Genomic DNA, 68,629 nt, shown 5'->3' on the forward strand with positions numbered 1-68,629 from the left:
TACGCCGCCCCGAGTCTCTCTCCTTGCTTCTTCTCCGCCGACTTCCATTCTTCATCAAGGATTACGTATTGTCCTTCCCCCCAGCAGGACGAGATGAGCTCGGCTGATTTCTGTTGTGTGGGATGGGTGTGAAATCAGCATCTTGTCGCCCAGGTAGCTATACGCTGGTCCCGACGTCTGGACGGTAACCAATAACGTGATTATCCGATGAGCCGATCAGCTCATAGAGCACTCTACGCTCCCAGCGTGCTGGTGACCAGAGTGTGGGACTGGTGGCCCCGGGGACAGCCCCCAGCCGGCCACGGACACAGGGGAGCAGACTGCTGACGGGTTTTATCACAATGCTGGGTCAGCAAATCAATTCGTCGGTCACAGGCATCGACTAGACGTGGGTGGCTTTTATTGCTTCTGTCCACCGACTGGATGACATGACACAAAGTTCACGGATTCCCTCTGTGTCTCTTTACGGAGGGCCAGCCCTTGTCCGTTACAGCGTTGGGACCCTGGAGTGCGGAGAGGGAGCATCGTCGTGGCCCTGATCCCGGGGGCTTCGGTCTCACGCAGGCGGCTGCGGCGGCAGGGAGGGAGGAGCAAGGCCGCCTGGGGCTCAAAGCTTCGCTGCAGAGGTGGGGGAGCTCGGAGGGGAGGCGGGGAGGCAGAGGGAAGCACGTGGGGGAGACCCCGGGGGCAAGCCCGGCACACAGGCCAGGGTGTGGGCTCAGCTGGGCAGCAGGGACAGGCGTCTCTGATCCACCCGTGAGGCCAGGGCAGGGTTAGGCAAGAGGCCCACGATCAGAGCCTGCCTCGGGGATGCCAGGGAAGGGCGTCCCTGAGGGACGGGGTCCCCCGGCAGCCGGCTGTGTGAAGGGCACCAGGGGCGCCCGGGTTGAGTGCGGAAGGTGAGCCGTCTGCCCGCCCTCGGTCCCTCGCTGCGACGGAGAGCCTCTGAGGTGGGCGTGTCATCCTCTGCGCCGCCGCGTCCGGTGGTGCCTTTGGCCAGAGCACACTTCCTCGGGGAGGGCTGCGGATGCGGGTCCCTAGCAGCTGGGCGGTGGGGGGCTCCGGGGGGCACCAGCAGCACCTACTGCGGTCAGAGTCTAGGATTAGGGGTGGGGCGTCTGCAAGGGGAAAGATCGCTCTGGCTGGAGCGGAAAGGGAGCAGCAGGTGTGACAGCAGACGGCAGACTTGGCTTGACGGGCGCTCGCCACGCACGGGGGAGGTCCGGGTGGGAGGGGGGCGAATGCCAGAGGCTTCGATAAGGTCAGACGTGCTGGCATCATGAGGCAGACTGGCCGGCGCACTGGGGCAGCAACGGACCGATGGAGCAGGGGCAAGTCTCCGAGACACTGCATGCGCGTGCCGGGCAGCCTGGGCTTCCAGCGGCTACTCGGTTGCGCTGGGCGTGTGCTCCGCTCTAGGTAGCAGTCAGCTTTGCTGCAGACGTGTCCAGCCCCCAGACCCGCTCCCCCTGCACGGCTGCCGTCTTGGCCCAGAGACTCAGGATGAGTGTGAGTGTGTGCCCGTGTGCATTAGGGCAGGTGAGAGTGTGTGTGACCGTGAGTGTGTGAGTTTTGAACACACTGGTTGCCAGGTTCACCCCAGCAGGTCAGTCCTTCCCTGACAGCAGGAGCAGATCGACCGCCCAAATCTCAGGGCTTCACCAGCTGTAAGTAAAGTCGACTTTGCACTCATGTCGAATCAAACAGGAGTGTTCTGACGGGCAGGCAGCGGACCCTCCCCAGGCGTGACTTTCAGGGACCCGGCCCCTCCCATCTTACGGGTTCTCCGCCTTCACTACGCGCCTGGGAGGGGGAACAGACACGGTGCGGACCCCCGGGGCAGCAGGTCCCCGACGGCGGGCCCACGCGGCGTGCGCACCGTGAGGAGCCACCAGCCGTCCCCTGGCCCCCTGGTCTTCACTCAGCGGGAGCGCGCCTCGGCCAACACGCAAACCAGATCTGGTCGTCACGGCGCCCGTCCAGGCGATGGACGTCAGGGTCACCCTCGCGGGTCTATTCGGTGGGTCCCCTCACCCCCCGTTCTGTTTTCCGTCGTTTCGGGCACCTGGCGTCATCTGTGGTCCGGAAGCACCTAGATGACCCTCCTCCTGACATATGGCCCGGAGGTGAGCAGGGACCTCCGTGCAGGTGGCTGTGCCCACGCCGCCCACCTCCTTCCTCTGGTCTCCCGGGCGCTTTACCCCGTCCCGTCATCACAAGAAGACGAGGGGAGCGCGATGAGGTATTTCGAAGAGAGAGCGCAGTCGGCAGCTTCTGCCGGAGGGTCCTGCTTCCATTGCTCTAGTTGCTGTTATAGTTACTGTTACTAATGTCTCACTCTACGAGTTAATCCTAGCATACAGGGGCTCGGCACTATCCACAGTGTTAGGCATCTGCGGGGGGTGTCGGGGAGTGCCCCGTACCTCCAGTCCCGACGGCGCTCCCGGAGCACGTTTCTTACCTGTCCCTCCTTACAGAGCGTCACGCTCCGCTCTGGACTCACGTCTGGTCCAGTGCCTGTAAACACTGGTGCCCAGCGCATGTCTATGACTCACACACCGTGGGGTCCATCCTGCGTCCCGGAGCCTCTGCTTCTGCCTCCCTTCCTCCAGGTGAGAGCAGTGAGTGCGGACGGCGGCGGGTCCTGCCGGCGGACGGTGATGAGAACGGGCCACCGCTGGAGGCCGTCGGGAAGCTGAAGCCGTGCGGAGTCCTTGTCCCGCACGGGGTGGCCGAGCTTTCTGGAGCTGACCGGAGCCCCGTGCCTGCAAAAGGAGGGGGTGGATCGGATGTTAGGAAGCTTTCTGACTATGTCACACTTCTACGCTGGTGTCTGTCACGCGGGTGGCTGGGGACAGAGCATCGTCAGCCCAGGGCTGTCAAGGTGAGGTGGAGAGGCGGCGGCAGCAGCCCGTGGCCCCATTGGACCTACTGAGTCATGAATCTGCCTTCTAACAAGCTCTCCGGGGCATCTGAGGCCCGCTAGTTTGAGAACCGCTGACCTAGAATTTGGTCCATTGTTGCCATTCTGTTATCTGCATTTAAGCCTCGTTGTGTGATTGTTCAGCATCTACTGTGCAAACAGCACTGCAACGGGCTCCAGAAGGAGCGAGATGAGGCAGCGTCCTTGGCTTTGAAGGCCATGCATCCTAGGGGAGGGTGGCCAGCATGGGACGCTGATCGCGCAGGGTCAGGGTCATTAAGGGGCAGCGTGGTCCCTGTGGAGCAGAGGGAAAGAAGCCATATCTCCTGGGGCACCACGGGATGGAGGCATCGCTAGGGGGTGTGCGTCCTGCTCCCCACACGACAGCCAGCAGGCTCCTGTTGCCGGGACCCTACGCTAATGGCAGGGCCACACGGCCGTGTCTGGAAGAAGGGGAGTCTGCGCAGAGCTTTGGAGGAGGAAGAGCTGTCATTCGGGAGATCTGGGGCAGGCTGGGAGGGAGGGGTGAGGGGTTCAGGGTGTGGGGTGGGACCTGGCCGCTCGTGCTTGGCGGAGCCACCGCCCCCAGACAAGAAACAGCTGTCGTGTGAACAGGAAACCAGCCTCCAATGCCTCCCTCGGGGAGCCGGGCCTCGTTTGGTCGAAAGCACCTTATCCTAATGCATCTTGCTGTGGGTGTGGAACACTGACTTACATCCATGTGGCCAGACCAGCTCTCAGAGCCTTAAGACCCCGAGCAGGTGTGGTTGGGCACCTGGGTGGGTAAGCGGGCAGGGGGCTGGGAAGGAGGCAGCTCTCAGTGTGGGGGCGGGGAGGAAGGGGGTTCCCCAGGAGGTGCTGGAAGCAACATGGCAGCCAACCAGCCAGCCAGGGGCCGGCAGGGTGATGTCCCTGCTCACCCCCAGAGTCTGGACACCTGGTCCAGCCTGTTTACACTCGCGACACAAGGTTTACAAGAAGCCCCCTGAGCTGGATTTGCTCTCTGCGGACCAGAGCAGCCCTGTGGCATAAACAACCTGCAGCGATCTGTTTCCTGGATATCGCCTCCCCGCGTGCACCGGGTTCAGCAAAACCGAAGATGCCTGCCTCCAAGAGAAAGCCTTCCTTGGACTTTATGACCCACTTTTATGGGCCCGGTGATGTGGGTTCTGACCCCGTGGATTGAGTTCTTGTCTATCACGTGACCCGGGCCCAGCCCAGTCTGCAGACTCTGGGCTCTGGGCTTTGATGCTTTTTGAAGGCTGAGTGCAAACGGCTGCTCTTAAAAACACACAGTTAATTATTCTCCAAGCTGGGAGCCAGGATTTGCACCCCCGGGAGGGCTGACTTTGTCTTGCGGCGTCCGCCATGACATCTGGCCCTTGGCAGGGTTTCCGGGACATGCAGGCGGCTGCTTCTTTCTTTCCATTCTGGAAAAATGCTGGGATCCTGACAACCTCCACAGCTGTGGGGGAGTCGGCACATCGTGGTCTGGGGTCTTCCACCCTCAGATCTCGCTGTGGATGAGACACTGGGGTGGGGTTCTAGGGCCTGCCCCCCCCCGCCCCCCTTGGATCTGGTACCTGCTGCCTCACTTCCCTTCTCCGGACATCTGTCAACTGCTGGCTTGGAGGTGTGTGGGTAGCAGCTCCCTCTGGGCCCCAGCATGGCGCAGAGGGCCGGTTAAACCTTCCCCCGAACTAGGTCGCCTTGTCAGGAACAGTCACGGCCCCACAAGCAGCCAGACCTCATGCGGAGCCGACCCAGCTCTGGGAAGCATCTTGGACACATGGCTCTTCTTCTCTGAATAGCATTTCCTCTCCAGGAGGGATGCGTCATCCCAGGAAAGATGGCCAGGGCCTGGCACACCGGCACTCAAGACACGTCTGTTATCACTGTCACGCCCGAGGCCTGGGAGGCCGCTGCTGCTTCCTGCGCTCCTCTGAGCAAGTTGCTGGACTCCAGGATGCCCCTGGGCCCACAGGGAGGTCAGTGTTGGGGGGAACCTGAGGATGCTGTTCCTGCTGGTGATTATGGGAACAAAGTTCGGGGTCAGGAGGAGAGGCGGTGGCTCTGGCTCCTGGGGTGGTTTTCTAGTCCTGGGTGGCCGCAGGGAGATAGTATTAATAGTTCTTGGCAAGAAAAAAGTAACTTGCAGCCTCAGAAAGTGGGCATTGCTGTATTAAACACACAGGCTTTCCACCCTGGCGCGGAATCCAGCATCTCAAACTACCATCCTCCTGCACCGTCGTCTCCCTGTGGAAATGCGCAGCTTCTGGGGACAGGCAGAAGGAAGACAAAGCCATGGGACATGCTGGTCCCAAGTTCCGGATCCTGTCTCCAGACATACAAGCCTCCGTGTGGAAAAGGAGGTGCCTGCGCAGTGCACGGCCTCGGACACTGGGACAATGGTGAGTGGCTGTCCAAGTGTCCGTGCAGGGTGGCTGACATATCGGTCCCGGCCCAGGACAGACCCGCCTGGGCAGAGGTGCTGAGACCAGGGCCTTCTCCAATGGGGGAAGACGGGGGCGGGGCCCTGCAGGGGTTCCTGGGGAGGCTGAGGCAACAGGGTGTCCCGGCCCGGCAGGCAGGCGCGGGAGGGCGGGACCTGTGGGACACCTTGTCAGGTGCTCGGTGAGGGGGTTACAGGGGACAGAACATGGCGAGTTTTGTTCTGTTTCTGCTGGGGTGGAAACGACCCAGCGGTGTCCCTGGGAGGTAAAAAGGGCACGTTTTGATCTCAGTTTTGTGTTATAAAATGCAAAAGAACTGAGACCCTGGGGATAGTGTTCCAACGCACCCTGGGAATACGCAGTCGGTGTGGGACGGTGTTCTCAATGAACACCTAGCTCCTCATCCTGAATGCACGAAGGGTACTTTCTTTCCGGGGCACGGGACCAGGTTCGTACAGAATGCCGTGAAGATTCGTTTGATGACTGCAGGAGATTGAGGGAGGCACTGTTTTTAGTTTGAAATGTCATCGGTCACGTTGGATCCTTTGGGGCTCATCCTGCAAATAAATTTTGGATCTTGAAACTGGTGGTGTGTGTATTCCTAAGGGAAGAGAAACGGGCCTTTGCAAGGAAGCCAGGGCACCGTGTCTCAGGCTTGTGCACGTCTGTCTGGAGCCTGCTGTTTGGAGAGTGCTGGCTGTGTCGTGCTGTGACAGAGCGGTCACAGATCCCGCCTTACGTCACACCCCACACCGGGATCCCGTTCTGTGCACGAATGGTATCCAGGTGCAGGGGACCAGGAGGAAAGGGCACCGGAGATCCAGGGGAGGGATCCGGTCCGGCCATTCAGAGCGCTGTGACAGTGATGGGCCCAGGTGGCGGGGTAGGAGACGTCTGATGGAGTTTCAGGAGGCTTTTCTTCATGGACGCATGGCCAGGACAAAGCTTGAGTGGACACAGCTCGGCTCGGCCTGGCCACCATGTTGTCCTTCAGGCATGTGGCTCGGGGCTGGGTGGGGACCACGGACAAGCCCTGAGCGTGTCCTCCAGCCAGGGGAGCTGGGCTGGTCAGCGCACCTCACCGGCATGGAGGGGCAGCCTCTGTCCTCCGGCCCGGCTCGGCGGCTGCTCCACGTACAGCTCCGGATGGAGAAGAAATCCCGGACGTGGAGACACTCCTCGGTTTTCATGTCACCGCCCTGAGGCAGGTAAGGTGCTCAGGGGCAGGGACATGGGCTCCAGCCCCCCATGTGCGATGGGGGGAAATGGAACCACCCAACGGGCTCGAGGCTGGTTCTGGGGGACGGGTGTGCCCTGCAGGGCTGCTGTCCCCCTGGACTTCCATCCACCTGCCTGTGCTCCGTCGTCCCCCGTCACCCGGATATGCCGCCTCCCCACCGCGGGGTCTCTCTGATCAAGAGTCTCCTTCTGCCCGGCCTGCCCGGCCTGCCCACGGCAGCGCCCCGTCTCCTCTCCCTCGGTGGGTGCGGGAGACAACGGGCCCCCTCCGTGCTCCCTGTGCGCCCCCTCCCCAGGAGAGGACCCGCTCGGCTCTTACTCAGGCTCCTGGCATCCAGTGGGAGCCTTGGGGCTGCCCCACCCCTTTCTCCCAACACACTGTCCCTTGGGGGCCGGTGGGGGACGTGGCGGTCAAATACATGCTGAGAGTTCACAGCTCGGCAGCCAGCGCGTCTGTCTTGTCTCGCGCGGCAGGAAGATGCTTTTCTCAGACAGCGTGCTGCCCTGCGCGTGGGTCCGGGGATGGCTGCAGCCGCTGTAAATTTGAACGTATAGGCAGGGCCCCGTGGGCACCCCTCTTCCTCAGTCTCCCCCTCCGAGGTAGGTCGGCACCTGCCAGAGGGGTGCCTCCGACCCCAGCTCATCCACGCGGGATTGAGCGCGCAGACACACCGGAGCAGGAGCCTGGGGCCTGGTCACGCCAACACCTGAGTGGGGACGCTTGTTTCCAGGTCCTTCCTGGAAGGACCTCATCGGGGCTCCAGGTGCAGGCAGAAGGGAAGAGTCTGGGGCCGCCGGGAAGGGCCCCCCCATCCAGGACCACACACAAAAGGAATGTGGGCACGTGTCTGCTGGTGCCAACGAGGCGGACGTCTCCCAGTGCTGCCTCTGAAGGACGAGACCGTGCGACCTCCGGCCTGCAGGTGTTCAAGCTCTAGGAGGATCAGAGATGGCTTCTTTCTGGCAAAGTCAGGACGTTTGAGGGCAGAGGTTCTCAGCCAGGGGCAGCCCTGTGCCCTGGAGACCATTGGCAAGGTCTGGAGATGTGTTAGGTCATCACAGCTGGTAGGAGGCCCCCCACACGGCCAAGTGTCCTACAGGGCACGGGCGGCCCCTGCGGCATCACTTGGCCTCAACTGTCCACGGTGCTGAGATTAAGACACTCTGCCCTGAGCAGCTGCCTGGATGGCTGGTTCTCCTCAGAGGCTGGTGAATTTCCATGGGGTCAGGCGTCCAGCCCAAGGTCCCTGGGGGACAGAACAAGAGCTCTAGGTGCAGTCCCAAGGGTCTGAGGGTCAGCCTACTATCTCCCTGGCAGCTCCCAGCATCCTCGGAGACAGGACCCCAGACCTCCAGAGGTGAGAGCTCCAGGCACACTAGGATGTGGACCTGCACAAGGCGGCCGGGCAGGAGGGAGATGCCTGGGTGTGTCCCGCTTGGGCTGCTTATCTGCTGGACGACAGAACCTCTGTGCTCAGTGACCAGACAGTGTTGGCTCTTGGGATTACTGCAGGTCAGTGACCCAGGCGGGGCTTGGTGGGGGAGGGGGGCTTCCAGGACGCTGATGGGGGAGGCTGCATGCTCAGCTGGGCTACGGTCTGGCTCAGAGGGCTCCCCAACTCCTCCTGGCCTCAGCTCCCGCCGGAGGGTCCCCTGAGATGGGACAAGAACGCAGCCACTGCCTGTTGCTGGAGCCTGGAGGCCGATCACGCCTGTCTCACTGGCCACACTGCACGGGCTGAAGGAGACCCAGAGCCCCGTGATCTGGGGTTGGGGAATGCAGGGCCCAGCCTTCTCCAGGGCGCCGGTCAAAGGCGGCTCAGGTGCCTTTAACCCTCCTAGTCCGGCTTCCCCCCGCAGGCAGTGAGGAGCACGCCAGAGGGAGGGCACATGGGGACTGAGCCTCAGGAGCTCCTGCCCTCGTCTGGGACAGACACGTTCTGAAGGAAGTAGCGCCAGGACCGTGGGCAGCAGAGTTCGAAGAGTGCTGACCCTGGGTCCCCTCCGAGGAGGAGCGTGTGGCCCTCGGGCTGCTCCCTCATGCGGCCCGGTGACTCCCGTCCCTGCTCTGGGGCTCCTCCGCCTCCTTGTGCCCGCCTTGGGGACCCCCCACCCACGAGCTGCGCTCCTTATGGACCCCCTTGGGCGTGGACCCGTCCTGTCATCTCAATCGCTACCACGTGTGCCAGCACGTCCCCGAGAGCCTGGACGTCCCAGGCAGAGAGCGGCCCAGGCACTCGAGGACGCAGGCCGAGCCGGCTGAGGCTTCCCGAGTTACCCACACTCAGGAGGGGCTGGGCTGCGCGGGGACGGCGGCGGGAACCCGGCCCCCCTCGCCACGGCCTTGAAAACCCCGCTGTGTCCCGTGGCATTTCCTCGCAGCCCACAGCCTGTCTGTTCTTCCTTGGGGGTCCGCGAGGCGCGGCTGGGGCTCGGCTTGGGGCTGAGTCCCCGGGCAGGTGCCCTGTTTCCTTCAGCTGTCCCGCTCCCTCCGTGGAGGTACGGCAGAGACAGCGAGTTATTTACTTTCGGGCGACCAAGGAACTATGGACATGTTTGACTGTTTCTGTGGAATAGGTGTTCTACCGAAGAGGAAATCCGAGAACAGAGCCCTCGGGGGGTACGGGGAAGCAGAGCCGCGCCTGCCTTCCCGAACTTGCACAATGAGGGGTGGGGGTGGGGGTGGCTTCTGCGGGACCCGCTCAGCGAGGCTCCAGGCGCCCTGGGCCCCAGCCTCCCCCGCTGGGGCCGCCCCAGAGAGCCACGAGCAACAAACAAAGCAAAGCGGAGGCGGGTGGCACTGTCCCAGCGCAGGAGGCACCTCTGAACCCCCGTTTCCCTGCATACGGCGCCTGCCCCGTGTGCTGTGGGCGAGGCCAGAGATGGGTCCCCATGCGGCTCAGGGAGGGGGGGTGTGCTGGAGGGGCCGTGGCCGCCGAAGGCTTCAGTGGTCACGCAGTTGGCCACCGCTCTTTTGTCACCATACTTAGGGGGAAGGGGCCAGCTGGGGCTGAAGGGGTTAACACGGGGAGCTCTCGGGATCCCCTGGTAGCCAGAGTCAGGCCTGAGTGGGGCCTGACCGCTCTTGAATTCACACCCACCCTCCGGGCTGGAGCCTGGGTGCCGCCACTCTGTTCAGATTTTCGGGGCAATCCCCAAGTGTCTTCTAGCTCGAGAGCCTGCACCTGCTGACCCCCGACACATGGGGCTGACACGTGCGAGACCTCAGGCAGCCCCACAGAAACGCCTCCTCAGGGGGGTTGGCGAGCCTGGTTCCGACTGGCCGTGAGGACACCTGAGGATGACAGCGTGCCCGGTGGTCTGGGTGCGTGTGAATCTGGGTTTTGTCTTCACGCCCGTCCCCACGAGAACGTACAACGAAGCGCAACACAGTTCGGCGAACCTGGGGAGACGGCCAGGCCTTTGCGCTCCTTCGTCTCTGGGGGGTATTTCTGAGCCCCACAACAAGCCTGCCCTGAGTTTAATCTGGAAAAGTTGGGGCTCCCTATGGGGTTCTGTTAATTCATCCCGAGGGAGTGGGGGGAACACAGGTTTACCCTGTGTGGGGACAGACTGGGGGAGTCGGAGTCAGGGGAGAGCCCACGGCGGGGCGGGGACTGGAAAGGGCAGAGTTCCATGGGGATCAGGAGCTCGGACGGCAGGCTCCCTGCCTGGGCCCGCGACTGTCCCCACACGGGCTTGGGCAATGGAGTGGGGTGCCCACGGTGACCCCTGGTGCCAACCCCTGGTGCCAACAGATCTGCCCCAATGGTCCCAACTGCCTGGACTCCGGGGACTGCGCACTTCCTGGGGCAAAGCTGTTAGGCTGTGTCCAGAAAGTCTGACCACACACGTGCTATGCACACCCCATGACCCAGCCCTCCTGCTCCTCGACACATGGTCACGAGGAGTCAGTGCCCGTACCCACCAAAACCCACGAACAACACGACCCGCAGATCAAACACCCTGTGGTCGATGCAGCCATGCAGACGGAGGGTGCACCAGCACCTGTGATGGCGTGGACAGGAGCCTCACCACGTCTGTCATGCGTCCGGAAAGAAGCCAGAGTCTGGGCTGTGTGATCTATGCTCGTGTTCACGTGCATGACCCAGAGCAGGTGACTTCAGGGACAGGACACAGACTGGTGGTCATCGGGGAGGCGGCGGGTGGGGCTCTGGTTGATGGACGCACAGGGAGGTGGTGGTTGGACCACAGAATTCCTCACTTTGAAATGACTGGTTTGATGTTGTGTGAATTTCACATACATGAAATTTGTTAAAAAAAAAAAATTGCTTGCACACGACTGCTTTACGCACAGCTGTGTCCCAAACCAGGACGGCCCGGAGGCCCACCCATCCCGGAACGAAGCGCGCTTCATCCCACGCCGGGCGTCCCCCCAGCGAGGACGGCCGAGGGGTGCTCGGGCAGGGAGGACTCGTAAACCTGTGCCGCGGCGTGAAGCGCGTCCGCTGCGGGAGTCTGTGCCTCGACCTATGGCGGAAGAATCAGAATAGTGGGGGTCTGTGGAGGGGAATGTCCGCAGTGGGGACGTGTTCCCTGTGTCGGCGTGCGGCCGTGACCTGAGTGTACGCGGTCGTCAGAGCTCCGTGCTGTATGTACAACCCCGATAAAGATCACCCCCCGAAGAAAGCGGAGAAGATAGATCTTGAGAGACGGGAGCAGTGGCCACTGAAGGCGGGCTCTCTCACGACGGGCTGGCCAGATGCTCTCACGGCCGCTGCCCCGGCTGCTCCGTCTCTACGGGCAGCCCCACCTGCGTCCCTCGGCCTTCTCTGATTCCGCACAGCTCTGTCATTCCCACACTCCCAGCAGGGCTGAGAGCCCTCGGGGGCAGGACGGGGTTTCAGTCCCAGGGTGGGCGTGTTTATGGCCTGGCAATGTAGGGACATGGGTGCTGTGGGGGTCTCCACGCTCACAGTGACCTCAGGTGTCCCAGCCAGAGGTGGCTGGCAAACACAGACCACTCAGCATCCGTCCACATGCCCACAGGAGCCTGGAAGAGGGGTCTGCACCTGACCTTGAGTGTCCTTTGTTCATGGGCACCGGCTTCCTGGCCTCACTTAGCCAACGGCCACCACCTCCCGCTGGCAGGACGCATCCTTCCTACAGCAGCCCAAGTGCTGAGACCTTGACCCCGGGAGGACTCCCAAGGGACCCTTGGCCCCGCTCCAGGCTGTGGGGTCCTCTGGAAGCTCAGACAAGGCTTTCTCAGGCTTTCCATGCTCCAGCCCTGGGAACAGGCAGGCTGTGACTCAGGGCCTGGGCCGGGCGTGGGGGGCGGTCTGTGTTGATGCTCTTACACTCTGAGTTTGGGCGTCTGGAAGGCCTGGCGGGAAGTGACACATCTGGGTAACGAATGAGGAGCTCACAGGTTACACAGATGCCAAGGAGTATCCCGGGAACCCAGGTCCAGAAGCCCGTGGACAGGGGCTCCGGGTCACACACGTGGGTGGGCTCACACCCTCCAGGCTCTGAGCACGCTTCCCATCAAAGCCCCGGCCCCCACTCTACCCAGAGCTTCTGCATCTCGTTCTGTGTCTGCAGGCCTGGGGGGTGTGGGGGTCCGTGTAGCCCCATCCCCGTGCCCCCGGCTGGAGACAGCATGGGAAGGAGCCAGCGCGGCACGGCCAGGAAGGTTCCCACCGCACCACCCCACAGTTTCTGGTGGGCTGTTCTTAGAACCCTGTCTTGGCCCCTGTGAAGCTCGTACTGACCTAACGGCCGAGTTGCAAAGGGCACCTCCCTGGGACTGGCTGCCTGGGCCCTACTTCACCTTGTGGGGAGTCTCCACCCAGAACGGAGGAGAGTCAGTGGCCCCAGCTGGGGCCCCGGGCTGGCCTTGGTCCCTTCCAGGCCCTGGCGGGTGTCTGAGGAGCCCAGCTCCCAGGCCAGGTCCCGTGGGGGTCAGGGCTGTGTTCTCTTTCACCCGCCAGGTGTGCAAGCCCGCCAGTGTCCTTGGTGAACCCGGCCCCCTGGGTCTCCTCTGCAGCCCACACGTGGCTGAGGACTGGGTCTGCAGGCTTGCACTGGCCGTGACCTTTCTGTTTTAAGAGTGCTCTGCCCCAGCCCACAGGCTGACTCTCCCTTCAGGAGCCCGCCCTTCTGGTCCCCAATGGGAGGGCTTGGGACCGTTCGGACAGCTGGGCCCTGCCCCCGGGTCTCAGTAAGTTTGGGGCTGAGCCTGGGATGTCACCTTCTCTCCTGATGCTGCAGGTTTACAGCCTACACTCTGAGAACTGCTGGCTCGTGCCAAAGGGTCTCAGAATCTGTGGGGGGACATGCCAGGTCTCCCGGCGCCCACAGGCTGTATCTGACGCTTGCGAGAGTGTGACCTACAGGCCCAGAGATGCCCGGGCTCCAGCTTCCTCGCCACCCTTTCCTGAGATAGGACAGCGGGTGTTTCCTTCCACCAGGCCTCAGTCTTCCAGTCTGCAAAATGCGTTCACATTTCCATCTCAAGGGTTGTGACCACATAGGGGCCCTGGGGCTTCCCCGTGCCTTCTCCGGGACTGGGTCCTGACCCCTGTGGCTCCTCGGGGAAGAGCCATCTCGGACGCCGGTGTGAGCACTTTGGCCGTGTGCCCCCAGCCTTGCCTGGACGACCTGAGCCTCGGCTGCTCCCTGGGAGGGGGAGCATACCCCTCCTCCAGTGCTGATCCTGCCGCTCGGGGGCCGCTTGAGCTGGTAAATTGGGAGCTCGCCAGGGCGGGCTGTTCTCTGGGACCCCATGACGCCTCCCCTGGAAGGCTCACGAGGTCTGAAGCCTCCTTCCGGTGCCCCAGCGGGTGAGCTCAGGGCACCCCGGCCCTTCCTGAGAGCTTGCCAGACCCCGGGGAGGGAATTCTACAGAAGTCCTTGTTGGGAGCACTGACCAGGAGGTGCTCGGTTTGGGAGAACAGCTCGAGTTTGTTTTGGCACACGGGGCGGGCTGCATTTGTTCTGCCTGTGCCCTGGACTCGCCGTGGCCGGCTGACACCCCGTTTCTCTGGAACAAGGCGTTGCTGGCTGGCCCGGGCCCCTTCTCCTCCTCCACCAGGTCCGGCAGCCTTGGACACCCGCCGGCCACACTGAAAGCAGCTGTAATTCGGTTAGTGCAGAAGAGACAGCGGCAGCTCCCAGGGCAGGGTCCGGCGCGAACCAGCCCCGCCTGCCGTGGGCTTCCCCGGAGCCCTCCCCTCCCTGGGAGCCGCTGGCAGAGGGGTCGGGCCGTGGGGCCACCTGGGCAAGCCTCCCTTGAGTCATCTGTCTCCGGCCTCCGGGACGGACCTCACAGGACCAGAGGACGGAGGGCAGGAGGCGGCGGCGCACGGCATGGGGGCCGGGGAAGTGAGATGGAGGAAGCGAAGCCAGGACGGCGTCTCCTCCCGGAGCAGCTGCTGGGGCTGCCGTCGGGCCCAGGGCTCAGGCTGCCAGTTCTCCATCCGGACTTAGAGGTGACACCCCACCCGAGGGCTTGCTTGGGTTTCCTCTGGGTGGGACTCAGGCATTTCAGGACTGGGCCTGTGTCCGGAGGGATGTGCCCAGCTCTGCCCCAGCGGCCGCCGAGAAGCCCTCCTCTGGGCCCCGAGATCCTGTTCCTCACAGAGGCTCTTTCCTCTTTCCGTTCCGCAGACAGAGGACGCTCCCAGCGCCGTCTGCAGCGGATCCGCCCTCTCCGCCTCTCTCTCTGCGAAGACGCGTCTGCAGCCCCGACAGCCACGCTGCCCACAGAGCGCTCCTCCCCACGGGGACGCTGAGCTTCTGCCCAGGAAGCCCGGGCACCTGCACTTCCCGTCTGTGGCCACACGCTCGACGGGTTGGGAGATCCAGTGCGTGACGTGAGAGCCGCCCTGCTCTGGGCACGAAGGCCAAGGCCCTTCCACGCTCACGCTCTGTGCTCCCTGGGGCTGCGGATGGGGTTCGCCCAACGTCCCGGCAGCAACCACCCAGGGCCGGGGCGCTCCCTCCGGCCTCCCAGCCGGGCCTCGCAGGCCGTCTGCCCCACCTTCTCCTGCCCGTGTTCGCCAAGTGGGACTGCCCTCCCTGTGTGTCTCTTCCCCAGGTAAAAACCGAGTCACAAGCTCCCCGTGGACACGTAAGGCCGGTCGAAACTCGGAGGAAACTGGAGAGCATCCCACGCACAGACTTTGCAGTGACCCCCGTGCCTCCAGCAGGTCCCAGAGCCGGAAATGGGAGTCCCGGTGAGACATCAGGTCTGGCGAGAGCAGAGCGGCCCGGGAACCTCTGGGGAGGACGGAGAGGGGAGACGCAGCAAGCTGGGGCTTCGCAGCCGTCCGGGGGCGTCTGAGCGGGAGTCTGGCCGCTCAGGGCAGCCTCGCAGGGCACGGCCGCCGCGGAGCCACTCCCGGGGACCCCCAGGGAGGACAGGAGCCGGCACGTGCGGGGTGGTCCTACAAGGAACATGCGGGAAGGGCCAGCAACGACGCCACAGCGTGGAAGAATCGTGAAGACCCCAGGCCGGACGCAAGAGGATTCTGTGAACAAGGAGCGCCCGGAGCCGGCCGATCCGTGGGGAAAGGAGGCAGAGCGGTGGCCGCCCGGGGCGGTAGGGTGGGGGCGTTCCAGGCGGAGGAGACGGGGTTTCTCTTTGGGTTGAAGAAAATGTTCTAAAACCCGATCGTGCGGACGGACTCGCTTGCCTGTGAAGACGCCGTGCGCTTCAGACGAGATGGGGCGCGTTCAGGGTGGTATGGCCGCAGACAGCCGTGCGCTTCAGAAAGGTGAGCTGCGGGAACGCGTTACATCTCGGCAGAGCGTCGTGTGAAAGCAAGGAGCCCGAGACCGGCTGGGCGCTTGTTGGGGCCGCCGGGCACGCTGACCCTGCTGGCGCTCTGGGCGAACGGCTGTGGGCAGCCCGGGCATCAGACGTCGGCCTTCTGAGATCTGGGCCGTGCGGAAACTGGTTTGCTTCAGTTTAACCCCGAGTCCTCAAACGTCAAAGAACTTCTGAGGGCGGCACCTGGACACCCGCACTGAGGTCTGCAGGCCCGTGCTGCCTGCCCTGGGAAGGCACTGGTTCCGGGAGCACCTGACCCCTAGCCAAGCAACTGGAGCCCTGACCGGACCCCGTGACCCCCCACAGCTCCCCGGCAGCTGTCTGCAGCCCAGGGTGAGGACTGTGGACAGCTTGAAACGGACTCCCCAGGCCCCGGGTTCCAGGGAGGGTCTGCAAAAGGACACCGTCAAGGTCAACGTGCACCCTCTGGGCTGCAGTCTGCGGGCCTTCGGGGCTGACACGGAAGCCCTCCAAGTTGCTCATGAGGGGGCTCAAGGGCCTTGGTTTTCTGGAAGGGGGAGAGGGCTGGCTGACGACTGGCGGGTTTTCAAACATGGGAAAGGATCCGGCGGGAAGCGGCAGAAACAGCTTTTGTTTGTAGACAGGATTACATGGGGTCTCAGTGGGGCTGTGCGATCCCGTGCGGAGACCGGTGTCTGCGTGCCCCTCCCCGGGGAGGGTTGGACGTGATCTTGCGTGGCAGCTTGGGGACCCGGGACAGGACTTCTCACGACCTTTGCCTACCCCGGCGTCCGGCGATTAGATGGCGTGGGGGGAATGCCAGCTGGAGATACGGGGAGCCGTGCAAACCCCGTCGGATTCTGTCCCCGAGTGAACACTACACTAGGTGGGGCGCCTGGGTGGCTAGGTCGGTTAAGCATCTGCCTTCAGCTCAGGTCACGGTCTTGGAGTCCCTGGATCGAGCCCCGTGTTGAGCTCCCTGCTCAGCCTGGAGTCTGCTTCCCCCCGCCGCTTCTTCCTCTGCCTCTCCCCTCTGCCCTGCTCATGCTTGCAAGCTCTCTCTCAAACAAAAAACCAAAATCTTTTAAAAGTACACTGTAGGGGCGCCTGGGTGGCTCAGTGGGTGAAGCCTCTGCCTTCGGCTCAGGTCATGATCCCAGCGTCCTCAGATCGAGCCCCACGTCGGGCTCTCTGCTCAACAGGGCGCCAGCTTCCTCCCCTCTCTCTCTGCCTGCCTCTCTGCCTGCTTGTGATCTCTCTCTGTCAAATAAATGAAATCTTAAAAAACAAAACAAAACAAAAAAAAACAGTACACTGTATGTTAACTAACTTGAATTTAAATAAAAGGAAAAAAAGTGAAGTAAGAAGAAATAGAGAACACCAGATTGCCCTGAAGCCTCCCCCCGCCCCGCCCCGGTCCAACATAAAACCCAAGACACTGGGATGCTCGGCCCTGCCTACCGCTCGGACATGAACGGGGGCTCCCCGCCCCTCAGTCCCCAGCCCTACCCCAGGCCTTTCCCTGCTGTCTCCTGGGCAGGCGGCTTTCCCCCACACGGCGAGTGGTCACCTCATTCCCTCACGTTGATGACGGATGTCACCTCTCCTTTTTTTTAAGATTTTACTTATTTATTTATTTGAGAAAGAGCGCGTGTGAGAGAGCACGAGCAGGGGGAGAGGCAGAGGCAGAGGGAGAAGCAGGCTTCCCGCTGAGCGGAGAGCCCGATGCGGGACTCGATCCCAGGACGCTGCGATCATGACCTGAGCCGAAGGCAGACGCTTTACCGACTGAGCCCCCAGGCGCCCCCAGAGGTGACCTCTTCCTAGAAGTCACTCCTGACCCCGCTCCTTTCATCCGGACCCACGAGACACTTCTACCGCCTGGGCGCTCTTACGGCGCTGGCATTTTTGCTATGGTCTGTCTCTGTCCTTGGGTTATCAGCTCTGCCTGAGAAGGGACATCGTCTCCTCTGGCATCTGCCCGGCAGTAGAAGGGTGTTTGGCACAGAGGAGATGCTCAGCAATGGTTGTTATTACGGGAGGGTGACTGCGGGAGCAGTCCCCGAGCCATGGGGGGAGCCAATGAAGTAACCCAGGCCCAGTACCCAGGACACAGCGCTCAGGAAGTGCCGGGCGTTCGACATGTTTTAACTTCTCCGAATTTTCAGGGCGTTCATTATTTTAAAGAATTTTAAATATGTCTTCCTAGGAAAGGAATATGTCCAGTGTTCCCCAGTGAGCTGGAGTTTCGGGGATGCAGTCCTGGTACTTTTAAAAGCCGCAACCGCAAATGTCGGCATCCCGAGAAGACTCAGACGGACTTGGGGCTCCGACGCAGTTTCCAACACTCCCTCCCCGGGAGCCCGGCGGGAAGTCCGCGCGGTCCCGCTTCCGCACTTTCTGTGGTCAGGAGAGCTCCGTATTTCTAAAGCAAAAGGTATTTCCAGTAGGGGCTGAATGTTTTCAAATCCGCAGATTCCTTGGGGTCTCCTTGGCTCGCTTTTAAAGTGCCGCCCATTCCCTATTTGGAAGGAATTAGGAGGAAGGAGTCCTGGACGCCGGGAGCTGCTGCACATCACCCTGGAGATGCCCATGTCTGTCATGGCAGCATAATCCCAGAAGCACACACAGACGTTCACACCAGACCGGAGTCTGCAGTCCTGGTCTTGTCTTGGAGGAGGCGTTTTACCTGGGACGGAGCCTGGGAAAATCTAAGGTGCCTGGAGAACGCACTGGAGGCGTTCCCGCACACTCCTGGTGGGAACGGGTGGTCTCGCTCGCCACCGGGCCTAACCATGTCTTGAGATCAGCTTGCCTGTGGTTCCCTAGCTCAGGCCGGCCTCTGAAGTGTGTGTGACAGATGGAGCTCACGGGCAAGTACGAGGGTAGGATGTGTCCCAGCGAGGGCTTGTCCCAGGTCTGCATATATTTCTGTGCGTGTGTGAGTGTGTGCAAGTGTTAGTTTGGGGGACAAAATGCAGTTTTTGCTGCCACTTTGTCCTGCTGAAACTGTGGGGGGAAATACCTTAGACATTTAAAAAAACATACTTTCTTTTCCTTCCGTAACTATTTACTATTTTATGGCTGTGGTTTGCCTCCTGGTCCTATTCTCTGAGCTTCACGTATGCTCGGTGTGGACCTCCTCCCGTGTGCCGGGGACCTAGGCTAAGTTTTTCCTTTGGTCATGGCTGCTAATTCCTTCAGACGTTCTGTGAGCTGGGTGTTTCACAGATGTGGACGGCGGGGCTCTCCCACGCCTCCGGGGCCAGGAAGCATGAGGTCCGTGGCACTGGCAGGCACCCCGCCGCCCGGCTTCTCCAGGACCTTATAGGGAAGCAGGTGGGAGTTCCTTTGAGGACCTGAACAGCCCGTCTGGGCCAACTCTGCGTCCCATTTCCAGGAAGTGGAGTGCGGACACCCCCTGGGGCACGGCTGCTCCTGTCCCCTCTTGCCTCTCGTGTTTGAGAGCCTGTCCAGAGGCTCCTGGAGCCACAGCGGAGGGGGGGTCATTTTGCAATTACACCTTGGGGAGCTGTGGGATGCTGGAGGCTATTCCTGGAAATTGATTTCCTTTAGCACTTGGGTGCCAGTGCATGGCCCCAAAGGGAGGACTTGGGTCCTGCCGGCGGTTGTCCAGGCTCCAAGAAATCAAGGGACGTCCCTGGGAACTCGGAGCCCAGCGGGGACCACTCAGACCAACCCAGCTGTGGTTCCGGGACAGAGAAACTCTGTGTCTCCCTGACCCTGGGTTTCTTTGGGGGGTGGAGACTAGTTCACCCCCAGAGAATTGGGATTTTAGAGAGAATGGGGGGGAGCGTTCGGTCTGGCCCATGACATGGCCAGCACCTTTGACACAGTGCTTTGGGCTTGAAACGGTATCTACGAACACATTGACTATGGTCCTCAGGACTGTGTTTCAGAGTCGGGGAAGGGTGTCAGTGTGTTCATGATCCCGGGGCACCAGGTCTTCCATCCTCAGTGGGACCAAAAGTTCCAGCAACAGATCCTGTAGGACGAGGCCCCTGAAGGTCACAAGGGGCAGCTGGGGACGGCCTCTCCGACAGACACGGTAGCTCGTGCTGGCTGGGGTCTTGCTGGGACACGGCGATGGCCTGACGCACGTGGGGAACACCTCCAGGACACAGACTTCCACTGGATCACTCGGGGAGTGTCCTGGGCTTGAGTCCCCACACCTTCAGCTCCACCCACGGGACCGTCTGTGCAGCTACCGCGGGAGCCCCTACTCTGCGCCGGGCGGACTTGCAGGCGCTGAGCGGAGAGCTGGGAGCGGATGGCAAGTGTCTTTGCCGCAGGGGGGGCCCCTTCAGTCGAGGGCTGGTGCACGTCTTCTACGACCTTTCAGGCTTTGGGGTCCCTGTGGTCTTGCTGCTCCGCTCCTCTGGAGCAGCCACAGACACGACACGCGGGCCACCCGTGGCCGGGCCTCTGACGGCTTCCTCTGACGTGGAGGCAGCCAGCCTGTCTGCTGGATGGGCTCAGGCTGTCGTTCTCGGGTCCTGCTCTGGCCAACAAGACGGAAAAGCTCTACTACGTCTATGTTTTTAACGCTTCCGTGGAACATCTCGGTCCTTGCCGCTGATCTCAGAGCGCACCCCAGCCCTCGACCGCCTGTCACCTCGCAGGAGCTGTCAGGACAGCAGAAGACACCCGCTGCGGGGGGACTGAGTTGTCATGGCCCCGAGGCCACACGCTGGGGTCCGAAGCTCCTGGACATTGAAGTGAGACTGTGTTTGGGGACAGGAGCCCCTGAGGGAGTGATGTAGGTAGCTGAGGTCATGCGGTGGGTTCTAATCCGTCAGGACTGGAGTCCTTATAAGCACAGGAGATCGGGATAGAGGGACGGCCCTGTGAGGACCCGGAGAGGACGGTCTACACCCCAGGAGAGGGGTTCAGGACGCTATCCGTTACGGTCACCAAGCCCACTCGTAGACCTGCCATGTCCCGAGTGTAGGAGGCTCCCGAGGGTCCCAGCAGAGGGAGGGATGGGCGTTCTCCCAGCACTGGCCCCGGGGGTGCTGGGAAGGCACCCGCCCCTCACCCTTCTTTCTTTGTCCTGCAACAGCCCCAGATGGGCAGTGGCCCCAGCGGCCGCCGGCTCCTTTGGAGAGGGCACCGGTCTCGACGGAGAGAGCGCGCCGAGCTGCGGCTCAGAGCCCCTCCGGGCCTCCACAAGGTGGAAAATACGCATCAAAACCAGCTGGGGAGGGGGGCGCGACGTGCCCCCAGCGGGGCCTGTCTCCAGGACGGCCAGGCCTCTGGCGGCAGACGCCGGCGGCAGCAACACTTGAGCCGGGACGGGCGTCACGGAATCTGAACGCCGGAGCTCGGGAGTCGTTAGAAAAGTAAACAGCCCGCGGTGGAGCCTGGTGCCGAGCCGGCCCCAGCCCCGGCGTCCACGAGCGCGGCGCAGCCGCCCAAGAATGAAGAAGCCCATCGGGGCGTCCGGGGGTTACGGGGCTGGAGAATCAAATTGGCTTGTTTTGTTTGTTTATTTTGTTTGTTTGTTTTTGGTAACTTGCAAACTTCACCTCCAACGACGGCAGTAACAAAACCCGAGCCAGTGCTGCGGGGAACGTTTTACGTGAAGCAGGTGCCCAGTTCCTGGTGCAGCGCTGCTCGGGCCTGGGCAAGTGTGACCGGAGAGGACTCTTACCGTCCGTCCTGAAACACAGGCCGTTTTAGAGGCTGAGAGTCAAGAGCGCCAAAGTCTCCGCTTCAATGCCTGGGAACCCCTGCGGGGTGTCTGCCTCTGGGGCCTGGGAACCCCCACGCCACCCCCAGGCGGGGTCCTGCACAGACGCAGCCTGAGCCGCTAGCCTCGTCTCAGCAGGACGGCCCTGCAGGGATGGCCATGGGACGTGGAGGACGGCACGGCTGTCCCTGAGTGCCACACCAGCTCCGCTCGGGCTCTGTCACACGCCTGAGTCTCCCGGGCCGCGAGGCTGTGAGGCTTCAGGACCCGCGCCTCTGCTGGGGTGTCCGGCCCCTGTGGGTGCGCGGCCCCGGGGCAGGCAGAGCGGGGCCCGCGGCGGGCACGGGGTGTTAGGGAGTGCGGTCCACGGCCCCCCGACGTCCCTTCCGGGTTTGACCCGCATGACGGGTGGGCGGCGGCCTTGGCGGTGGGGGGAAGGGGGTGGCTGGCAGAAGCCTAGGCCCTTTTCAATCCCTTTAGAATATGCCAGCCCCAACTGAAATGTGAGTTTCTCTGATGAAAATAACCACTTCGAGCGAGAACTACCGGTGGAAGTGCGTCCCAGCTTCGTGTGTTTGGCTCGCCGGGACGGCAAGAGGGTCTCGGCCCAGGTTGTCCGTGGCGCTCTGCTCCGCGGGGCCTGCAGGGCAGGGGGATGGGGGCGGCTGCTGGCCGGCTGGCCAGCTGCTGGCACGGCCGCGGGAGGCTTGCTGGAGGCCGGGCACTGTCCCTTCGGTTGGAGCGAGGGCTGGGGACAAGGGCAGTGTGGGGGTTTGAGGGTCATGGGGAACTTTGCCAGAGGCCTGCCCAGGACCCGCTCGCCCAACATTTTGACCTCAGCCTGGCTCTTGGGGAAAAGTCAACTCAGGAGTCAGCAGGCTGCGGAGGCTCTGGTTGGGTCTGTGGCAAAGGAGGGCTCAGGGGCTGCAGGACCTGGATACGCCTGCGCACGCGCCCCCCACCCCCACCCCGCGGCCCCTGGGCCGTGATGCTATCTGTGTCTCACGTACTTGGCTAAGAAGTGTGCATGGGGAAACCGAAGCCAGAGCACATTTTTTCCCCAGCCTTTTCCTTCAAGCTTCTGCAGAAATAACTTTCTGCAGACAGGCTGGCCGGGGACAGAGGCGTGTTTTGTGTGCAAACAATGCTTGCCTATTCCCTGGGAAACAACACCGGGTTACCAGGCAGCTTTGCTTGGCAGGGCCTCCCGTGGCCGGCCGCCGCGCAGGGCTGCCTCTCCAGCAGCCGCTCAGGCAGGAAGAGAGCAACCCCGGCGACAACAGGAAGCGGGCCGGCCGCTCCGGAGGGTCTCTGGCGTGCCTCCGGCGTGCCTGCGCCCCAGCCCTGATCCAGCCACCCGCTCTCTTCCCTGGGGGAGTGACCTCGGAGCCAGGAGCAGCAGGAGCAGGAGGGGGCAGGAGGCAGGGCTGGGGCCCACAATCAGGCCCCTCTCTGCCGGGCAGCAACCCCGAGGACCAACCCGAAGCCTGTCCTGGAAGGAGCGGGTGTGGGGCAGGGTGGGGCGGGGTGGCGTGGGGTGCTGCGCTCCCTGCACCTGCCCTCAGGCCTCCAAGCTCTCTGCTTGCACTCCCCAGAGTCCCCGCTGGGTCTGGTACGGTCACCCCAGGGGTCCCTGCCTCCAGGCCTTCCTGCCCACCCTTCCTAGGCTCTCCTGCATGCAGCCTCTGGGAAGGGTCTGCTCCTGTCCGCCCCGACCCCATCCCTAGAGCGTCCTGTGCTCCCCGACCCCATCCCTAGAGCATCGTGTGCTCTTTCGCCTTTACCTGAAGTTCAAGGCTCTGTCTTGTCTGTGCAGCAATCGTGCAGATCTTTCATTATTTTATTTTATTGTTATTTTTAATTTTTTACCCTGTTTATTCCTAAACTCCTTACTCCCGTGTTGACCCTGACTCCTGGAGGTGTGGCTCTTGTAAGCCGCGTGCTTGCGTGAGGTCTGTGGCTATGTTTGGTGTCGTGTCTTTCTGTCTGTGGCCCGTGTGGAGCGCAGGTACAGGTCCCTGTTCTCTTACTTTGCAGGAGACCAGGGTCCTTGCGAGCCCCCCCACACTCCCGCCTCCACACCACCCCCCCCGCCCCGATGCTCTGTGCACGGGCCGTGCTGCTCCTAACTGGGGCGGCGGGTGGGGGAGTCAGTAACGGTTGCAGACTGTGCTGGCACAGAAGCCCTCTGGCACGTCCGTCCCCGTGCCGACTGGCCAGGGATGCGCATGGATCCCCAGAAGTCACGTTTCTGGCCTCTCCGACAGGAGCGCGCTCAACTTTCCCAAGCCATGCCTGGTTGCTTTGGGCGTGCTTGTGCAAACGCAGGTGTGGGCCTCGCCCATGAGTGTGATGGTCCTTGTGCCGCAGATCTGTCGTCTGGTCGCTTGCCAGCTCCTGCCAGCCCGAGGTGCACGCAGACCTACACCCGCAGCTCAGCTCACGTCTCTGATCGGTGACGACGTAGACTCATTCACCTCTAAGGCCACGGGGTTTTCAAGCCACGTCGTCGCACGCCTCCATGCTCATCTCTTTAATATTTCACTCTCAGATGGTTGTAGAGAGACGTTGTGAGAAACGGATCCCACAGGCACTGCCGTCCATTGCCCGGACAGTCACCCAGCTAGAATACGGAACCACACCCTGGAAATTCAAAACGCGGAGTCAGCAGGGCACGAGGCCGTGGGCAGCGAGGGCTGCGTCAGAGAGAGTCCCCGTCTCCCGCTGCTCCACGGAAATCCACGGGGAGCGCTGGACCACGTGCTTGTGCTGCTCTGATTGGGCGGTTTCTCGGGTTCGGTGAGGGAGGGACCGCAGGGAGGAGCAGGGAATCGGGGAGACCCGCTGGAGCCTGCTGGGGCGCTGTAGGCAGGAGACCACCTGGGCCGGGACTCCGGTGGACGGAAAGGACGGGCCTGGGGCTTCCTCTGGAGCTGGCGTTGATGAGACTTTCCGCCCACCAATGAACAGATGCCTCCAGGGCTCGGGGATGCGCTAATCCGACGATGCTCCGATTTCCCGAGATGCTGAAAGAGGGCAAAGTCACAGATGTGGTGGGTGGAACTCTGGAGGCTGATTCTGCCCAGTTGGCACGTCTACGAGGCCTGAGCGGGAGAAGGGTGCTCAGTGGGGAACGGCCATCAGGCCCCGCCGCCGTGTAGGATGCGGAGCGGTTCTGGGTTGAGGATGACTGCGCGGCAGCAGAGAGCGCGGGTCGGAAGCCCGGCGGGGGCCCGCGACGGAGGAACAGTGTGCGGTTGGGTGAGGGGTGGGACGTGGGCATCAGGAGAGGGGGGGACGGAGCCAAGGGACATTTTAGGACGTCAGCTTGCCGGACGGTGTTGTGTTGGAGGGGAGGCGGGAGGGATTGGGAGCCGGAGGGTAATCACCGGAGGGGAAGAGCTGAGGAAGTCACCCAAGTCTGGGCGTCTGGCCTGGGACCAGCTAGGTAAGAAGTATGCCTTCCGGCACTTTCTGGAATTCTCCGTAGACCGGGGGTCTAAGCCCAGCTCAGGCTGAGGTCTTCCTTCCTGCCAGCTTAAATATGTCTCTATCTTACACACTGGCAGTTGTTATTGCTTTAATTATAGAAGCAACACATATTTATTATAAAACATTTGAAAAATGAAGAAAATAATGAGTCAAAGTTGAACTGCCCAGAAACAATAATTAGTGCTACTGGATGTCTTAAAACCATGGGTATGTTGAGCAACGTATTTATAATTTCTATTATATGAGGCTTTGTCGTGGCTTTTAACCCCCGTGTATGGGGTCCATTTTCCCACGCATCACGCGCCCCTCCGGGAAATGCGAGTCAGTGCGTCGTCACCTTTCTTAGACTTTGAGAGGAGGAAACTCGAGTTGCTCCCGCTCCTGGGGCTGCCCTGCTGCTCCCGGTGCTCTCGTACGTGTTTTGTGAGCCGCGGCGACCTTTCCCTCCCGAGAAGGATGCGGTCTTGCGCAAGCTTCAAGGTCACGTAGCCAGAGTCGTAAGTCAAGGAGGCCGACGGCCCAAGAAAATTTTCTTGGAGGTCGACAAGAAGAAAGTCACATTAACGGTCCGTGGGGACGTGTCTCCCTGCTCACTCTTACTTCCTCAACGCATGTCTGCAGCCTGAGAAACGAGCGGGAGAAAGAAAAGTGAGCCAAGAGTAAAAATCAGTGGGGCCCGGAGAGGATCCGGCTGGTCTAGCAGCCTTCCCCGGAGGTGGGAATCCTTGGGACAGCAAGGCTGGCTCTATGTGCTCCTGCCCACCTGCAGCCGGAGAGCTCTGGGCGGGTTCCAGGTGAAGCCGAGGGGGTTGAGAGGTGGTCCGGAAAGGGTGGCGGGAGCCGGCGGGGGGGTCTCGGCCCTCCCACTCCCTGATGCCTTTGCCCCAGGACACATCAGGTGGGCTCTGTGAAGTGTGACGTCTGCCAGCTTCACGGCACGGTGGCGAAGGAAATTGCCGTTTCTATGGTTGTCGTAAATGCGAGTGTGTCCCCCGCACACAATCTAAGGGAGCCGGCCCCGTACAGGAGAACACAGGCAGAGGCTTGCGACTTAATGGGATGCATTTTATGAGTAGTAACACATGGTTTTATTAGCTCGGTTTGACCAGGGAAACGGAACTGCTTGGAGTGACGGAGAATACGGATGAGGGAGGCGGAGGAGGAATCCCTGGGCGTCCAGGCAGAAAGACGACGGCACCTGCAGGCAGAAAGTTGAGTGATCCAGCGTTCTGGACAGGACGTGGGGAGCAGGGAGCGTAGCTAGAACCTGTAGGCAGGAATCCGGGTGAGGGCATCGTGGGGTCTTCCAACGAGCCAGGGCAGGGGGAAGAGAGTCCATGAGGTCTTTCAGAAAACAGTACTTGAACGGACGTTCTGTCTAGTCAGGAGCTTATCCGAGTAATCAGGCCACGGCGGTCATTTGCACAGGGGGCTGGCTTGGCCATCTGACTGCGGGGTCGGGGTTCCTACCTGCCCCGCTGTCAAGGCTGTGCAGGTGGGGGGCCCGCTGCTGGCCCGAATGGGAGGTTTGGGATGCTGGGGAGGGGCGTGAGCTCCGACAGGAACTGGTGAGCTCAGCACTGGCCGAGGAAAGACAATGGGTATTGTCTACATTTTATAAAGTCTGCAGTAGACTATATAAAGTTGTGAATGTGACCCCAGGCAAGCTAGCCCTTGAGGAAACACACAGGCGCACACAGACCCTGGGCAAGGTCGCGTTCTGTCTCCCCCGGATTTTCTTCTGGGGTGCGTTGAATGTCTAGAGAGACTCCGACCTGCATTTGTGGCCAAGCAGCTGGACACCAAAGACACAGGATCTAGCGTGGGGGGGACGCAACTCGGGACATTCTTGGCTGTCGCATGCGAGAATGCTGCTCCCCTAATTCCCAGATTCCAGGAGTTAAAACACACCAGAGACACACCTGACTTGTGCAGATTCTTCTCTCCCGAAATCACGTTGAGTGTGACAACATTCCCTCCAGAACTGCAGGAAAAGTTTAAAACCTGGGACCTGTAAACATGGCCATCTCTGTGGGATTGGTTAAACGAACAGTCCTTTCCATGGGATGAATTTTAGGCCATTTTAAAAAAAGGTATAGGTCTGTTTGTCCAGGTACGGGGGACATATGATTAGTTATCGTAGAAAGTTGAAGAGAAAGGAGTGTATAGACACACACACCCGATTATTAAGTTGTATGAAGGACGCGCGTACGCAAGATTTTGCATGAACACGTACTTTATAAGAAGACAAGAAAATGTTCGTGCTGTGCTTATTTTGGAGGCAGGACAATTTTATCTCTCACGTTATAATCTTCTGTGCCCTTTGATTTTTTTGAAAATCGGTATTTCCTATGTTTTTGGTTTTGTGTTTATCTAATCTCCCCCGACCTTTTTAGATGGAAGCACGGTTGACACGTGACGTCCCATCGGTGTCCGGGGCACACCACAGTGATCGATAAATCCGCGTGTTCATCGTGCGATCTCCCCCCAGGGTCCCCGTACACCCCACGGCGATACCGTCCACCGGCTCCTTGGGCTGTGCCTTTCATTCCGCGACACATTCATTCTGTAAGTGGAAGCCTGGGTCTCCCCCGACCCCCTCCCCTCCTGGCGACCCTCAGTGTGTTCTCTGTATTTATAGGACGGATTCTGCTTTGCTTATTCATTTGTTTTGTTTTTTAGATCGCACATACAAGTGAAATCGTACGGTGTTTGTCTTTCTCTGTCTGACCTCACGGACCATCACCTTCTAGCACTCTCCGTGTTATTGCAAAGGGCAAGATTCACTTTTTTATGGCTGCGAAGTATTTCATCGATCTCTCTATCCTCTGTCTGTCTCAAAAGGAAATTCGGCCCATGCTGTTCTACAAAACTTCTTTCGCCGAAGAACATTCACCTGGAGTACCTTTCAAGTGCGTCCTTTCCAACTTGTGCCCGGGATTTCCAATACGGTCGTCTGAAGTCACGTTACGTTCATGGAAAATCAGAAAACCTTCCGGCAAGACCGGCGAACAGTGACTTGGGAATTGCTTCCTGGGGCAAAGACGAGCCAGATGCTGGCGTCCTGCCCTGGTGGGGTCCCCTTGAGGGCCTGAGCCGAGCTGAAACCCTGCTGCCCGTGGTTCCCCACTGCCCATCGTGGACTCCAGGGAAAGCCCTCCCTGCTGTTCTCCCGGCGTTTCTCTTCCCTGTGTCCCTGAGCATCGTCTGTGTGTGGGTTTGAAAAAACTGCTAACCCAGTGGTAAGAACGCCTTTCTGCGAGTCTGCCGGCCCCTGGGTGACCGGACGGCCAGGAGACCAACTCTGATGCCACCGACATTATTGCTTTGAAAACAAATGGGAGCTGCTCTGTCTGCCGTCACGGACTGGACTGCGGAGCCCACGGCACAGAACACGTGGTCATTCCTCCTGCCAGCCTGTGACCCTCAGAGGATGGACCCCACCTCGGGGCCGGGGCATCTGAGGGGAGCCCTACAGGTCTGGCGTCCAGCAAGCCTGCCCCACGTTAGGAGGTTCCCCACCTGTGGGTCCCGGCCACAGCGCAGCTCTTCCCCACGAGCATGGCCTTGCCTCCTGTCAGCGACCGGGGCTCAGCCATGGGTCCGGTCACAGTTCAGCAGGTCACAGCAGGTCACACTTCCTACTGGGGTCACCCAGCACTCTTACTATTTCCTGCTTTTATTCTTTATCTTGGCCGAATCCAGTTCTGGAAATAAGGACTTTTCTCCGCTCACTGGCGCTCTGGCTTCACGTTCTGCTGGGCAGGAAGAGCACCGGTCCCTGCTGGGCGTCAGGAGGACCCCGTGGCCGGGACCGAGAGGCGTGGATTCCTCCATGCCACAGCCCTCCATGTGCGTGGAGAGAAGAGGGAATTTGCTGCCTCGCAGGGCTCATGTCCTTGCTGGAACCTTCCTGCCCACCCTGATGCGGCAGGTCCACCCCGGGGCCCTGAGCTCGCTCCCTGTCCCCGAAGGACTGGTGCACACGGAGGGGACCCCAGGGCCACCTTCCTGTCGTGGTTTCTCAATCTTTTGTGCTCGTGCCGATCCGTGTGTGTTTGATGGTGACAGAGGCACATGATAGACCTTGTCTTGAGACTTTTTTCCCCACTAAAACTGCACCGTGAAGCTTAAAACCTACTTTTCTCTTTTTACTGATCAAACAGTCCGTCACAGCATGGACGGTCATGAGTCAGTCATCCACGGCCCCACTGACGGGCACGCGGGGCTCCAGGGCGTCCTCTGCCAGCGTCTGAGCCGACACGGCTCTCCCTGACGTCTGGTGTGCATCTGCTGGTGCTTCTAGAGAGCCCGAGGAGCTTAGCCCCATCGCCGGACGTGGTAGGAGCCGGTCTCCCTGCTCACGGAGACGGGCCGTCTTCCTGCATTCTGACCTGTAGAGCTGGTTACAATCCTGAAAGGTTTCGCTGATCCCCGTACGGAAAAATGACCTCTCATTCACGAGAGAGGAGCGCCCGTGGAACCGGCAAGGCTGACCGTCCTGGCACGTGACCATGAGTGTTGCAGGGGGTCCCTGGTGAGTTTGCACCCCTCTCTCCTGTGCTGGGTCTTCCTGATTAATTTGTAGGCGTGTCTGGATCACGGTGCCCATGTTGTCTCCATTCAATGCATAGGAACAGACTTCGGCCCAGCTTTTATAAAAAATATTTTGTTGATTGTGTCAGAATTATTAAAATGTTAGATTATGTTAGTTATTTAAATTTGTAAAAAGTTTACATTAGGAAGACTGTGAGTTTGTCCCCTGGGGCTCCTGGTGTCCCGTTCTGCCCAGGAAGGCCCTCTGCCTGTTAATCTCTAGAGCGTAGCTCGTAGCTCCCGGTGGCCGCCTGCCTCGCTGCCCTGATTCTCGGTGACATCAAGGACCGAGCGCCGGCAGGGCTGCTCTCCTGCAGACTCACCCCCGGGAGCCCGGTCACCGTATGACCTCACTGCTTGTGAGTTTTCTTTCCACCAGACCCGGTTCCTGGGCGTGGCGGCTCCTTCCCGGTTATGTCCTTCCAGGCTCCGCAGGAATAAAAGAATTCACCAACCAGGTTCCTGTGTGAAGGCCTTTTGGAAAATTCATGGGCTGTTTTTGGGAAAGTGTTCTGCTTTTTTTCTAAATAAGGGGAGAGAAGCCAGGATGATTAATCCAGGCGAGGCCTCCCCTAATTAATTCTTCCAAATTTCTCTTTTGTCCTGGAGGAGTTTGCACCCGGTGAGGGAGTGACCTCAAGCCACAAGTGGCCGGCGGGGCTCCGCATGGGCTTTGCAGGGACTTTCCCAGAGCAATCGCCCATGGGGTGCCCCCCCTCCGCCGCCCCGCCGGTGGCTCCGCTCCCATCCACAAAGGTGATTTTGCCAGACTATATCAGTGTTTTCCTTTTAGGGTAGAATGCACAGAGGTAGGAAACCTTCACTATGCTCCTCTGTTTACAGTTTGGAAAAAAATGTGAAGGTCAATGTTGTAGATTTTTAAAGCAATATCCTGTGGCATTACTAAAAGAGCCTGGTCCTTGAGGTGACCTGACAGGGGCAGTGTTCCTCCGGCAGGCCCCCACGGTGGCTCCCACAGACCGTGAGGCAGTATCGCTTACGCGGGGTGCGATCCGCTGTGCTGAGCGATCGTTATGTCATGGTTTCTATGTGAGACCAAAACTGTGTTGCATGTCGGCTGTGGGGCGTCTAACGCAGGGAGCCGAGGGCCTGGAGCTTCCCTGCGCATCTCTCCACCCCCAGGGGAAATGTGAGCCCGGGGCTGCCATCCCCAGCTGGCCTGGCTCCCCCACGCCCACTGGCGTCCCCCTGTTCCTTGGGTTCTCCGGGACAGGAGCTGCCCTGCCTATGGGGTCCTCCCACGGGGCTGCCCTTCCTGCCTGTCTACCCCGGCGGGTTTCTCTCCCCATTCCGTGTCCTCCCGCAGTGCTGCTTCTCATGGCCTTCCCCGATAATCCTGCAGAGAGCCCTGGGCCCCCCTCAAAGCTATGACCTCAGAGTGCTGCCCAGACCACCTTGGGGACCACCCTGAGCCCTGATCCTGGCGCCAGGTCCACGCATCCCACAGAGTGACAGAATGTGGACAACGCCTGCCTCCCGGGACTGTGGGCTCTGCGGGTGACGTCCGGGAAGAGACCGCACCGCCTGATGTGGACAGTTGTGGGAGGAGCGACGGACGCCTCGCGGATCTCTCCTCCGGCCTCCACGACTCGTTTCAGTCCCTGTAAGACATACGTGTGCAGCTGCAAGCCCTCGTCTCACTCTTGGGTGCCCCCCGCCCCCCACACCCCTCACAGGTGCGCACACAGGTGTGGGTGCGGGAGCCGGTCCACCCTCCCCCTCGAGGTGGGGACAGGAGCTCTGTACCTGGAGCCCTTCTTGGAAGGTCAAAACCTCACTGAGGAGAGTGTGCGTCTGGCACACAGAAGGAGCTCAGTGCGTGGGAGGCAGAGGGCATTAGGTCAGGGTTCCCGCTGCTGAGAAGGCCTTTCTTCACTGCCCGCCCCCACCGCCTGCCCAGCCCCTGCCCCACACTGTAGTCAGGGTGCGGAGTGGGGTTTGCACTGTGCCACCACGGCGCTCCTGGGTCCTGCCGAGTCGGCTGCTAAGTCCGGAATCCAGCCCAGGCCACGCTCACGTCCACCCCCGTGGACTGTCAGGTGCCCTTCACCTCCGCCCACGCACATCCTTCTCTTAAAATCCCGCACCAGTCTGCGTGCTCTGTGCATCCGGCCCCAGCCGGCGCTGCCCTGCAGAGCCCGGGGTTCCCTGACAGACTCTCAGAGCCTCTGATGGTCCTACGACTCACCGCGAGCGCCCCGAGGGCAAGGACCTGGCCATCCTCCCCAGATAACACTGACCCACATTAAGAGAACATTAACCATTCTGGGCCCTCGGCTCCTCCCCACTGACTGTCCGGGGAGAGCAGCCGGGCCCGTCCACCCTTCCCGGGGAGAAAGTCAGCCATCCCCGGAGACAGCATCACCAGGTGTTGGCGTTGGCAGTTTTCTCGGTTGAGCCTGGTTCGTTCGCAACTTGCTTCAGTCTGCAAGTCCTCTCCAAACTCCAGCCAGCCCCCGAATGCCTCACTTAGAAATGCAAACGGACAGCCAGGGTCACAGACGCTGGAGAGAGACTGGACACGAGAGACAGACTCAAAGGAGGCACATCAGAAAGCAGGTATGCAGAAGAAACAACCACCAGGGAACAGAAGAACAGGAGTTGACTCAGAGATCCAAGGCAGCGCGGCACACACAGATGACGATTTCACGGGCAGAAGATGACGGATCTTGGTCGGGACGGAAGGAGGAATACAGATGGATTCAGACATGAAAGCAAGATCATCCGTTCAGCCACCCGTCCATTATCTATTGATCACTTGATTGACAATCTGCTCATTCGTCCATTATCTACCCGTATCTATTAATCTATCATCTATGTACGTATCTACCCATCCTCCGTCTGTCCGTCCAGCAATCAGTCCGTCCACCTACCCGTCTACCCATCCTCCTCTCTCTACCCGTCTGTTACTGATCATTGATTTTTCTGTCTCCCCCGAACTTTCTCTGCAACCACCGGATAAGGCGCTTCCCTAAAATAAGGAGGAAAGCTAGGTAAGATGGAAATCTGGAAAAAGGGGCCCAACACAGGAGGGGAAGAGAAAGGAAAAAGCTTTTTCAAGGCGTAGAGAAGTTCTGAGGTATTCACCAGATGTGTTAAAACTTCTGGAAATGCTACTAAGAGGTACAGGGAACACTGAGCAAATAAAAACACGAGGCGATTTTAACTTCCGGGAAAACCCATAAAGGCTGTTTGGGGAGGGAGGCTGACGTCCAGGCAGTGGAGAACAGCACATGCCCCCAGTGGACAGTGTCCGCTCCCGCCCGCTGCGCGGGGAGGTGGTGAGCGCGGAGTGTGGGTAGCATGGAAGAGAGCTGACCTCTCTCCGTCTCTAGCAGAAAGTCAATCAGGAGACTCTACTGTCTTGATTAATCAAGAAACAGCAGGAAATAAATGTCAAGCCAAAGATCTTTACAGAGATTGAAAATATGTTCCTCTAAGAAGAAGGGAAGGTTTGGGCATGGAGCCCAGGGCTTTTTAAATATAAGCTACTTAGAACTCTCTGATTTCACTGTGTGGACGCACTCCCCTAAAAATAGAAACAATTCCAGAGCAGAAGGGCCAGTAGAAGAATGTGTACACACAGCCCCCAGAGGCCTAAACGACGTGCAAGCTTTGCCAACAGGATTCTGTGTTGACGTTTTACTAAAGAGCCAGTCAAATGGGGCTTTCATTTATGCTTTTGGAGCTGGAGGAAGCCCTTCTTGTCCTTGGGGCCACACCACAGTCACACCATCTGTGACTGGATGCTTAAAGGGCCAACACCTGGCCCTGCTCATGCTCGAGGTGAGGCTCTCCATGGGGGCGGGGAAGGCTCTGGAAGCCCTGTCAGTGGTGGGAAGGAAGCATCGGTCCTCTGTTGTTCGGATGAAGCCGCCTCTCCCCACCCAGGAGAGGCGTGCGTTGTGGGCTGTCTTCACACCCTTTTCGGTGCCTGTTGAGAGCGTCGTGTCCCCTCTCCCGTCCCCTCCCCTCCCCTGCCCATCTGCTTGCCGACACCCTGCCCTGACCTGTGGGATGGCTCTCTTCGCGTGTTCTCCCGGTGTCCTCAGTCAGAACATCCTCTGACTCTTCTCCCCACGGAGGAGACACCATGCGGGTCCGAGAGCGGAAGCACAGCTCACCAACTGCCCCCTCCCAAGCCTGCCGTGGGAAGTAGGGTGACCAGTGGGTCACAGAGGAGTCACTCGGGGGCAAAAGAGCAAATGGAGCGTGAATGCTGGTGCTGAGTGACCAGCGGGTCTAGACTACAGAGGCAGGCCCAGGACGGGGGCTAGGCTGGGAGCAGGCAGGGTTGTGGCTGAGCCGGGGGGGCTGACCGGGGATCTGGACTCGCCTTCTACCAGCCACGAGGGCATTTCATGAGATTTCTGTGTTCTGGTTCCTTCGGGGTTTGGGAGCTCTGGACCCTGGCCACTTCTCCTTGCTCTGAGACATGATGAATAGGGACCCACTGTTCTTACCTGGGTACCAGAGCGTGGGACAGGGAGGCAGAGGAAGTGGCAAGACCTTAGAATGACATTAAATGATGTGACATTTAGGCTCTTGTGTAAAGGCCGCGTCATATCAAATGAAGTAAAACCCCAGGCCATGGGAACACTCAACACTTTTTTTAAAACCCAAGCCCGTGTCGAAGTATTAATGCAGCAAAACATCTCTGAAAGAAGACTAAGGAGGCTGGCGGCTCCAGCATGTGAGGCAAGGTGCCCAGGGGCGGCACGTCCGGGGCCGGCGCTGGCAGAAAGCGTGGGCAGGGCTCCAGACACACAGCCCCAGAGCTCCTCCGGGGGACGGGGCTGCGGGCAGCTCTGGGTCCATGCGCACTCCCGGGACCTTTGGCTTGGGCGAGGCAAAGGCAACACTGGGCCAAGTCTAGTCAGCTGTGTTTGAGCAAAGGCCTGGTGATATGGGAGCACCAGTCACACCAGTATCAGATCGAGAGGAGCCAGAGGTCAGGGGGGCAACACTGCAGAGAGCCTGGGTTTTGGAAAGCTTGTTTTGGGAGACAATAGAAGAGGAAGCGTGTAGAATGTGGAGCATGTCCACCATGGAGGGCGGTTTCCAGATAATCCAAGTGATCCCAAGTGTCCACCGTTGCTCCTTCCAATGACAGGTGAGAATTTGCAGCAATAGGGTCTGATCTAAAAAGCCAAGCTCCGTGCGTATCATACATAAAAGGGTGCTCATAGACTTGGAAATCACAGTAAGGAAGAAGGAGCCATGCAAGAAGGGTGCTCATGGGCCTGGAGCTCACATGGGGAAGATCGTGGAAATGGAGAGTCAAGAGATCACCAGTAGGACCTCTCCAACACTGCCTATGTGGCTATGACGGAGCTTACAGGAACGGTGGGCACATGTTCGAGCAGGGTGGGCCATCAAGAGGCTATGGCTTTCTCTGTGCAGTCACTATGGTTGGACTGTAGAAGCCCATGACTGTTGGGTGCACAACAAAAGAAGGCAAAGTCCCTCTGCACCTGTCCTTAGGCGACACATGCTGCCTCCAGCTCCCCAGACTCAGGACAGGGTCCGCTGCTGGCCAGCTCAATCCCCAAGCCGTCTAGGCAAAGGGCGTGTGGGAGCCAGACTTGAGCTTGATCAAGCTGGGCTTGGAGCAGTGCAGCATCGTGGAGCTCAGTGAAGAGGGCTGGGGCTGTACCCACTTTCCTTCACAGGCTTGTGGTCTTCTGTGTCCTCCTACCATCGCAGATGGGGGTGTCATTCATGAGAGGTTCCAATTTGCACCACGGACAGGGGCTAAGTCTGAATTAGAGCCTCCTACCACTTGTCCTTGATCCCAGTGTCATGGAGCCTGTATTCCTGATGATCTAGTTGGGCCACCCCTTGGTGGCAGGTGCTCTTCTTTCTTGGGTGACCTCCACCGGAGAGTGTCTGGGCTGTGTAGGTGCTTCTGGGGATGCCAATGTTAAAGCCACCATGCACTGGAGGGTCACCAGAGCAGGACTCAAAGTCTCTGAAAAATGTCCTCCAGATGCAAATTCTACCAAGAAAGAAAGTGGCCCTCAGTGCCAGGTCCTGCCCCGTGGAGATGTTTGTCAACCTTACTCACTCATGGGCGAGGGTCCCAGCCAGCCAGGGACAGCCACAGAATGTGTGTCTGCAAGGCTGGGGCAGGGCTGGGGTCCATGCTAGCTAGGGGAGATGGTCTGGGGAAAAAGATCAAGGGTCGCTGTGCACTCCAGCCTTACGGTTAGGGTAATTCGTTAAACTGGCGAGGTCAATAGGCGAACTTTGATCACCAGCAAAGTCTCTAAGATTGTTGTTGACAAAAGCGATTGGTCTCACAGACCTGGGTCACATCCAGGTCTCAGATGTGAACAGGGGTCAACCCACTCAGAGGTGGTGAGGGCAGGAGAGCTGTCTTAGTATCCACATCCCGGCTCAGCTTTCCCTGGGTTCCTTGGTGCGTGTCTCTGACCACCAAGGTGCTCCTTCTGAGACATGCCATCTCTGAGTTCTGTCATGGATTTGCAACATTCAGTCGACTCCTGATGATATTAATTCATCTGTCCAGATAACATGTGGTTTTATGTCATTCTTGGGGAGAAAAGAGTTTGTGGGAGCATGCGTCCGGGGGATGCCACCTCTGGTTTCGAGTCCTGGTTCCCGGAACAAAGAGAATGAGACACCGCAGGAGAAGGATGGGGTCAGACAGCTATGGTTGGTCTCACACACACACACACACACACACACACACACACACACACACACGCACGGCTGTGGAAATGCCTGTCTGATCTCCCTTCTCTGCCCTAACGCCTTTCAAGGGTCATGCCCTACTTCCTGCTCAGTGCAGAGTGATTGGTCCATGACAGCTGGTTTGATACCGACTTCCCGCCCTTGCAGTCACCCGTGAGAGCTCCTTTCTGCCTGTGTTTGTGGCACTGTTGCCTATGAAGGGTGTTCATGAACGCTGGGCAGCTGGTTGTCTCTGGAAGTCCTGAAACAAACCTGATGTCTTGGCCTGTGCCGCTCTTCCCACTGGGGCCATCTTGGACTGATAGTCACCCTTCCCCAGCTCTGTTTTCAGTTCCCTCTGTATCCAGGTTAGAGTCCATGGGTCTTCTTTTTAGTGACACATTTGCTAATGCCCTGAGCTCCCTTGACCTGCTCTTGATCAAACCTGAGACGCAGGTCACCTCAATCCTGGATGAACCCAAATATTGACCCGCTTTGTTTGTGCAGCCAGGAAATGAAGACAGCTGCCGAGAACCAACAACAAACTAGGTTGATATCAACGTGGACTGGTGATCAACAACCCCAAAGAACATCTTGATTGTACGGCCATGCGACAAAGGATCACAGCCAGGACAGACCAGGAGCTTCAACTTTTCAATAACTGAAAGACAACAATCCAATTTTAAAATGGAAGAGACTGAAACTCAGTTTGGGTATTTGAAGATACCCAAATGAATAATAAATACATGGACAGGTGCTCAATGTCACTCTTCACCAAGGAAAGGCACGGGAACACGCAGCGGCCACCACTGCATGCTCATCAGTATGGATGAAGTGGGAAAGGCTTCCCAAGAACCTGGGGGGATCCCAAAGAACTGGACCCTCCATTCTACAACAGTGGAAATACGAGGTCCACTCTAGAACGCTCTTTGGCAATTTCCAAGAAAATTAGACAATTGACTCCCAGGTGCATATTGATGAGAAAAGGTGTATTTCCACAACTTGTAAACCAACATGCACAGACGCTGTATTCACTATCACTGAAAACTCAAAACAGCTCACGTCTCCATCAACAGGAAAATGGATAAGCCAGTTCACTGAATGGACCTCAACAGAAAAGTGAGAAGAAAAAAAACAACTGAAAACCCACAAGAGCTGCATTGTGAATCTCAGAGGCAGATTTTTTCCTAATATTTATTTATTTGATAGAGAGAGAGAGAGAGAGGGAAGGCACGAGCAGGGGGAGGGAGGGGCCGAGGGAGAAGCAGGCTCCCCGCAGAGCAGGGAGCCCAACATGGCGCTCCATCCCAGGACCCGGGGATCATGACCCGAGCCGAAGGCAGACACTGCACCCACTGAGCCCCCAGGTGCTCCTCAGAAGCACACGTTACGAGAAGAGTCCAAATATAAAAACGTGCACACTGTGTGACGATTCCAGCATGTGTGGGTTAAGAACCAGCAAACCGGGCACCTGGGTGGCTCAGTACATTAAGCATCTGACTCTTGGTTTTGGTTTGTGATCTCAGGCCCATGAGATCAAACCCGGCATTGAGCTCCACGCTGAGTGTGGAGCCTGCTTAGGATTCTTTCTCCCTCTCCCTCTGTCCCTCCCCCACCCCACCTCTCTCTCTCTCAAAACGACCCCCGCCCCCAGCAAACTCAGCAATGTCTAGAGGGCTCAGAATCATGGCCACCAGTGGAGGGGGGGAGGTGGGCTAGGAAGGAGTAAGGGGACTCTCTGGGGGAAGGGGCAGCGGTCCGCCGCTTGAGCCCGGTGCTGCTTCCTTGGGTGCATACAGCCCTCAATATTCATGAACCCACACTCTCAAGTTTTGGGCATTTATACCTGCACTGTAGGTGAAGTCGTGAGGCCTCACACGGACTGGCCCCACCAGCAGGTGCATTTCAGAGTCCACATGTGCTGTGAGCCTGGCCTTAGTGGGCGGGGTGCGGGGGGGGTGCGAATCCCAGGCTTGCCCAGGGGCCGAAGACGGGTTCTGTGTGCCCAGCAGCACAGCGCCCGCCGGAAGAATGCCAGCCCCTCGGCCTAAAGTAGGGGCAGGAGGGAGACATTCACAGCCACTGCTGGAGGTGGGCTAGGGGAGGTGGTCCTCAGGGAACAGCGCAGTCAGGAAACAGAGGGCAGAAAGTTCACGAGGGAGAAGCGTCTGGGACTGGGGGTCATTTGCCAGAGATCTGGACAGGCGCATCTGGAAGGGGCTTGGGCCCAAGCCAAGGCATTTTTTGCCTCCGTACTTTGCTGAGCTACAGCATTCTTGGTTTCAGGCCATGGCACATGTCTAGGGAAGCGGCAGGGCTTTGCTCTCTGACCAAAATGTCCTCAGAACAGGTGAGTGGACTGAGCTGACCTCCCCCACATGCTGGGACAAAGTGTTTCTGTCTCACTCACGTCGTGCGTTGTTGACAAGCGCTCGGGCACGAGCTGTCTGAGAGGCGATGTGCCCCCACCGTAATAAAAACACTTTGGTAGTCATAGAATCTTTTTTCTGAGATCGAAGCTCATTTCCTGATGGCCGATGGGTGTCCGAGCACGGAGAACCGTTTCTAAAAGGGGTGCCATTCGAGGGAGAAGTGACGGGTCCTTTCCCTGTAAAGCCTGTCCTGAATGTCACATTCTGGCCCGACTGGCCCCAGGCGGGCTCCTCCTGTGGGCGGGGACCTGCTCCCAGACACGCCGGGGTGGCGGTGCTTCTGATGGTGCTTCTAATCTCAGAGCTCCACCTTGCACACACAGAGGCAGTATGTTTCATCCCGGGGAGACGGATGGGTGGGAACCCTGAGAAATTCGGGAGAATGCTATCCGTTTCCAGGAACAGCGTCCGGTCGGAGGAGAAGCCCTGGGTGACATGCCCACTGCAGCCCCACACCCTCCAGGAGGGCTCGTCTCCTGCTTGCTCTGCATTTGTGGCCGAACCTTATCACCCCCCCATGCCCCGACTCTGGGCTGTTTTCACTCTAAACTCAGACACATTTGGGTCTTTCGCTATAGTGACTGTCCACTTTGAGGGGAGCCCTAATACCCTGAACATGCAAGAAATGGGCAACATTTGAAGGGAGCAACGGGGAGGCAGGGCGTGAGGGAGAGTCACGCTAACCCCAAGCTGGCCGCGAGGCGCATTTCCAGGAGGAGTCACCTTCCACATCCTGGATTCAAGGCCATGTCACCAAGTCATCCTTAGTCGGGTCTAGGTCCCACGGACCTGAACTCGGACCTCAATCCCCTGCATTTCCTGGAGCTGCTCTCTACCCGGCACAGCCAGGCCCACAGCCCCGCCTGGGCCCCACTGCCCTCTCGGCCGCCATGCCACACTGGACCCCAGTGGGCGGACCCCACTACGCAGTACGGCCTTCACCCTGTCGGTGCTGGCCGCACAGGCTGGAATCTGGTTCGGAGGTGGTGTTTCGCCTTCCCCATCCCGCACTGCCACACGTGCGGACCGTACGGGACCCCACCGGGCGGGGGGCTGTGTGCTCTGACCCGCGGTGGCCCCCCCGAGCGGGAGACGAAGAGCCGCAGAGGGCAGGAGACCTGTCAGGCTCGAGGGAACTGTGCGTCCACGAGGGAGCGTGGCCAGACAGTGACCCGATTCCCAAGCCTGTTCCCCCGCAAACGACCCATTATGATCTGCGGGAACAGCTCTTGAAGTCGACACTCTCGTGGCTGCCACGTCCCTCCTGTCCTTTGTGAAGACGGTCGGGGACGCTGGAGCCGGGAGCGGCCGCCCCTCGGCTGGGCTTCACCTCGTCAGGGCCGGCCCTCGAGGGGCTCCCTGAGGGCTCGTGCGCACTCTGCCCTGGGAAACAAGGAGCGGGTCAGAGCCCCGGCACAGAGCCGGGAGGAGCGGCGTGCCCACTGCTGGACCAGGGTGCAGCCCGGAGGACGGGGCAGGGACTGGGCCGGAGCCCCGGAGGCCGGACCTGCTGGCCCGAGATCTGACGACCGCACCGGTAGGACCCAGCTCTGCGGGAGCCCCGGGGAGCGGAGTTTCCACACGGCCGTGGTTTGAGCCATGCTTTACCGGTCCCTGGCGCCTCCGCCCGTCACCTCGCTGGGCCTCAAAGTCACGACGACCAGGGAGGCGTGCGAGCTGTGCTGCCCTGACGTCGTCCGGCACGGCCGGCTCCCGGGCCTCACTTTTCCTCATCTCTGGAGCGGCTGAGGTTCCGAGGGGGGCCTCGGGCCCCGGGGTCCTGGCAGGTCGAGTGTCATTTCCCTCACGGCCACCCCTGGGGCCGGCGCTCCAGACGGAGGGGAGAGACCTGCTCTGCTCCTGATGCTCGTCGGCCCAGCCTAGGGCTGCCGAGTTTAGGAAGGTCCGGGAGGTCACTGTCCTGTCCCCCCTCCGCTGTTCTGTCTGAACTCAAAGGGCGGAGGCTGGAGGGCAAAGGGGCCCGTGCCTGGGACAGAGATGTCAAGACATCCCTGCCCGTCGCGGCTTTGGGGATGTGCCAGAGCGCGGCAGGGCCCAGGACCGTCCTCGCATTCGGAACCTGCCGCCCTCCATGGTTGGAACTGGTTTGTGGTGGGCTCTGCCCCAGTCACCCTCTAGGCGCCCTTGGTGACAGCTCCATGGTCTGCACCCGGTCCCTGCATGGGCAGCCCCCAGGATGCCCTGGGACCCCTCTCCTCCTGGCGCTCAGGCCCCTGACGGTCCCTCCCCTGTGTGTGGACGGGAACCGAGGCTCGTCTCTAACACACGGCTACGGCCGGCGGCCAACGAGACGGATGTCCCTTCCCATAGGTTACAGACAGACCATGGCCTCCGCCGTGCCCTCTCTGACCCTCACACTTACTTGCCGCGTGGAAGCGAATGGCCATGTCGTGTGTGGCCCCATGGAGCACCCCGTGGCTGAAGCACGTGTCCCGTGTCTGTGGCCCCAGGATCCTGGACCTGCCAGCAGCGTGTGAGTGACCTCGGGAGCTGCCCTCTACACGGCAGGGCTGGGGGCAAGCGTCCTTGGCTGATGGCTTGACCGCAGCCCGTGAGTGTCCCAGACTTGGAGACGCCCCGCCAAGCCGCACCCAGACTCCTGACCCACAGATGCCCGCAGGTAGCAAACGGTCGGGCCTCTGAGTCCGCACATCCTGAAGAAAAGTTTTCCGTGACAAAAGGTGAGTAATACGACCTTTTCTGGAGAGTTTTGTCTGACTGCTGTGGGGCTCGTTAGAATGACCCTGGGGTGAGGGGCGTTCAAGACAGACACACTCCATGCGGCTCTCAGAGACTCTGGCCGCTGGGTCTCCAATGGGGCCCTCGATCGGTACCCTGGGCCTCTGGGTTCTAGAGCCTTCCAGGACGGTTATAAGCACAGTTCTAAGTCATCATCCCACAGTGCCGAAGTAGAGACCTAACGTCCTCACTTAGGGTCACTCAACACCGTCTACGCAGAATCCCCAAGCACACGTGCACACCACTGGAAAGTCGTGTTTTCCCAAGAAGGCTGCGGCCCGAGCCCATGTCCCAGTGTGCTTTTTGGTGAGAGATGAGCTTGACACACGCCCGTCCAGAGGTAGAGCGTGTCCCCACCCAGGACCCCGGGCTGCTCACGGCTCCCTTGTGACCGCACGGATGTGTGCAAGTGAGGCTGTGCGACTCGCCCGTGAGGCTGGCCGGGCTGTGCCTGGTGCGTCAGGACCCTGGATCGGCAGGAAGCTGGCCTGTGTGGGGGAGTCCGGTCACCCCCAGGCCACCAGGCCAGAGAGGTTGTGAGCACACACATCCACTGAGCCGACTGCCGGTGTCCCCTGCCGGCGTGTGGGTGGGCCGTCGGGGCGGCCAGGTCCACATCCGACTCGGACCCCGTCAGAAGATCTCTCTGCCCAAATCTGGGACTCCCCAGTCATGAGCAAAATCAAAGGGTAGCTTTCTGTAACCGAGCCTGGGTACTTTGTTCCAGAGCTGTAGCTGAGCGCGACTCGAGCCGAGGTGCAGGGGAAAGAGCATGTTCTCCGCTTAAGGGCCAAAACCATGGGTGGAAGGAGCCATGGCTTTCTGGAAATCACATGCCAAGATCTCGGGAGTAAAGGAGAAAGCGTCTGCAGGGAAAGGCCGCCCTTGGCACTGAGCTCCCCAGTCACTGGCGTGGCCACATGCCCTTGGCAGGACGTCAGAGTCCAAGGCAAGGGTGAGGGCCTCGTCAGGTGGTCGGTCAAGGATGAAGGGGACGCTGCATGGGGACCTATTATACCAGAGAAAAGAATGCTGCTTTTACCCTGGGGCCCGTGGGTGAGCCACCGGGGACTTGGGAACGTGCTTATCTGGGTGGTGTAAACATCCATTCGTTGGTGGGAAAAAAAAGCAATTAACCCCTTGCCAATCAACTCAGTGGAAACAGAAGTAAGTTGCAACCCCAGCAGCTTCTATTTAAGTCCTGTGAGTCACCCTGTAATGGTGCCGAGATGACGAAGGCCGGTGCCCTCCTATAAACACTTGTCACTTCCCTGTTGTGCAGAACCGCGGGGCCGGGTGAGCTCACCCACGTGGCATGCGGGGAGCTCCCCGGAGAAAGGAACCAGAGACATTCCAGATACGCTATCGCCACCCGGCCGTCTGGGAGTCCGCTTTCTAGCGAACCCCAGGGTTCAGAAGAAAGAAGCTTCAAAATAAGGAAGACTCAGGAAAGGTGTTTGGCTCCGGCGAGGGCAGGAAGCAGATAGGGAAGCGGCTGGCTGTGAGGTCCGAGATAGCGCGAAGCAGGATGCGCCTGGCTGAGGAGGAAACGTCGTGCTCCTTGGCGGGAAGGACAGCAGCGGCCGGCCGCGGGGCCCGGACCCCCGGAAGAGCGGGCGGCTGGGGGCGGGGGGCGGGCGATAAGGGGGCGTGGGCGGGGCGGGAGCTGCAGAGCACACGGGGCCCAGGAGAGAGCGGAGTCGCTGGGCCGCCCGCGGACGCGGAAGGGGCAGAAGAGGACGAGGGTGTGCCTGGGTGGGGGCAGCCGGCGGCCACCGGGCTGGGCAGCGCAAGGATTTTGCCGGACGTCCCGCAGATCAGGACAAGGTGGACGCAGCAGACGTTCCCAAGCACCGGAGCGAACAGGACCGATCTTCCGGGAGGAGCCCCTGGTGCGACTGCGGGGGACACTAGTGCACGTCGGGGCCCCGGGGACAGGTCAGGAGCAGCAACCGGAGGCTGGGGGGACCAGCGAGACAGCGTCTTCCAGACACGCATCTGAGTCTGAGAATGGCACGCTCCTACGGACCCTCGCAGTCTGGACTCTGGAAGACTCTTGTGGTCTTTGCAAAATGTGCCCCTGATCGCGGCTTCAATCCCTGCCCCGAGGGGGACCTTCTGTCCTAGTCCTTGAGGCCCTGCATCCCCTCTCCGTCCCCAGCAGGGCTGATGCCCTTCCTCCAGCCAGGGGGCTCTCTCCCTGGATGACTTGGCCTCCGGCTGAAGTCGTCGGGGGGCCCATGCCTCACCCCCACCAGCTGGGTCAGGCCCCCCGCGCCACACACACGGTCCCCAGGATCTGCTCCGACCGCCCGGCCTGCCCCGGCCTGCAACTTGGCGGGAGCTGTGTGGGTGGCAGGAGGGCCCGCTGGCATGCGCCCCCACCCCACCCGGCGTCCCCCTGTGCGTCCCCACCGCAGGCTGTTAGGGAAGAAACTTCCTCCTGCTCCCGGCCCCGTCCTTTTTGTAACTTGATATTTGTTTGCATAAATGACTTGACTTGATGTTTTCCCTGTTGGACCCTAAGCTCTGGGAGTGCAGGAACCCGGCGGGTTTTGATCTGTAGGGTGGCCTCGGGGCCTGTCGCATGGTTGGCGGCCCACGGATACGGGGTGAATAAGCAGTAGAATGAAGGGTCCCCCCGTCTGGGTAACTTCTCTTCCTGCAGTCGTGCCCGCACACCGCTCCCTCTTAGCCTCCCCATGGCGGGCAGAGTCTGCCCAGCACGGCGGCTGCCATTTCTTCCCAAGAAGCAAAATCTGTCTTTCCTTCTCAACCAGTTCGCAGGGGAGGCTGTGAGGTCGGGGCGTCTCCCCCCCACCCCTCACTGTCCGTGGTGACTCAGTTTCCTTTGTCTGGTGCCCAGGACTGGGCTCCTTGCTGGTGGAGACCAGGCACATGGGCTCCCTTCCTTCCCTGTGCCCTGGGGATATGGGCCTGACACCGACGGGCGTCCTCGCGGGGTCTCCTCGGGGCCGCACACTAGCCACCCCCGCCGTCAGTCCACCCCGTCACACCCACTGGGCGGCGGGTCGCCCAACGTCTTCTGGACCCACCCACTTCCACTTGGAGGAACAGAAGACTCCAGAGTGTTCCCTGTGACCCTTTGGGAATGTGACATTTGCAGGCTCAGTAAAGGGTTTTTGAAAGTGTGATTTTTAACTCCTAACCTGTATTTAATATTTGGCTTCTCACACCAATTGATATTCTTTTTTTTTTTTTTTAAGAAAAAAACTACATATTGTTCTACGATTTTATTTATTTATTTAAGAGAGAGCTAGAGAGAGAGGGCGCACAAGCAGGGGTGAGGGGCAGAGGGGGAAGCAGACTCTCCGCGGAGCAGGGAGCCTGATGGGGGCTCGATCCCCGGACCCTGAGACCATGACCTGAGCCGAAGGCAGACGCTTCACCGACTGGGCCACCCGGTGGCGTCCGGCACGTATTTTATTTGGAATACCTTTTCTTCTAACAAAAGAGCGAAATGTTGCGAAAGCAATATTGAACAAAACGATTCTCCCTCTGATTTCAGTCCTTCCTTCCTGAGAGGAACCATGTCCGTTCAGTAATGACGTGAAACGTGGGTGAGATCACCCAGCAAGTCAGAGCCCACGGAGGGCATGAGCCCCTGCTTTCCAGACCCTGGTCAGGAGCGGCCAGGATTTGGTCGGTTCTCCTGTCTCCTGGAGAGAAGCCCACGCCCTCCACCGAAGCCCCTCTGCCACCTCCGAGCTCTGCGGCTTCCGTCCCAGACTGGGCAGGCAGAGGGCACTCGCTGTGGCAGCGGAGGGGGCTCGCTGGACTGACCAGCGGCAGAGACGAGAAAGTCGGTACCCAATGCTGGGCTGGACAGCCTCAGCGGAGGCCCTGCCCCCAGCCCCGCCTCGCTCCGCTGCCTGCGGCCAGCTCCCGTCGCCCCCTCCTTTGCTGGCCGAGCTGGCGGTACCTGTCCGGTGACAGTCCCGTGGGAACAGAGTGATGTGAGGGGCGGCCATCGCCATGCGCTCTGCACAGTAGGCCTTCATCTAGAGGGGTCCCTGGGGGTCACGCCGTACGTGCCTTCCCTGTGCTCACGGGCGCTCACTTAGTGGAAAACCTTCGCTGGCACAGCCAGATCCAGCCCGCTGTGAGCCAGTCTTCTGCTTCCTCTTCTGAACAGAAAGGGTCCCGCTGCCTCCGTGAGGAGTTTCCCACCCTTGTCCCATCTCTCCGCTTGGACACGCCACCCTAGTCTCGGCGCCTATTTCTACTGGTTCTGAAAAGGCTCCTTGGCCCTAGGGGGCACGCCGAGCCGTGCGTGACGCTGCCCACATGGAGAGCTGAGCCCAACACGCGGAGCAGACGCTTTGTGTCCCAAGAGAGAGCCAGCAGGTCGGCAGCACAGGTGCCAGGCCACGTGCCCGAGAGCAAACCTGTCCCCATTCCTGTGAGACAGACTGAGGCTGAGGGAAACCGCGCTCTGCGCCTGCTGGTCCGCAGGACGTGGACTGCATGGAGGGCCGTCTCGGGGGAGAGGCCGCCAAGGACGGGACGACAGGATATTATTCTCCGTGGCTGCGTGTGACGGTGAGGGTTTGGTAGGAGGAGAAAAGGACAAGCCCCGCCTGGACGCGTTCAAGAGCGTCCGTGAGCCTGGCGAGGGCGTGCTCGGGGAGGCCTCCGGGACGCTCTTTCCAGAGCTTGCAGAGGCTGCGGGTGGGCAGGGCGGGGGCTGCCGGGCGACACGGACTGGACAGGACACAAGGCATCTGGCCTCCTGTCGCTCCCCAGAGCAGCTTCCCCGTTCCTTCCAGGCGAAAGCTGGACCCACGCCCCGCTCAGGGCAACCTGGCTGAGACGCGGCCTTCCTCGTGGGCTCTGCTGTCCCGGGTTTCTTTCCAGAACCTCCCCTGCCGCGGCCCAGGGCGGGGGTCGCCGAGGGGTGAGAACAGACCCGCTGCCGGGTTCAAAAGCTTCGCCGCTCGGAGACCAAGGCACGGCTTCTCTCTCCTGCTCCCTGAACTCTGAATTGTGTCTGACACCGCTTCAAACATCCGGACAGTCAAGAGCGGGGGAAGATCCCGGCTCCGCAGGGAAACCGAGCGTGAGCTCCCCGGCCTGCGCCCCCATCCTGTCCCCAGACCTGCGTCGCGTCCGCGGGCTGGAGGGCAGACGGGCACTGGATACACGAGGGCAGAGCTGCTGAGATCTCTGCACACGTACAAGGCTGTTTTTAAAGATAATTCAAAACACTTTGCAGAATGAGTTTAATGCGAAGCAGATTTCTTCGTGTCACAGACGGGAAGGTCGGTGCCTGACCGAGTCCTTGACTCCGAGGATGACGGCGCGGTCCGGGTGGGGCAGGCGGAGCTCCGAGCTCACGGTGCGTCTCGGGCCGCTGCGGGGCACCTCGTGGCGGTGCCTCTGCTCCTCCGTGTTCCAGGGTCTGACGCTCTCTGACCCACTTTGTGCAAGGACTTTTCCATTCGTTCTTGGATGTGAGAGAAAATTAGAAATTCGTTCTCAAAGGGAAGTTGTAGCCGGAATTTCGCAGTGAATAAAGCTGTCGTCGTTTGGAATAACGTGCGAGGGGCAGAGGCCCACTGGCCTTTGCAGTACCGTGACTGCGTCTGGGGCAGGCGCCAGCCTCCCCCTGCACTGCGCGGGCCAGCCGAACGCAGACGCCTCCCGGTCCGGGCCGTCGGCAGAAGAGGAGCAGCAGCATGAGTGCGTAACCTACGTCGCTGGTCACTGCCTGTGCTTGTTGGTCGTCTGGATCAGGGCGTTCTAACGTGATACGCACCGGAAACCTCTGCATATCCTGTCAAAGTGCAGGTCTGGGGCCCGGCCTGAAGGCCTGCATCTCCAATAAGCTCCCGGTGTCCGTGGACCACACCTAGCCCACGGGGTCCTCATAACAGAACTGGGGATTAGATACGATCACCCCCTTTACTGGTGTAGCTCACAGGCTGACTTCCAAAGCAGGGGGTCTCCCAGCAGGGGTGACCCACTTTGTCCACCCGGGTGAGCCAGGACCAGCGGGGGGAGGTGGGTCTGGGCGGCATCTTGTTCCCTCCCGTGCACCTGATTTACTCCCTGCTTTCCCAGGAAGGGTGTCAGCGGGGAAGGGAGGGAGCCAAATCCTTCCACAGCGGCGTGCTCGGAGGTCAAGGGGGCTGCCACGAACACCGCCCTCCTACAGGGTCTGCCTTCTAAAGGGAGAAGACTAGAGAAGATCCAGCATCTCTTAAGACCCCCAGTATCCGGGATACAGTGGAAAATTACTCATCGCCCCCAGAACAAGGGACGCCACAACCTGTATGAGAAGCGACAGCCGGTGGTCCCGCACCAGGATGACGCGGTGCTGGAATCGTCTGACGAGGACGTTTGAGCAGCCAGCAACCAGAAATGCTCTCGAAGCAAGTCGAAAAGTGGGTCTGCCAAGAAATACAGAATATAAAAATGAATCCTGAAAATCACAGAACTGTATTACAGTCACACACGCACACACACAAACACACCAAAACCCGCCCAAACCCCCAAAGGCACCGACTCCAGCACCGTGTTTAGGGGTTTTGTGAAATCATACACTGACAGTGAGTGTCTTTTTCCTATGAGGACTCTGGAATATGCCTTGAGAGACAGAGTTTCACGCACCGCGCAAACCATTTCCACCCTTGAGCACTTTCTTGTGCACCTGCTGGCCACGCGTACATCCGTTCTGATAACGGTAGCACCGGGTGAAGCCGAGGCAGCGGTGCTGTGCTACCCCCGTATGAGGGCCACACGCTCCTTCCCCTCTGATCGTGGAACTTCCCACGTCATCGGTGAGGAAAGGGAGGCAGCGGACCTGGAAGGTGGGTGAGGACCCCAGCGCGTCCCGCGGAGAGCTCTGCGGACACACGTCAGTGTCGGTCCCACCCTGGGCTGGGGGCACGGGGGCGCGGGGGTCGGCAGAGGCTGGGCATGCCAAGGGGGTGCGGGCCGGGGGGGGCACCTATTTCAGCCATGCCCTGTGGTTATCTGACCGGGACCGTGAGCCTGGCCTGGATTGGATTACCTTGTACCTTTCTTCCCCTCGGTCCCTTCTCCGTCCTCAGCTGCTCTGTGCTCGCCACCGGGGAGGGTGAGTTTCTCTCTCCACATCTTCCCCTCCCAGCATCCCCAGGGCTGATTCTCCCCCACACACCTCTTTCTCCGTTCCTGGGGCGACTGCCTTTCCTTCTCTCCGACGAGGGCACGGTTCCTCAGTGTGCATCCTGGTTCTCTCTCCTCTTACTTTCTCAATCGGTTCAGATTTTTCGTCTCCATGAGATCATATCTAACCCACTACAGTTATTTCCCAGTCCTACAAATAACAGTGTTCCCCGACCGGTGGTCTCCCCGACCGGTGGGCTCCCAGCGCCTCTCCCCAGGGACACTTTCTTACGGCTCTCACAGCGCGTTCTCCACCCGTGCACCTGGGAAGGTCAAACGGCATCCGTGCCCGATCTGGACAGCAGCTCCCCCAGACTCTTTAATGGTGGAACAGAGATTGGGCTCTGTGTTTCCTGGGAGCCCTGCTGCGGGGGCCGCCAGACCCTTGGTCCTTGGAAAGCTGTCATCATCTAGACCTTTCTAATCTGTCACAGCCCCTCTTCTACTGGCCAGGCTTTTTGCAACAATGACCGAGTCCAGAAGGGAGACCCCGTCGGCTGGAGCTGGAGATTAAAGATTTCGGGGGTTTTTCTTTCAGAATCATCTGGCAGGTGCCGCTAACCGCTAAACTAGAAGGAGAAGGTTGGGCGAAACTTGTTTCCCATCTGTGCAGGTTCTCTGGGCTCACAAAGGCAGAGCTCTGTTTGAACTGTTTATAAACATTGAGTTAAAGGTCACCCAGGTGGGGTCAGCATCTACAAGGAGTCCAGAATTTTCTTTAAAAACAATTTGCTGTCCTCCGTAGTGTTCACGAACGTGCTTGGCAGGCATCTGGGGTAAACAGGAATTTTGTTCCAGTCCACTGGTGTAGGAGAAGTCCTCGGGACGGCAGCCGGCAGCCTTTTCCTTGCGTACGGCACAAGCCTCGTCCTGTGAGAAACCCGGCTGTTGACTTTCGTGGAATTCTGAAGATGATTCGGGGCTTCCATCCAGGCCGGGCTTGACCCCCAGCAAGCATGTGGACTGACAGAGGTCAGAGAAGCCAGGTCGGTAAGCCTGAATTAGAATACCGAATTCTTCGGCAAATCTCTGAGGACCCTCCCTTACCTTGAGGAGACCTTCTACGGCAGCTCCACGTCCAACGTTGGTCCACGAGTCCTTCACTGTTGACCAGCGTCCTCAGGAGTCCCGACTTTTAGAAGGGGATGTTTCACTCGGGTTCAGCACCGGAGAAGAAGGAGAGCTCAGGTAAAGGGGGGGGCAGCCAAGGGCAAAGGTGGGCATCAAGGAGGTGGCGCGCCGTGGCTAGAGGCGACGGGACAAGGAGGACCCTCAGGTGCTTTGTCTCCCTCTGGCTGTCCGCTTGCTGCAGTTAACTCGGAGCATTTTGTGAGGAGACACTGCGGAAGCCGGGGTGCATCTGGACGGCGCCTGTCGACACAGCGCTCGCATCCGGATGGTTTGGTTCTGTGGCCAGTCCGATCCGGAGGGGAAGCAGGCCCGGTCAGAGCCTGGGCTCGCACAACAGCCCACGCGGTTCTCCGGCACCGTAGTAAGCGAGTCCGTGTCGTCGAACATGTACACGAGGACACACTGTCACTTCCGAACATGGACCCGACCGGAGGTCCTGGAGGGGCCTCCTGTAAGGTGTTAAGGGGAGGGGGTCCCACATCTCAGAAGTCTGCCGAGAGCAAAAGAAAGGGAAATGGTGAAAGCCAGCTCAGAGGGTGTGCCTTCGGGGTGGGAGCTGTGTTTTGCTTAAGTGTGTCTTTCAGGGGATAATGCTCCAGTCCTGGCGGATGGCCTCTGCCTCAGCTGGCCCGCCTGTGACCAGGGGTCCCTCGCCACGTGGAAACTCTCTTGCAGTACCAGGGGCGGATGTCCATTGGGCCTGTGCCTGGCTCGTTCACCTCCCGTGGGAGTCTTGCTCCAGGCCCTGACCCCTCCCCGACGGGGTGGTGACCGCCGACATTATTTGTACTTGCATGTTTGTTTTTGCTCTCAAGAATCCCAGAGGAACCACGCCAACGTTCCGCACACAAATGAGTCAGAGAGGATGGAGGCTTTAGACAAATCCCAAATAGAATCAGAGAGATCCGCCGAAGGGAGGGACCTCAGAATCCCCAAGGAGTGTCACCCAGTCCAAGGTCGACGTGCACAAGGGGCTGAGTAGGGGCACCCTGCTCAAGTCCAGGGGTCGTCGTCCTCCGGGGGCCGTCTCCTCCAGGTCCCACTTCTGACGGCTACATAAAAAGGTAAACTGAGGCAAGATCAAGATTGTCAGAAAGATGCATTCACTTGGAAAGAGCAGCACAAGTGAAGTTCCTTTTTTTTTTTTTTTTAAGATTTTATTTATTTATTTGACAGGCAGAGATCACAAGTAGGCAGAGAGGCAGGCAGAGAGAGAGGAGGAAGCAGGCTCCCTGCGGAGCAGAGAATCCGATGCGGAGCTCGATCCCAGGACCCTGAGATCATGACCTGAGCCGAAGGCAGAGGCTTAACTCACTGAGCCACCCAGGTGCCCCAAAAGTCCAGTTCTGAGCGCTTCCCCAGCAGGAGCTGGGGGTGGGGCTTTGGGGTGGGCTGTGTGTACAGGCAGGGGTGTGAAGGGCGGGCAGCTCAGCTACCCTTTGTTAAAATAAAAAGCAAACAGAGTCCAGTTTCAGAAATTCCTCCAGTGGAGAAAACCAGTCCAGTCCCACCAACAAAGGTCAATCAGCTCATTTTGTGAGACCTGACCCGGGTCATTCCTCCCTCACACCTCTGGAAATGTAGATAGAACTTCCCAAGGTTGGTCCATGGCTGCCCCACCAAACTCCCCAGCATGTTAGTTCCACGAGGCTCCGGGAAGCCAGGCGTTTGCGGGAAATCAGTCTCTCGGAGCCCAAGTGCTGTTTTCCTGCGGCTACACATGCAAGATTTCCTGTTTTATACCCCAGGCCAGCCCTGACCTCCTGGGAGGCCTGCCTGACCCCAGACCTGCCCCGGCCCCGGGAAGCCTTGCCTGTGTTTGCGCGGCAGAAGCGTCCTTCCTCTGCTGTTCCCAGCTCTGACATCTGGTGGAGGGAAGGCCACCCAGAGCCATCTGCCTGGCGTCTTTCCCTACTGTTTGTCCCAAACCACACAGCAGAAATGGCTTTGGTCTTTCTCCAGATGCTAAGTGGGGAGCACACACCTTCCTTCTCCTTGGGATCCAAATGAGCCTTCTTGTCATTCAAAGCAAAGAGGCTTAATTTTTCTTAACATTCTGGTCACTGCTAAGGTCGTGTGTAAATGAAGATTGCTTTTAAAAAAAGTGAAATTGTGGGGCACCTGGGTGGTTCAGTGGGTTCAGCATCTGTCTTCGGCTCAGGTCATGATCCCAGGGTCCTGGGATCCAGTCCTGGATCGGACTCCCTGCTTGGCGGAGAGTCTGCTTCTCTCTCTCTCCCCCTCTCCTGCTCATGCGTGCTCTCTCTCAAATAATAAAAAAAATTTAAAAAATCCTAAAAAGAAGAGAGACAGAGAAGTGAAACGGCCCACTTGGGTGTGTGCGTGGGCCATGGGTCTGCCGTGGATGTTGTGTATCCCTGATGGCTGTCCTAAGCGGGCTGGTTGGCTGCAGGGACAGACCACCTCCCCCATGACAGGGCTCAGAGCAGCACAATACTGGTCACTCACGGCCCAGCACTGTATGGATCGGACGGCTCCTCCGCTCCATGTGGTCATCCAGGACCCAGGCTCCTACCACGTGTGACTCAGCCTTGCTCTTGCTTTTGGACCTGGAAGTGACGCATGCAGAGGAACCACCTGGAGATTTTGGGCCAGGTCTGGGTGGCGGGGAGGTGGGGCAAACCACTGTCCTGAGCTCAGTCGTCATCATCTGTGACCCCCAGGGAAGCACGGGGGTCGCACTGCACAGCTATGTCCTGAGAAGAGAGGTGTGCGCAGACATTGATAAGAGGAAGCTGCTTCGGCCGCACCAGCCTGGTCTCCCCAACCCAGAACCCGCTGCTCAGACGTGTCCCTAACAGATGGGGAAACAAACGCTCTCTCAGATCCTCTCTCCTGGGCAGGATCTGTCCCCAGCAGAGTCCCCAGCCGACGGTCGGCCCTGCTCTAGACCCGCAGCTGCTCACCGTCGCCCACGGGAGCAGGGCCGCAGCCATACGCTGTGTCACAGACCACGGTCCCTGCCGGCCTGAGTCGGCTCCATCTGCTCGGGGGGGGGGGGGCGGCCACAGCCTTGGGCCCCCGGTGTAGGGGACAGGTGCCAAGCCAAAGACGGCTGTCCCAGATCGGGCATCTGTTCTCTCATGAAGTCCTCTGGGTTGGGCCCACAGCCCAGGCAGGCCTCCGCTCCTGTTTTCCTCAACAATAGAAGAAAAGATGCTTCCAGACACTTCTGGCCACCAGAGCCTCCCCTTGTTTCTCTCTGAGGGCCTTGAACCCCCCATGAGGCCAAGTTGGGGGCCAAATGCATGTCCTCCAAGAGTTCTGTTGGGAATCCCTGGGCGGAAGCCATGGTTTCCAAGGGGACAACGTGGCTGTCAGAAGAAGCGTCCAGATGATGCCCAGATAAGCCTGGGAAGCCATCCCATGGCAAGCGGCGGCTTTGTGGACGGGGCAGAAGGCGGGGAAAGGGGACATGAGGCCGCTGGCTTCGCTCCAAACGAGCGGTGGTGAGCGGGGGTCCCAGTGTGGGCGCTGGTCTGGCTGGACGGGAGTTCCCGGTCCACAATGATGAGCCGCGTGATGCTGGGTGGGAGGGTCTCGATTGCTCAGTGACACAGTGTGGAGTATCACACAGAGTGTCGTTGGGAGGACTCAGTGAGTCACGCAAACTGTCTGCCGTCGGCCGCTGTCCCTTACCGGGCAAGCCTGCCCGTGAGGACCTGAACCACAGGCCCTGACGCTCCTGCTATTTGAGCCACAGACCCCTGAGCGCCCGCACCTGCTCAGACGGCACGGCCGTCCTGACCACATGCAGCGACTGTCACTGACATTTAAAGTCTCTGAAGTGAACGGTCACCTTCACCAAGCTCAACAGTCCCGTATAGCCAGTGGCCATGCCTCTGGTGTCACCGGTGCAAACATTCCCAGCCACACAGAGCCCCACGGGAGTGCCCTGAGCCAGCAGGACGCAGACGGACGAGCCGGCGCTGCTGCTGACCCGAGTCAGGTGGGAGCGTTGCCGGGACCCTCAGGCGCCGTGGTGGAGAGCGGTGCGCACAGCCGTCACTATCACATCACGGCTTGTCACATATCACATGTCACCGGTTGGGGGGTCCTCAAACTCAGACAAGCCGGAGACAGACATCTGACGGCAGGGAGGGCACCTTTACCTACGTGTCAGCGGATTTCGGCAGGCGCGGTCCCCACGTGCTCCTGGAGGGGCACGCCCGAGTCCCGAGAGACGTGGAGGAGCTACGGCGGCAGGAAGGACACGACCCCCGACAGCGACCGCCGGGACCACAGCAGCCGCCGCGAAGCACATTTCCAAATAGCAGATGTGGATCGATGCATTCGGAGCCGACGGTGACCCCATGGAGGAGGGACGCCATCTTGCAGATGAGGACACGGACACAGGCAGGGCAGGCCCCCTGCTCGAGGCCACACGCAACCGAGCAGAGGCACAACGGGGTGTGGAGCCAGGCGTTTGCGGACTCCCGGGCGGGCATGCGTGTCCGCCCCTCCGGCTCCCCATCCACAGTCACGTCTCTGCAAGGTTCGCGGGTGCTTATCTGTCCCTCTCTGGCCGGTAAGCTGTGGCCAGATGTCGGCGTGTCACATGTTTGCCCGCTTCTAGAAGAAGTCACAAGCAGGGGCCCTGCTGCCTTGTGTTGCTTTTTCTTTGCTTTCTCATGGTTTTTTTTTTTTTTTTTTCGTGTAAAGTGCCTTGAGGAAAAAATATGGATAGATGCTGATATATTTCATATATATTTACATATTTATGTTTATATATTAGGTATTAATATATATTAATTGATATATTCATACAACTTACAGTGGTTAATATTAACACACAATGTAGTTTTTTTAAAAATTTATTTGACAGAGAGAGAGAGACATCACAAGTAGGCGGAGAGGCAGGCAGAGAGAGAGGGGGAAGCAGGATCCCTGCTGAGCAGAGAGCCCGATGCGGGGCTCGATCCCAGGACCCTGAGATCATGACCCGAGCCGAAGGCAGAGGCTTAACCCACTGAGCCACCCAGGCGCTCCAACACACAATGTATTATATGATCTCATATTAATGCATGTATTACATATAAATTGATATATTAATAACAATCAATAATGTTAATGTATAGTTTGATATACAATTACATAATGTATACTATATTAATAATTAACGATAATAATGAATAATATTAATATATTATATATATTATTTCCGGTTTTCTTCAAAACTAGGACGCTCGAGCAATGCCGTGCCCACTTACACGGCTGCCATCAGCTGGAATGGAGGACCAGGGCTGTGTGGAACCAGCACGCCCCTTCCGCCTGCCTCCAGACACCCACACGTTTCTCCTCCTGGCCTTTGGTTTTTACAGCTTTACCGACATACAACGGACCGACAAATAATCACACACATTTAAAGCGTACAGATATGTGTACGCGTCTGCAACACCGTTACCACGCTCAAGATAATGGACACAGCCATCACCCCAGGGCTTTCCTGGGCCCCCTTATCCTGCCGCCCCCCACCCCCGGCGGTCGCTGGTCTACTTCCAGTCATTGTAGACGGGCGGCCCGTTCTAGACTCCTGCGTACATGAGATCACAGTACACATCCCTCATCTGGCTTCCCGTGCTGAGCCCAAGGGTGAGGACTGCCCCCTTCTATTCTTTGTGTCAGTGGCTTATTCCTTCTCAGGCCTTCCCTGCCTGCCGAGCGGCATTCCGTCTCCACTTATCCGTGCCCATGCGGCCGGTCTTCTGGGTTGCTTCCGGCTTTTAGCTATTTCCAACAAAACTGCTATAAACATCTGTGCACAAATCTTCGCGTGGCTGCGAGCTCTCGGTCCTGTCGGGTAAATGTCGAGGAGTGGAATGGCTGCATCGCGTTCTTCCCAAGACCCTGCCGCACCGTGTTCCACGGCGGACGGACTGTACGTGCATTGCCGGCCATTGCTACAAACATCTGTGCACGAGTCTTGCGTGGAACACAGTGCGGCAGGGTCTTGCAGAGACACGCAGCACACACCGTCATCCCATGGCAATGCCCAGCAAAGGGCATCGCGTCATAGCTGGGCTTGGCATCTGGAAGGGATGCCTGGAGACCTCGTTGGCGTTTCAGAGCCGGCCTCTGCCGCCAGTTGTTTGGGATACAGAGTTAAGAGGGGACTGTGTCCAGGGCATGGGGTCAAGTCTCTGGGCCCGGGGGCTTCACCAGCAAAGTGAGTGGCGGGGGTGAGGGTGTCTGTGGTTCCATGATCTGTGCTGCAGGAATGAGTGGACCCGGAGAGACCTCAGCCATCGGCTCCTCCCTGTGCGACTCCCAGCCCAGATTTCAGTGAGTTCTACAGTGAGTGGCCCTTGGGACCCTGCAGCATGAGGCTCCTCCAACAGGCACTGGGCCCTTGCAGAGCACCCCTTTCACACCAGCTCCCTCAGGGGCTGCGAGGATCCGCAGGCACCCGCAGAGGCCATGTGTGCAGGGCACCGAAGGCAGGCCTCCCGACGGAGTGAGATGGTCAGGTTGCTGAGGGCGGTTTGCTCACAAATAGTTTTGTTTTCTTTCCTTGGCCTTGGCTGGAATCAATTTTGTTACACGCAGGAGAAATTGGATTTATCTTAGGGTTGGCCGACAAGGCAAGCAAATGCTGGCAAAAATCCAGGGACAGAGGAAGCAATCCTGTTTGCAGAAAGAAGGTTGTCCCCCAGGCCCATGGGTCCACACCGGGGTAACAGCACTCAGAGCCAGGGTGACCAGTGACCTTTTAATTCCTTTTATGAGCTATTATTCATGTATAGTACAAGCCATCCACTTACAGTGTGGAATCCAGTGGTTTCTAGCATATTTGGAGCTGCATGTCCATCACTGCAATTAGCTGTAGGACATTTGTGTGACCTCAACAGGGGGCTCTGTGCTCCTTTGCCCTCGTCCGTCAGTGACAGCCCCCTGTATCCTGGGCAATCACCGATCTGCTTTCTGTCTCTAGACTTCATATGAGGACAATCGCACGGCATGTGGTCCTCTGTCATCTGACTTCTACACAGCAGACCGTCTTCAAGGTCATCTCTGTGGTCTCAGTGCCACATTGCCTTTCTGCTAAGTGATGGTGTGCTGTGCATGTATGACACCGTATTTATCCCTTAACCAGCTGCGGAGTTGTTTCTGCTTATGGGCTGTTATGAGGAACATTTGTGTACAAGTGTTTGATAAAAGCATTATATATTATATTATTAATTATAATCTATTATATTATTAATTTTATTATTATTTACTACCAATTATAGTATTAATAAAAACTTTATTATGTGTATTATAATGTTTTTATTAATATCCATGCCCCAGTTTTTGTGTTTATTCACAGACTTTGTGTGGGCATAGACTTCAATTTCTCTTAAGTGAAAAAGCCAGTCCCCAAGGCCATGTATTGTATGATTCCATTTACACGAATACCCAGAACAGGCGCACACACAGAGACACAAAGCAGATCAGTGGTTGCCAGGGCCGGAGTGGGGTGCAGGTGGGACATTTGAGGGAGGCGTTGTAATGGGTGCAAAGTTTCTTTTTGGAATGCTGAAAATGTTCTAAAATTAGATTGTGGTGATGGTTTTGTATGGATTTGTAAATATACTAAAAACCCACTGAACTGCGTACTTTAAATGGGTGGCCTTTATGACACGTCAATTGTACATCAATAAAATCATTCTAGAAACAGAGAGAGACAGAGACTGAATTAAGTCTCATTACTCTGCGTTCCCAGCCTTGATCTTATCCGTAGATACATATTGGGGTTTAATCTGTCTGCCTGTCCATGTGTTTATCTCTCTCTCTCACACCCATTACAATCTTTTCTTTTCTCTCCATCTTTCAAGATTATGTGTCAGTTGAAAGTCCTGCCCTCAGGGCGGGGACACAGTGCTGGTCTTGCTGAAATCCCAAGTGGACAGAGAAAGGCAGTGGCCTCTTCTGGCTTTGGTTTGCAGGACTATACGGCATGTGGAAATTACATGGGACTCCTTCCTCCCATTATAAACTCATCAAGATTGGACGAGATGCAATGCACTAGAACATGCGTTTGAGATTCTTGTGCCAAGAGTACAGAGGGAACTGAGTGCCACAGAGAAATCTGCAGCTGGTGCCATGAAGTCCAGGGCCCAGAGCTGGGCACAGGTCCAGGCAGGGTCACCTTCTCTAGGAAGGGGAGAAGCATCCCCAAACAGGGGGCTGTGGATGGTGGTCATCTCAGGGATGGAACTGAAAACCCATTAGGACAGGGACACCACCACAAGACTTGGGTCTATCTGAACATTGTGATGCCCAAGGAGAGGGCTGGGGGTGAGCTTGACAGTCTGGACTCTCAGAGAATATGTCTTCCTTTAAGCACACAGGGAACAGGCACACATGTGAAAGTCTCCACAGATATCAAGATGTGACATCATACAGTCCATGCTCTCCAATATATATCATATTGTGATAAAACTAAAAATGGAATAGCTGAAGAGAGCAGTGTATGTAAAACTGAAGGACACTGAAAACACTACCATATCAGAGCATACAGAGCACAGGTAAAGTTGTATTTGCCGGAAATGTATAGGAAGGAAAAAAAAGAAGGTGGAAAATTAACAGGCACAGATTCAACTCAGAAAATCAGAAAATAAACAATGGAGCAAACCTAGGATGTGTAGAGGCAAGAAAATATTAAGGATTTTAGCTGAAAGTGTCAGTGGACCAAACCCTTGCAAGCTGAAGTTTGAAAAGGGGAGAGCCACGAATAAATGATAGCAGAAATGAAACACAAAGACAACTGCAGATGGAGGTCTATAAAATATGTCAAGGTTTCTGATCCAAGATGATGATGTAGGACACTCTGAACCTCACCTCCTCCCACAGACACTCAAAATCTACAGCCACACATGGAATAATTCACTCTAAAAGAAACCCAGAAACTTATTGAGCAACTCCTACATATTCGGTGAAAGAGAAAAAAAACCCTAACAGCTGGAACAGATTTTGGCCCACTCAACAATTAGAAACTACTGTGAGAAAAGAAGCGGCTTGAAAAATCACAAAGGCTTGAGAGACAACACAGAGCAAGGTCAGGCCAAATGATACGGTTGATCTTCTACACAAAGGCCCTCTGTCAAGACCGTGAGAGGTGGCTCTTGTAAGCTCATGCCCAGAAATCAGCACAGACAGACACAGGCAGTGAAGAAATGGGACAGTGCATTTTGAATAACAGAACAAGATAAAGCTTCAGAGACAGACCTTCATGAAACAAAGATAAGTGACAAAATGCATGAACAGAGTGAGAATTTCAGGGAAGATAAAACATGTAGGAAAGAACCAGACAAATCACAGAGCTGAAGGATACGATATATAAACAGAAAAAAAAAAATCTAAAGCAGAGGGCAACAGGATTTATCCAATCAGAGGAGCAAAGAGAAAAAAGAAAAGAAAAAGAGTGATGGTTACTTAAGGGAGTTGTAAGACAGCAACAAAGCATGCCAATTTATACATTCTAGGGGTCCCAAAAGGAGGGAATGAGCGAAAGTCACAAAGCTTATTCAAAGAAATGATGGCAGAAAACTGCCCAGACCTGGAGGAAACACCAGATATCCAGATCCAGGAAGCCCGGGGAGTTCCAAACAAGATTCCAAAGAGACCTAGACTGAGACATGCAATTAAATTATTAAAAGTTACAGACAAGGATAGAGTTTTAAAAGCAGCATGAGAAAACAACCTGGTATATACAGGAACCCCATAAGATTTACGGCAGATTGTTTTTTGCAAAAAAAGGGAGCGGTGTGATATATTCAAAATGCTGAAAGAAAAAAAAAAAACCTGCCAACTGAGAATACTCTACCTGGCAAAGTTACCCTTCAGAATTGAAGGGGAGAGAAAGCGTTTCCCAGGTTAGCAAAAGATGGAGGACTTGACCTGCACTCGAGACCAGCCTTACAAGAAATGTTAAAGGGACTTCTTCAAGCTCCAATGAAAGGATGCTAACCAGTACATGAAGCAGGACAGTGCTGGCAAAGGTAATTATATAAAATCATAATACTTCAATGTTGTTATGATGGTGGGTAAGTCACTTGTAGTGTGACGGTTATTAGATGGGAGTAGGAACCATCTATATCTGTATCTGCAAAAAAATTAGTTAATGGCTACACAAGGTAAAAAGATTTAAATTGCAACTTCAAGAACATAAAACATGGGAGGGAAGAGTCAAAATATAGAGCTTTAGTAACTCTCAACGTAAGTTGTCGTCAGTTTAAAATAAATGTTATAAGATGTTTTATAGATGATTCGTGGTAACCACAGCACAAAACCCTTTAATAGATGCACGAAAGATAGAGAGGAGGAGTCTACGCCTTGTGCTGCAGAAAATCATCAAATCACAAAGGAGGAGACAAAAAGAAGAAAGGAATAGGCAATTACCAAGTAGTCAGAAAACAATCAGCATGTTGGGAATAGCAATTCCCTACTTAGAATTCCTTTAAACGTAAAGAGCTAAAGTTTATCATCAAAACACCTAAAGTGGCCGAAAGGGTAAAAACACAAGACTCCACAAGAAGAGACTCACTTCAGTTTTAAGGACACAAGCAGACTGAAAGTGAAGGTGTGGGAAAAGATAGTCCATGTGTATGGAAACCAAAGGAAGCATGGATAGCTGTGCTTATCAAACAAAATAGACTTTCAACCAATGAGGGTATAATACCAATAAATACCAATGTAGCCAACATAGAAGCATCTAAATATTTAAAGCAAATATTAACAGACCTAAAGAGAGAAATAGACATATGATGACACGAGGGGACTTCAGTATCCATGTTCGTGACCAGATAAATTGTCTGGACAGAAAATCAGCAAGGAACAGTGGACTGAAGTTATCCGGTAGACCAGATGGACTTAATAGGGCCACAGAATGTCCCACTCGACAGCGGCAGAACATGCTTTCTTCTCAAGTGCACGATGACATTCTCCAGGGGAGACCACATTTAGGCAAACAAACACGTCTGAATAAATTTAAGAAGATTGAAGATGACCAGTGTTGGTGAGGATGTGAGAAATTAGCCCTGTGCCCTGTTGGTGGGAATACAAACTGGTGCAGCCTTTATGGAAAACAGTATGGAGGTTCCCCAAAAAGTTAAAAATAGAAATACCGCATGATCCCGCCATTTTATTTCTGGACACGTATCTGAGGGAGACAAAATCACTGTCTTGAAGATATATCAACACCTCCATGTTTCTTGCAGTATTATTTATAATAACCAAGACATGAAACCAGTGTACATGTCCACCGATGGATGGGTGGACGGGTGGATGAAAACAATGTGCACACGCAACAGAATATTATCCAACCGTAAGAAGGAAGAAAAGCTCATCACTTACAACAATGTAGATGGATCCCAAGGGCACGAAGCTAAGTCAGACAAAGAGCGACAAATACTGTATGACGCTACTTATATACAGAACCTAAAAAAATAAAACTCATCGAGGCAGAGAATAGATTGGTGGTTGCCAGAGACAGGGGTGGGGGTGGCAGAAATGGGTGAAGGTGGTCAAAAGGTACAAACTTGTAGTTATAAATAAATAAGTTCTGGGAACGGAACGTGCAGCCCAGCGACTGTTAACAACATTGTATTGTGTACGTGAACGCGGCTGAGAGAGTAGATTCTAAATGTTCTCATCAGAAGGGAAAAAAACGGAACGACATGAATGTTGGATGTTAATCCTTAAACTCATTGCAGTGATCATTTCAAAATACAGTTGACTCTTGAGCACTGTGGGGCTGTGGGCCAGCCCCCCACAGTCACGAATCCCCATATAACTTCTGCCTCCCCAAACACTGAACTCCTCACAGCCTACTGTTTGCTGGAAGACTTACTGTAACAGAAACAGTCGATTAGCACAACTTTATGTGTTATAGATATTATACACTGTAATCTTTTTTTTTAAATACTATTTTTTTTAGATTTTATTTATTTATGTATTGGACAGACAGAGATCACAAGGAGGCAGAGAGAGGAGGAAGCACCGCTCCCCGCTGAGCAGAGAGCCTGATGAAGGGCTCGATCCCAGGACCCCGGGATCATGACCTGAGCCGAAGGCAGAGGCTCAACCCACGGAGCCCCCCCCCCCACCCCGTGTAGAGCCGTTTTAACAGCACAGTCTCCTCCCATCTGAAACTACCTTTGAAACGATAATGTGGAAGATGCATTTTCCTAACTGCTGAGCAAAGAAAGAAGCTTCCATGCTATTCTGGGTGGCTTCTCATGTCTACTGCCTGCTTGTTCTAGGGCTTCTAGAAGCTTCCACACTGCTCTGAGAGCCTTCTCATGCCCACTGCCCACCTGTTCTAGGGTTTCTGCATTTGGGGTAATGTTCCTATGAAGGAATGAGAGTCATTCTCTCACTCGAGGGACATAGGAAGTGTCCATGCAAGGGACAAGGCATTGGATTCTAACCAAGAGATGAGGCAGGAATGGCCTGCAGTCGAAATTCCTGCTCAGGATTATTCCTCAGAATGGGGACTGACGCCCAATGGGTCTTGTGCAGGGCTTCTTCCCAAAGAGGTGGCAGGTCCCTGTGTCTATACTAGAGGGTCGCACGAAAGGTTTGGCCCCATAGGCACTTTGGGGCTAAGGAAGCCGTCAGATTTTTGAGATGCTCCCGTCATGGAAGGTTGGTTTTGAGGAGTTCTGTTAGTTAAGGGTGAAAGGAGCATATTGGAAACTCTGATATTTTTACACCCTCTCTGGCTTCCTCACATTCCCATGGGATCTGCAGCTTCATTAAAGACTTTTCGAGAACCCCACCTGTCTGATCTATAAAGCTGCCAGGAAGAGAAGCCCAGCTCTGCACGTGAGCCCTGTCCAGATTTCCCTGGAGATTTGTCTGCTCTAGTCATGCACAGCTCTGCACCCCTGCCCCGCCAGCCTCCTTCCTGCACCACCAAGCTCTTGCCACTCCAGGGGACGATCTCTAGAGGGAAGCCCCCTTTTGCCCCAACACACCATCTGTCTGGCTGGCTCCAGATCCCACAAGTCTCAGCTTAACCGTCTGCCCGAGTCGTTCAACCACAGGCTCCATGTGAGCAGACTCATGTCCGCTTCACCTCCTTGTGTGTAACAGGTCTCCACTGGGTTGCCTGGCAAACACTTGGCACTCGATAAAGGGCTTTGCAGATAGAAGAAAGAAATGCATGAATACATACATGTTTTCCATTTCCAGTGCTGAGTGAATGGAACCCAGAGGGTAGAATTTCTTCCAGAAATTCCGTTCAAAAATCCTCAAAGAAGAGCCAAAAGGTAGAAGCCACCCACGTGTCCATCATTGGCTAAGCCAGAAAACAGACTGTGGCATGTGCCCACGATGGAATATGATTCAGCCTTGAAAAGGAAGGGGATGCTACCAGACACATGGACCTTGAAGAAATTACACTAAACGAAATAAGCCAGTTGAAAGAAAGACAAATACTAGAGATTCCATTTCTGGGAGGTGCTGAGTGCAAACTCAGACACAGAAAGTAGAAAGAGAGGTGCCCCGGGCTGGGGAGGAACGAATGGGGTACGAGGGTTATCGGGTACGTATTTTCAATTTTGCAAGATTAAAGAGTTCTGGAGAAGGATGGCGTGCGACACTGGGAATGTACTTACTACCGGCTCTATGCTTAAAATGTTTGAGGTGGTGCTTTTCAGGTTATATGTATTTTGCCAAAATTAAAAATTAAAAAATCGGGCGCCTGGGTGGCTCAGTTGGTTAAGCAACTGCCTTCAGCTCAGGTCATGATCCCGGAGTCACGTCCTCTGACTGCGCCACATCTGAGAACAGAGTCAGGCGCCGGCGGAACTCACGGAAAGAGCGTCGTGGGTGCTACGTGAGTCCGCGGGCACCCGCTGTGTGTGGTCACGGCAGTTCGCTGGCATGAATGAACAGAACTAACAATAGAGCGGGCGTTAGTTAGCGGCTTCGGCAAAGACACAGCGGACTCTCGGGGAGCCTAACAAGCGGGTGCACCGGGGCTGCTGCAGAAATGCGCCCAGACCGTGAGCTTCCTTCCCTCAGTCAGCCCCCACTGAGGACGCTGTGGCACTCAGACCTGCTCTGTCTCGTGGGTGTTGTACCCCACCAGCCGCATGGAAGGCGGCAGCGGGTCCTGGAGAATATCACCCAAGGGCCCTTGGGGTTTGGGTTGGGACTTTGTGTTCACTGCCCACTTGTCCCGCGTCACCCGTGGGCAGGAAGTCCCAGCTGAGATCACGGCTCTTTTGGCACCCTTTACACCCCTGTAACCGATACCCCTCATGCAAGCACACATTTTGGCTGCTGGAACTCGTGGGTGTGGGAGCCCCACGCTGTGGCCGACCGACATCCCCGCGGACGGGAGCTCACGTGTGTGGGCCTCTCGGAGAATCCGTGCGCTCGCCTCCAAGGCTGGTCGAGTGCAAGGCAGTCTGGAGTGGTTCCCTTTTTCTTTCTTTGTATTGAACAAGTAAACACGGCTGCTGTTAGTAAAATCAGATAAGAAAGAGAACCCTGGAGAAGACAGTTAAAGTTACCTTTAATCCTAGTGCCTACTGGATGGATATGCTTTTCGGAAATATGATCCCTTCTGGTTTTTAAATTGTAAGCGGAGCTAGAGTTTTTTGGTTTTGGTTTTCCAAGTCACGGCAGATGAGTGGATAAAACATCAGCTCGACCCGCACGGAGGCCGCGTGTTCAGTTCTCCTGCGGCTGCTTCACTTTGAAGGGGAAGTCTGCTGCCTTTTACCGTGGGTATTTGCCCTTCCGTGGTCTTCCAATCCGTGGTCTTCTGCAAATCTTAAACCGTTCTAATGGCAGCAGTATGAAAGAGGAGGTCAGTTGATGTTGCATTATTCTTTCCCCAAAGCCTCAGCCCCTGGCAACCTGTAAATTCTGCGTAAGTGCATAATGTGGGAAGCCCGGGACTGGAGCTCGGAAGGAAGTCAAGTCACGAAAGGGCACGTAAGTCATTTACTTTACCTCCTGGGACTCCTGACTCCTGGGCTTTTTCATGGCTGTCTAAAATAAGGCAGAGAGGTTTAGGATTCCCTTTCCTGAGCTCGCGTTGGCCTTTGCTGGCTGGCGTCCCTCCCTTGGCAGTGGGAGGGCGATTCTCCTCCTCCAGGCGGATCCCAGGACTTGGGCTCTGGATTTCCAGCACTCCCTTTGGCCATGCCTTGTCCGCGGAACAGACCCCACACCTGCCAGAGGAGCGGGAAGAAGCCGCGTGAATGCGGGTGTCTCCAGAGATAACCACGAGTTCCTTCTCTCCTGTTAAAAGTTCTTCAAAAGCAGCCGACTAGCTTTCGCACCTCCAGTTTCGTCCTGTATTTCTAGCTGTCTGGAGCAGCTTCCATCCCCGCCGTTTGGCTAAAACCAGAAGGCTGGACTCCAGAAGTTCTCCAAAGGCTTTGTAAAAATGTTTGCCAAATCCACCCTCGACAACACACACACCGTGACACATCCCCTTCCTCAACGCCCTCGGTTAATCGCAGCTGTTCCCACATCTGAAACTCTAAACCATCCCTCTAGTTTGAGCCCTCGCCAGCCAGTGTCCGTTTCTTAGTGGACCTGGGGAGGTCGTGTTAGACAAGGCTGACGCTTCACTGGTTGCGTCCACTCTCTGGTTCCACGGAGAGACCCGTGCCCTCTGGAATCCACCCCGGTGAATGGCGTCACATCCCACCCATGACTCAACCCGGGAGACCTGCTGCCCCTTCCCAGTCCCGCCCCCGACAACCCTCGGGTTCTCCCCCACTCACTTCTCACATCCTCACCTTCGCCCAGAGCCCGCCACGTCTTCGTAAAAGTCACTTGTCACAAGGGCTGCACGCGACACACAAGGGAAAAGCATAAAACTCAAACACGTAGCACACCAACAACGTGACAGCCGCGCGGCAAGCACGGAACCAGACTGCAGTCGGGGGAAGAACGCTCCAGCGCTGCAGAAGCCCCTGAGTTGTCCCGTTGGGGTAGCGTGCCCCGAGTCCTCCCAGGGACGGCCACTGCGCCGCTGTCCGGGGCCAGCATCGGCGCCTCAGAGCAGCGGGCTTGCTGCTTGCCGTCGGGGAGCGGAGCGTGTCCCTCTACGCCTTCGCTCTTGTGTTATTTCCCTGTGTGGCTCACCAGGAGGCTGGGGTTCATCCGTGCCGTGGGTCCTACTCAGGGCTGTGTCATGTTCTGTGACATGAATAAAGCGTGGTTTTTCCACGGTTCACGCGGGGGGCACTGGGGGCCCTGGTTTTGAGCGGGTCGGAGTGACGTCGGTGCGGACGCACTGGTGTGTGGGACCGGGGTTCCGGGGTACGTTCTGTGGGGTGGGGTGGGCACCAGTCCCAATCAGCCGGCCCGCTGTTATCTGGAGTGGAGGTGACGTGAACTTGGAGAGATCTTTGCCGTAGCTGGTTAATTCCTCGCTCTCCCCAGGTGACTCCGTTCCTTCTGCCTCACACCAGGGGCGTGTCCTTGAAGCAGACCTGGTGACACCCTCTTCTACTCACATCTCTTCCACGCGCCCCTTGGCCTCCGACCCATCTAGATTCCGTAGCAAGGGCGTGCGTGCAGGGCCTGTCGTGGGCAGACTCCCCGGCCCCTCTCCAGGCTCGGATTCTGCCCTCTGCCCACCTCCACCCTCTTGACCCACACGGACATGCTTCAGCTACTGAGACAGCAGGTGGTCCTCGAGGTCGGGCCCTTTACACGACGTTTCAGATCAATCAGACCTCGGGGAAGCCTTTCCCTCAGCCTACACCAGTGTTCTGAAATCACTCTGGTTGGAAGCATCTGTTGCCATTTTATTTATTTACATTTGTCTTCTTATACAAAGAGCTTGTACAGATCAAATACGGTCAAGATGGAGCCTCACAAGTAGTTGAAATCAGTGTAGAGCAAGTGTCACTAGCCCGAGTGATGCAGAAGGGCCACTGGCCGTGAGACCCCTGTGATCCCTCCAGTGGGTCCCAGGAGAGAATCAGGGACCACAAGGCAGGCGAATGTCTTCACTACAGAGCGAGGGGTGGGGCCACGTGTCTGGTGTCCCTGTTCCCAGTGCCGGGACCTCCTTGGGACAGTAGGAGCAGGCGGCCGTGGGAGTGGACACTCGAGGTGTCGGTCAGCTGCCTCGAGGACCTGCAGGTGTACCCGTGTCCTGTGGAATGAAAGAGGCACCTGTGAGTCGCTTGGCAGGACAGGTGTCGCCTGCAAGCCGTACTGGCTCCCTCAGCTGTCTGCAGGGATGATCCGTCAGCACAAGTGACGCAGAGTGCTGAGGGCAGAGGGACGTGGGACTAGCAGACCTCGGGAGACCGGGCCGGCCCCTGCCCAGTGGGAGATGGGAGCACGAGGTTGCTGATTCCCACGGCTTCCTGATGGGGGACTCATGCTTGGATAATTTAGATGTGAGACTTTGTTTCTGGTTTTCAAAAGTTGGCACCTAATTCTGTAATCCTTATATTTCCCAAACACTGTATAGATCTCATGGGTGTGCAAAGCCGACCTCCACAGCGTGCTTCTGGAGCCCACCAGCTCGAAAACAGTGAAGAGCCTCCTTCACACCAAGGACCACGACAGGGGCAGGGAGCCCCAGCATAGCTTGGGGCTAAAACAGAGACCAGGACCTGAACAGAGGATTCGAGCATACAGCCCTTCCCACACCTCTGTCCTGGGAGCCGGGAGGGGCTGGAGATTGAGTTCATCACCAACAGCCAATGACTTCATCTCTCACACCTGCATGTGCAATCCCCATAGAAACCCCCAAATGATGGGGTCCTGGGGCTCCTGGGTCAGTGAACTCGTAGAAGTGCTGGGAAGCACCCGGAGAAAGTGGGAAACCTCCACGCTGCTTCCCCCACACCCACCCCTACGCATCTCTTCACCTGGCTGGGGGGTTACCTATTTTCCTGAGTTCCGTGAGCTGCTCTAGAGAACTGCCAGACCCCAAATGGGGGCAGCTATGGAAACCCGCGTCGTTGTAGCAAATCGGACAGGAGAGGGGGTATCCCAAACTCCCAGGACGGTGACTGGCATCTCGCAAGACTGAGCCCTTACACTCGGGGGGTCCATGCTAAGTCTGGGCAGTTAGTGTTAGGATTGAACTGAATTGTAGGACACCCACTTGGCGCCTGCAGAGTTGGAGAAATGGTTGTTGGTGTGAAAAGGACCCACATATTTGGTGTCCGATGTGTTGTGAGTGTATGCAGGCCATTGTGTATTGGAAAGCACCTACGCGTGATTTTTCTTGTGGCCCAGAGAGGACCAGCAGGCAGAAAATGATTTGCTCTGAAGCCAACGTGGGGTCATCAACGAAGCTCATTCATGACCATTGCCTGAGAGGCCGCCACACACGGGACACGGATTCCACACTCCCCCGCCGGACCTGCACCCCTGCCTTCAGACCACGCTAGGGCTGTTCATATCCCCGGGACCGATACAATGTATCCAGACAATTATCTTCCCTTCCAGTGTGATGTGGGAAATCGGGGAGTGTCTACCTCGGGCCAAGAGGAAAATGCTTTATTTAGTCTGATTCTCTTGGGAAAATGCACGGACACGGAGGATCTCAATACCCCTTTTTATTACGTAGCCCGAGGTGCTAAACTCTTGTTATCAACCAACATTTGCCCATTTTCCAAAGTCTTCACGGCCGTCCTACGCCCGAGAAGAATGTTAAGTTTTCTCGGAACACGTACCGTTTATTCAGAAAACCAGACGATTGTCATCTCCTCGGCTCAATTACATTTTGTTTTTTGGTGAAATTGCTGTACTGTGATTCTCCCATTCTCAGATTCCGGGAAAGTAAAGCGGGGAGGAGGAGGAGCCTCACTGAGCGGCTCCTCTAGAACATGGAGCGCAACGGGCCGTGAGGGTGTGCGGGAGACGGACCCGGTCTCAGAACGCGGAGGAAAGCGCCGGTTAGAGACCGCGCTCACCGAGGGGGCAGGGTCCCCTGGAGCCCATCACCGCGGGGGCCTTTGCTTCCCGCGCCCGTGCCAGGCACTCCTGGCAGGAGCTGGCCTCCCGCTGCCGGCCCGCACTCCCAAGCTCTCTCCACGGGCTGCGTCCTGGGGCGGAGCCTTAGGGCAGAAGGCATCCCTCGCCCATCACGGGTCTCCCCTGTTTGCACTCACGGTTGAGAGGAGCCTAAGGAGCCCACCTGTGAGCACCCTTCACCCCCAGGGCCCCGGAAAGGACTGGGGTGACCCTATGCACGTCTCCACACCCTCTGCTGGGCTCTGTACCCCCGAATTCTCCTCT

General features: G+C 57.6%; 3 protein-coding genes and 1 long non-coding RNA gene across 8 annotated transcripts; all 4 read left to right on the forward strand.

The window, feature by feature from the left end:
* The first annotated feature begins 4,535 nt into the window (after positions 1 to 4,535).
* Positions 4,536 to 9,473, forward strand: LOC116571099. 3 transcript variants are annotated; one of them, XM_032308852.1, is made up of 2 exons: positions 4,536 to 5,334; positions 5,825 to 9,473. In XM_032308852.1, the coding sequence occupies exon 2, from the start codon at positions 6,642 to 6,644 to the stop codon at positions 7,551 to 7,553; it is 912 nt and encodes a 303-aa protein (XP_032164743.1). In that variant the 5' UTR covers positions 4,536 to 5,334; positions 5,825 to 6,641; the 3' UTR covers positions 7,554 to 9,473. The 3 variants fall into 3 exon arrangements, with proteins under 3 accessions (XP_032164743.1, XP_032164742.1, XP_032164741.1); XM_032308851.1 differs by having other exon boundaries at positions 4,536 to 4,950; positions 5,118 to 9,473; XM_032308850.1 differs by having other exon boundaries at positions 4,536 to 4,911; positions 5,118 to 9,473.
* A 3,958-nt stretch (positions 9,474 to 13,431) lies between these two features.
* Positions 13,432 to 15,164, forward strand: LOC116570952. Of its 3 annotated transcripts, XM_032308589.1 has the most exons (4): positions 13,768 to 14,069; positions 14,248 to 14,426; positions 14,677 to 14,710; positions 14,790 to 15,164. In XM_032308589.1, the coding sequence occupies exons 1-4, from the start codon at positions 13,968 to 13,970 to the stop codon at positions 15,081 to 15,083; spliced, it is 609 nt and encodes a 202-aa protein (XP_032164480.1). In that variant the 5' UTR covers positions 13,768 to 13,967; the 3' UTR covers positions 15,084 to 15,164. The 3 variants fall into 3 exon arrangements, 2 of the variants coding, with proteins under 2 accessions (XP_032164480.1, XP_032164481.1); XM_032308590.1 differs by lacking the exon at positions 14,677 to 14,710 and having other exon boundaries at positions 14,789 to 15,164; XR_004277611.1 differs by lacking the exons at positions 13,768 to 14,069; positions 14,677 to 14,710; positions 14,790 to 15,164 and adding an exon at positions 13,432 to 13,723 and having other exon boundaries at positions 14,248 to 14,421.
* Positions 15,165 to 21,487: 6,323 nt separating this feature from the next.
* On the forward strand, positions 21,488 to 24,228 carry LOC116570032. The gene is made up of 4 exons (XM_032306522.1): positions 21,488 to 21,494; positions 21,733 to 21,821; positions 21,927 to 22,795; positions 22,827 to 24,228. The coding sequence occupies exons 1-4, from the start codon at positions 21,488 to 21,490 to the stop codon at positions 22,945 to 22,947; spliced, it is 1,086 nt and encodes a 361-aa protein (XP_032162413.1). The 3' UTR covers positions 22,948 to 24,228.
* A 610-nt stretch (positions 24,229 to 24,838) lies between these two features.
* On the forward strand, positions 24,839 to 29,627 carry LOC116570953. Its single transcript, XR_004277612.1, has 3 exons — positions 24,839 to 25,372; positions 26,975 to 27,146; positions 27,332 to 29,627. It is a non-coding gene; the product is annotated as an uncharacterized LOC116570953 (long non-coding RNA).
* The last annotated feature ends 39,002 nt before the right edge of the window (positions 29,628 to 68,629 follow it).

This window comes from Mustela erminea, chromosome 12, assembly GCF_009829155.1.
Source record: "Mustela erminea isolate mMusErm1 chromosome 12, mMusErm1.Pri, whole genome shotgun sequence".
NCBI lineage: Eukaryota > Metazoa > Chordata > Mammalia > Carnivora > Mustelidae > Mustela > Mustela erminea.

Coding starts and splice junctions, on each gene's coding strand:
- LOC116571099 (XM_032308852.1), top strand. CDS start 6,642: ATGGAACCACCCAACGGGCTCGAGGCTGGTTCTGGGGGACGGGTGTGC.
- LOC116570032 (XM_032306522.1), top strand. Junction 21,822..21,926: donor GGCCGGGCACTGTCCCTTCG/GTTGGAGCGAGG, acceptor TTTTGACCTCAG/CCTGGCTCTTGGGGAAAAGT. Junction 22,796..22,826: donor GAAGGGTCTGCTCCTGTCCG/CCCCGACCCCAT, acceptor GCGTCCTGTGCT/CCCCGACCCCATCCCTAGAG.
- LOC116570952 (XM_032308589.1), top strand. CDS start 13,968: ATGGAGGAAGCGAAGCCAGGACGGCGTCTCCTCCCGGAGCAGCTGCTG. Junction 14,427..14,676: donor CCGTCTGTGGCCACACGCTC/GACGGGTTGGGA, acceptor GTCTCTTCCCCA/GGTAAAAACCGAGTCACAAG. Junction 14,711..14,789: donor CACAAGCTCCCCGTGGACAC/GTAAGGCCGGTC, acceptor TGCCTCCAGCAG/GTCCCAGAGCCGGAAATGGG.